The 72089-nt window shown below is 43.8% G+C and overlaps 3 protein-coding genes across 3 annotated transcripts; all 3 read left to right on the top strand.

Annotated features, from left to right (window-relative positions):
• Positions 1-53356: 53356 nt before the first annotated feature.
• Positions 53357-54058, top strand: LOC308322217 (ubiquitin carboxyl-terminal hydrolase isozyme L3-like; the record flags this gene model as incomplete). Its single annotated transcript, XM_080773411.1, has 1 exon — positions 53357-54058. The coding sequence occupies one exon, from the start codon at positions 53357-53359 to the stop codon at positions 54056-54058; it is 702 nt and encodes a 233-aa protein (XP_080629537.1).
• Positions 54059-55858: 1800 nt separating this feature from the next.
• LOC308322111 (NADH dehydrogenase [ubiquinone] 1 alpha subcomplex subunit 7-like) lies at positions 55859-56191 on the top strand (the record flags this gene model as incomplete). The annotated part of the gene is made up of 1 exon (XM_080773307.1): positions 55859-56191. One exon carries the CDS (start codon positions 55859-55861, stop codon positions 56189-56191), a length of 333 nt encoding a protein of 110 aa, XP_080629433.1.
• A 3368-nt stretch (positions 56192-59559) lies between these two features.
• On the top strand, positions 59560-60051 carry LOC308322216 (membrane-associated progesterone receptor component 2-like; the record flags this gene model as incomplete). The annotated part of the gene is made up of 1 exon (XM_080773410.1): positions 59560-60051. One exon carries the CDS (start codon positions 59560-59562, stop codon positions 60049-60051), a length of 492 nt encoding a protein of 163 aa, XP_080629536.1.
• Positions 60052-72089: the final 12038 nt, after the last annotated feature.

The following is a 72089-nucleotide window of genomic DNA, read 5'->3' as shown; positions in this document are numbered from 1 at the left end:
TTTAATTCAATAGATAACCAATTGTGGTGTAACATAACTACATACCCGGATTTGTATAGTCAACTTTGTGCATGAGCAACAGCGACATTGCCTCAGACAGACAAACATGCAGTCCTTAGGACGTGAATATCATGGGCTTGGAGTATGCATCATCATGTCCATGATCGGGTTTTTGTGGTGTAGCGTAGTTTAGGTACTGTATAACGTGTGTCCGTGTCTTTAGTGATTGATGTCCATCGTTGTGGTGTTGTTAGGACGTGAAGATAGCGTGGCAATTTTGCACAGAAAACTGTGACCCATTAAATTTGTGAGTTACATGTCACGTGATCTGCGCTAGTCAATCAGAGGAATAAAATGGAGGTATACGGAAGATGTATGAGTCTGACAGGTAGACAGATACACAGACACACAGATATGTAGAATTACTTGTTTCTGGTCAAAACAAGGTTTATTCGATGGCCCATAGGCAACGCCGTAATCGTCGTGGTAACCCTTTCTGATCATCGAGCGGGAGACTGGGTATGGATCCCACACAATTACGTCTGCAAATCATTTGCTAAACATGAAATATATTGTTTTGTATCTGCACTCATGTCATAAAAGCCAGATTTTTTGCAACAGGTAAGTAAAAAGTCCATAAACAATGCATTATCTTTACTTTAGGATGATTCATAGATATTTTATGATGATTTACAAAGCATACTGTATGTTAAACATGAACAAACATGGAGGTACAGTGGTACAAATCAGAAATTAACTTTTTTCTTTCTCTCTTTCAGGGGAAAAGCAGTCAAAGGTAGATGCTCAACATAAAGTTCATTTCCAGGATAAAGAAGGATCGTCGTCGTGGACGTCATCGGTAAGTAACGGATTACTTCCACAGAGGACTTCGGTTTTCCTCCCACAGATGCGGAGCATTCCAACTGCTCCAACAGGTAATGAGGTATGTATCTCCCTTCTAGGACCTGCCACAGGCTCTGACGTGTCCATGTAGCTCTCTGCCTCTCTCTCTCTCTCTCTCCAGAGGGGCGCTTGCTTATTGGGCTGTAATTTACCAGCGAGACACCACTATATTCACTCACACACACACACACACACACACACACACACACACACACACACACACACACAAGGGATCCAGCTGTAATGAGTGGGAAATGTACTCCCTTCATGGACAGTGACCTTTACAAACCCAAAGGTCAGCACCATTAAAGTACTGGATGTGAAGAACAAATAAGGAAGGGAGGGGCGAGGGTGGGTGGGGGTTAAAGAAACAATATATCTGATAAGTCCATTCAAATAGTTGAACCGGCGAAAATAACACAATCATTAGAGAGAGAGAGAGCGAGAGAGAGAAGCTACAACAATAATTTAGGAAATGTATAATACATAGCAGGGTTACGCCAGGGCTCCACTGGGCGTGTGTGGGCGCGTTGCGTCTCCGTCGCGTGCGTCAAAAAACGAACCGGTTCAATTTTAATGGTGACGGACGCACGCGGCACGCACACGCAACGCGGGCAGTGGAGCCACCCTTCATTGATTAAAAAGGGAACATTCTGTGACGGTGACGCGACGCAGACGCACCCAGTGGAGCCCTGGCGTTAGGCAACCGTAGGCCTGGGTGCACTCATACAGGGGAGGGGAGGGTAATCACTGGCACACTGTGTGTGAGAGAGGATAAAACATCTGTGTCAATTCAATTAAGCCCATTTATTCCATCTCCATCTCTATGCATTCTGATAATTAGACATTCGTTCAAACTCTTGTCTGTCTCAGAGACATGTGGGCTAATTATTATTACAATGTCCTGGTGTGAAAGAAAACACAAAAGGTTATTCAAGAATAAGAACAAAAGGTTATTCAACATAGTTTGGAAAAACTGATTTTGTAAATAAAAACTTAATGTTGATATGGCAGGCTGACTATCTGACTTATATAAACGTGGCACTTGACCCCCGTAATCTATAGGAAATGTAGGCTACATTCATAATATAGGTATAGACTACTGTGGCACAACCATTGTATTTGTTGACAATTTAAAAGTGTGATGTGTTGATGTGTTGTGTTGTGTGAGGGTTTTCTATGTTATAGTGTGATGCAGGGGCGGAGCCAGGAACTATTTATGAGTAAGGCAACGCCAATACAAGGTAGGCAGACCAGGCATATCATATTTGCTGTTATGCACATCATTTCCAATAGAATTGGTTGAGTTGGTGGCTCCTCGATCATAGCTATGATAGATCCCAGGTGTTTTGTGGAGACCGGCGACAGAAGCATGCAAAAGCAGCAAAACAAGGGACCTCTGGTTCTCCTCCCAGTGAGGAAAGGAAAGGTTATCATTACATAAGTGTAGCAGAAGTACCAGTATATCACCAGTAGGTGGAGAAATATCACCAGGGGGCAGAGTGTGTGTAAAGTCTCTAGTTGAACTCTCAGTGATATCAACTGTGAGAGTTTGTTCATTCAATGAGTAGCCTAATGCATGCTCCTGTGTATATAGTTGCAGTGTGTGATGCTGAACGATATTTATTATCTATTTTGCAGGTGAGATGGTTACACTGTGCTGTGTGGATTATGTTATGGGATGACCCTAACCTTACAGGAAGCCACCCACGGGTGATTTGTAACCCGCAGTATGGGTGATGTGTAACTCACAGTATGGGTGATGTGTAACCCACAGTATGGGTGATGTGTAACCCACAGTATGGGTGATGTGTAACCCACAGTATGGGTGATGTGTAACCCACAGTATGGGTGATGTGTAACTCACAGTATGGGTGATGTGTAACCCACAGTATGGGTGATGTGTAACCCGCAGCATGGGTGATGTGTAACTCACAGTATGGGTGATGTGTAACCCACAGTATGGGTGATGTGTAACTCACAGTATGGGTGATGTGTAACTCACAGTATGGGTGATGTGTAACCCACAGTATGGGTGATGTGTAACCCACAGTATGGGTGATGTGTAACCCACAGTATGGGTGATGTGTAACCCACAGTATGGGTGATGTGTAACCCACAGTATGGGTGATGTGTAACCCACAGTATGGGTGATGTGTAACCCACAGTATGGGTGATGTGTAACCCACAGTATGGGTGATGTGTAACCCACAGTATGGGTGATGTGTAACCCACAGCATGGGTGATGTGTAACCCGCAGCATGGGTGATGTGTAACTCACAGTATGGGTGATGTGTAACCCACAGTATGGGTGATGTGTAACCCACAGTATGGGTGATGTGTAACCCACAGTATGGGTGATGTGTAACTCACAGTATGGGTGATGTGTAACCCACAGTATGGGTGATGTGTAACTCACAGTATGGGTGATGTGTAACCCACAGTATGGGTGATGTGTAACCCGCAGTATGGGTGATGTGTAACCCACAGTATGGGTGATGTGTAACCCGCAGTATGGGTGATGTGTAACCCACAGTATGGGTGATGTGTAACCCACAGCATGGGTGATGTGTAACCCACAGTATGGGTGATGTGTAACCCACAGTATGGGTGATGTGTAACTCACAGTATGGGTGATGTGTAACCCACAGTATGGGTGATGTGTAACCCACAGTATGGGTGATGTGTAACCCACAGCATGGGTGATGTGTAACCCACAGCATGGGTGATGTGTAACTCACAGTATGGGTGATGTGTAACTCACAGTATGGGTGATGTGTAACCCACAGTATGGGTGATGTGTAACCCACAGTATGGGTGATGTGTAACCCACAGTATGGGTGATGTGTAACTCACAGTATGGGTGATGTGTAACCCACAGTATGGGTGATGTGTAACTCACAGTATGGGTGATGTGTAACCCACAGTATGGGTGATGTGTAACTCACAGTATGGGTGATGTGTAACTCACAGTATGGGTGATGTGTAACCCACAGTATGGGTGATGTGTAACCCACAGTATGGGTGATGTGTAACTCACAGTATGGGTGATGTGTAACCCACAGTATGGGTGATGTGTAACTCACAGTATGGGTGATGTGTAACCCACAGTATGGGTGATGTGTAACTCACAGTATGGGTGATGTGTAACCCGCAGTATGGGTGATGTGTAACCCACAGTATGGGTGATGTGTAACCCACAGTATGGGTGATGTGTAACTCACAGTATGGGTGATGTGTAACCCACAGTATGGGTGATGTGTAACTCACAGTATGGGTCGGACTAACGGGAGGTCTGACTTTAGGGCAGCCCTCGCTAGGGGCTTAGAAACTAGCATGCAGCTTGCTTATATCTCTGCAGCAGCATTGATTGAATGTGTTGGGTTGGGTTGAAACTTGGAGGAGTAAGATGTTGTGTGATATGTGGTATTGTGAGATGGGTTTATGCTAAACAGTGAAGTGGTTTATTTTGAAAGACTTAATTCACAACTAATGTGAATATTTAATTACTGTGCCTTAATTATTGAATATTGAGTAATGGTTGTTTGGCAATTTGATTATTTGATTTAGAAGTTATTGCAAGTTAATGCTATTTAAACTGTGAGAGTTTGTTAATTCAATGAGATACATGCTGCGGTCTGCAGTTGCAGTGTGACACTGAACGATGTATTATCTATTTTGCAGAACAAGCATACAAAAATAAAATGTGTAACACCAGTTGGAACCAGCTGTTTATCTTACACTACAGCCTATAATCCCTTTTTCCCCTTCCTTCCTTCCTTTTTTTTCCTTCTTTATTTTGCAGAATCATCACAGTCATAGTTGTGATGCAGCACGAGTATTTATATTATTCAAGTATAAAGTTATGAAATATGTAAGTTATTTGTCTTGTCTGTCCTGTGCAACCATTGTTTACAAAGCCAAAAAGCCAAACAGAAATGTATTTTATATTCATTCAATGTTCCAAATGTTCAACGTCAGAAACACAATTGAATCGTTAATCACAATTGTTTGAGCGGCAATTATTGTCAGGTTCAATCAAACTGTTTCTTTCCAGGATTCAAATTCAACAATAGCAAAAGTAGTAGATCTACAAACTCGGGTCCATTTGTGAGCGCACACGCGCACACACACACACACACACACACACACACACACACACACACACACACACACACACACACACACACACACACACACACACACACACACACACACACACACACACACACATCTCCGTGTCAGACCACTGATTTTTGTCCATAGCGTCCACTATAGTCTGGAAATGGCCCAACAGGCGCTCCCAGCCCGTGGAGCGATGCGTTATATCAATAAAGTTCCATCCTTTTATTAATCTCCGTCCTGAGCGTTACCATTTTGATAGGACGGAGACCTCCGTTTATGCCGCTCAGGGTGTTAATGGGGGGAAGACTGTCCTTTGGATTACTACTATAATCTGATGCCTGGGGAATTAATGTGTTCTGGACACGCAGCGATTTCAACCATATGCTTCCTCGTCAGAGGTATTAAAGTTGGCAATAGTATTAATGGTTAATAATTAATTTGATGATGTCGTCAATAATATTAAAATTATTCGCAGGACATTTGGCGTCATTTGACAGATGGCACTTTGCAAAGTGCAAACACGCTGATGCCATTCAATAATGTCGACTTCTATTTTTTAGCTCTAGTGACTATCAGTCTGTCTGTCAGACCGTCATGTTTGTGAACCATAGATTGCTTGCATAGGCATACAAGCACAAGCTGCACTAAACATTATCTACTATATATAGGCTATAATTTTTTTATGTGCTGACCAATGTTGGGGACATAGCCTACATATTTTATTTGAAGTTTGGGGACTATTAGCTGACTTGGAAATGAGCGGATTTTACGACCAACGTCCATCAACGTCACGGCCAAGATCAAATGATGAATTCCACACGTAACGTGGGAATGCTCGTAAATGTCGGTACGCTCACGATATGAGCGTAAACGGCGTTGTGAATCTGGCCCTATGTCTATTTGCTCAGACACTGATGTAAAATGCTCCCTTCTTTGTCAATGAGAATGTAATGTTTGTGTAGGACAAAGTTTGTGGACAGGCACCAAAAGCTGGATATAGGTAGGTGTCAGGTCAGTGGTGGTCCCCAGATTGCTCTTAGTCAGGATGGTGGTCAAAATTAAAATCTGGCTCAATAAGGCAGCCGATTGCAGCAAGAAGACAGAGAGAAGAGAGGGGATTCAGGTATTTGGTGAAAAAGGAGAACAAGCACACACATAAAAAATGCGAGAGAGAGAGAGAGAGAGAGAGAGAGAGAGAGAGAGAGAGAGAGAGAGAGAGAGAGAGAGCTATAGTGTTACAGACAGAGATAGGGGAGCAAGAGACAAAATCTCTCTCTGCTCACTCCATCATTTGAGTGGCTGCAGTGGGGCTACTTAGGGAAGAACTGCAGGACTTGCATAATCCCTCTGAGATATGACAGGAGAGAGAGAGAGAGAGAGAGAGAGAGAGAGAGAGAGAGAGAGAGAGAGCGAGAGGGAGGGAGAGAGAGGCAGAGATGAAAAAAGAGAACATGAATTACAGTAGTGGAAAGTACATTGACTCAAGTACAGTACTTAAAGGACGACTTCACCCATTTCAAGCTGCATGCAATTGGTCCTCACTAATATAATGCTCATGATAAACCACTGTAGGCCGACCACTAATATAATGCTCATGATAAACCACTGTAGGCCGACCACTAATATAATGCTCATGATAAACCACTGTAGGCCGACCACTAATATAATGCTCATGATAAACCACTGTAGGCCGACCACTAATATAATGCTCATGATAAACCACTGTAGGCCGACCACTAATATAATGCTCATGATAAACCACTGTAGGCCGACCACTTTCTTCAGTCTACACCAAATGTCTTTGCCCCCAAAAATAGCAGCTTGTAAATCTGCTTTTCGCTACTGTTCCCCCCCATGATATTTACAGTGACTCATAGGAATAGACTGTATAGTCTGGTAATCACCGGAGACGGGTGACAGCCGGAATGTAGATGGCACCCGGGTGAGCAGTATGGGTTAGCTCCCCAGCATGTGTCCTCCATGAGGAGGGAGCCCAAAAAACCCTCTGTGAGGCCTTTAGGAGGGTCATTATAATCCACCACTACTGAATGAAGTGCCTGGTGCTGTGAGTCTAGTGCAGGTCCTGGGCCTGGTGAGAGCAGGAGTGGACCTGGTGAGACGTAGGAGGGGCCCGGACAGAAGTCAACCCACAGAGCCTATAGTCCTTCCACGTGCCAGAATCTGGTTCTCCCAGTCCTGGCAGAGATTGTGTGGCCTTGGTCTTGCTCTAATGGGACTGATCGAAGGTAGCTACTGGGACGTAAGTCGGGACTTGATCACCCCGGCTGGGTCACCTGAATGAGGGGTATGATGTTCGATATGATGACCTTGGGATACATCACATTGAGGATACGTCCCAGGTGCATCCATGCAATGTTTTTTGAGGGGTGCTAGCCCCTCCTAGGTTTAATGTTTGTCTTTAGTTCAAAGTTTGTTTAGGCCTCACTCACACCTAAGACACACACAAGACACACTTTATAAATATAAATTATTGTGGTATTGGTACTTTTACTCAAGTAAAAGAGGGGAGTACAGGTATGTCTTCCATCACACTGATATAGTCAGTCAGATTGGTGTGAAGAGCGAAGATCTCAACGTGGGAAGCGAGACCTTAGGGAGAGGAGGTAGCTACAGTACAGGGGAAACATGAGGGTCTCATACTGTTGTCGCACGACCACATCATGAGACAAAACACGTGTAAGACACGGCCGCTGAAGAGCGTAATAAGAGGTGAGAATTCAAGTGGGTGCAATCGAGGACAAATTATGTCCGAGAAACGGTGTGTGTGTGTGTGTGTGTGTGTGTGTGTGTGTGTGCAAGAGAGAGAGAGAGAGAGAGAGGCAGTTGAATTGTCCTACATAAAGCACATCTCAAAGAAAAATAAATAAATTGCAGAACAGCCTCAGAGACGACGGCGGGGCTAATCTGTTTTGGTTTGACAATCAAACTTCCTAATCCACTGAAATCATCTTTCCCTGTGGCCAATCACACGTCTTTGCTTGATTTAATCCGTCCTGCCCTGCACTCCTGTCCTCTGGTGTGCAAACACGAACCCAACTTCCTCGAGATAACGCAACTTAGTTCCCAAATCAACTTTTTTATTCATTGCGGTTGGGCAGTAACCGTATTTCCTTTTTGTGTTTCTCTCTCTCTCTCCATAATTTAATGCCCTATTTCAGTGTTTCTCAAATGGGGGTATGTATGCCTATTTCAGGTTCAGGTTTATTTGTCATGTGTATAGATACAGAGTATAAATACAATGAAAATTATTTTGTTCAGAGCACTCTCAGTCTTACATACACAGGACATAAACAACATCTATAGTGCAAGAAAAAGACAAAAAAACAGAAAAAAGTGAAGTGACAAAACAGTGCAATACAGTTCAAGGTCAGTTCAAGGGCCTGCTTGGGACTTCAGCGAGAAATCAGTAGCCAGTCCAAACATTGTCCTGGAGAAAGACCTTATTGGTGTGAAGTTACTGCCACCGAAGCGAAAACATTGTGAAACTGCGCTATTCTACAACTACGCTTTATGTTTACCTACAGTAAGTGGCCAATTTCGCGCCATACCCGTATCAATACGGGTTACAAACCTTCTCTCTTGACCGCCACGCACGTAAATATACGGGTTACGACACCCGTTTACGGCAGGCCTCTTACGGCAGCCGCCTATGGCCTGAAACGGCATCCATCTTGAAACGAACGAGAGAAAACAAAAAGTTGAAAAACGGTCATCCGAGTATATGCTCAGATTGAAATGAGAATGAGATAAAGTATGATCTTAGGATAGCAATGAAACACTCGCGGATCGCTCTGGTTAGCATATTATCGTCTTGCATGCTAGTTTGGGACCCGATTGAGCGACGGACAGGATGTGGGCAGGAAATGTATTAACTTTTTCTTCCATCTACGAACATATTCTTGCCCCCTAGGCTAGGGTACAGCAGGTGCCAACTACGTACATGTTCGTATCTCCCATATACTCCATATATGAAATCGGCAACCGTCAATTTACCTTTTAGCCAACGCCCTCGTCACCACCAGCTATGGGATTTTTACATCCAGGCTCCATGGTCCATGGTGAGCCGTTGCACATCCAATGATCAGATTTAATTTGTGACTTTGTCTCGCATCACTCTGGAGTCTGGACAACCGTTTCTGACGAGAGGTAAAGTCTAAGCACTAATGATCACTCCTCACAACAACAGCCCCCTCCTCCCTGATAACCCGGAAATGAAATGGCTCGTTACAATGGGAGCAAATGCCTGGCACAGCTTATGCTAACACCTAGTGGGCAGAAAACGTGTTAAATGAACACGTTTTCTGCCCAAGTAACCGTTACCTACCTGACAAGTAACCTACTGGTTGATATGGGTTGATAATTTTACTGTTACATATGTTAAATGATAAAACATTATTCAAGGGAAAAGGCAGACAGTTTTATATAGTTTCAGGCGTGTGCTGGGTGCAGATTAAAAATGAACATATAGAAAATGAATAAAATCTGCACTCAGTCGAGTAAGAGTCTTTGTTTAATGATGATAGTGCTCGGCAGCAGCAGTCATACCAGACAGACAAACGTGTTGCCGCGTGCAGGCCTATGCCGAAACGCGTTTACGGATTTTATTTTTTTGTAACCTGCGTCTCGGAGGACAGTCAAGACGGGCAGTGTCAGTAGACCAATCCTAGGCAGGCGAGGCGTTACCATGCCCAGCCATGCCTATGCTCGGACACAAATGGAATTCACGCGTGTAGCAGTGTTTCCAGTGAGCACATTATCGGCACCCTGACTCTCTTTGACAGTAATGGAACAGAGCCTTCATAAGCATCATTGGTAACACCTGTGAAGGAAGGAATGCTTCTTGCCGCCTGGACTTGACAAGATGGATGTGGCGGGACAGGCACTGAGGCACCAGGACAGTGGAGTCACGTGGTGTGCATGGTGTCCATTGAAGCCACGGGGAACAAGGTTCAGTGGGCCCAAGGTATGCAGTATGGATAGCTAAGCAAGGGCCCTTTTCTAATGAGGCAGTATATAGAATGCTTATGTTAGTAACTGACCCGACGGCACAGTCTGTGCTGGTGTGTGTGTGTGTGTGTGTGTGTGTGTGCGTGTGTGCATATTAGGTTACTATACTAACGGCCTTACAAGTATACTGAGAAATAGACGCATTTCATTTTTTATTTTTCAACAATACTCTTATTGGCCTAATGAGTTATTTAGGTCGTAGTAGCGCAGCAAGTGTTGGGCAATATTACTTAGGAGAGTAAAATGTTTACTTTACTTATTACTCCTTAGAAAAAGTAATAATAATACATGACTTATTTCTTGGAATCAAGAGTAATAGTTACATATTACTTTATATTACTTTTCACCCGGGCCCCTTCCACCCGCAACATAATTTGTTTAGCCACCTCCTTTTACAACTGAATCCAATTCATTGGAATAAGAAGTCTCCAATCAGCCAAACTGAATAAATGCAGGATATAAAACAAAAATCACACCCATAGAGACCATTTTGAGATTGAGGAACAAACTTAGAGAACTGGACTGTAGGCGCCCCTCAAAAATAGTCACCAGTCTCTCATCAGTCTTTTTCTGCTGCATATTCCACATTTGAAATGCAACATCAACAATCTGAACTGCACACACATGGCTGTCTCAAAACGGACAGTAGCCTATATATTGTATACATAAATAACAAACAATAAAATAAAGCAAGTCTCTGACCTTTTTGAGGCAGCCTAGTCTCTCAAGACAGAATGTTGATATTATATAGTATTACAAATTACACCCCCCCACCCCCCCAGTCAGCTTATTTTAAAACTGAATCCAATTGTTTTGAATACTAATATTAATAATTCGACCAATCAGCCAAAAAGGCTATAAAATAATAAAGCAGATCACTCTCTCTACCTTTTGAATGAAAATGAAAATTTTCAAACGGCAGCCAACAAAACAAAAACAAAAAAGTAATATGTAATATGTGCTATTTTATATTATATCACTGTTTGGGCAGAGTAATAACTTACTTAACTCCTTACTGGGAAAAGTAATAATATTACAGTAATATGTAACTCGTTACTGCCCAACACTGCGCAGCATGTACACATTTCTCTAACATACAGAGGTCAAGTCCTCCTGCGTAAATTGCACAGGAGTCGCAGAACAGAATACAATGAAGAGAAACGATTGATGATCTAATATTACACCCACCCACTTTACTGTAATGATTCAATTTCAATAGGCTAGTACAGACAGACTGCACAGCGGCAGACAGAGTTGCAAAGAAAACTCCAGCCTACTATTACAAGTTAAGTCATGCTCATTGCATTTGCAGCACAGTGGCAGCAAAAATAAATAAAAACAGCAAAAAAAACGTTTCTGCTGTTTCACGTATGTCCATTGCATGTAGCATGTGAGACCAGGTGCTGTTCAATCTGTTGCTCTGTGTTGACGTGCTCCCTCGGGCCTATAGGAGGTGAACCACGTCAATCACAGAGAAACAGATCAAGCAAGTTGCAACAGACAGCCATTAGATTGAAGTGGGATGGGCAGGGCAGGGCCTATGAGCAGGGCAAGGCATATAAATGAGACAGGAATCGACTGGCCTGATCAACCGCAACATTGCCAATCTACAAGCTCACTATGTGGCACCGTGCAACACATTGTGAGCTTGTACATCTGCTATTGTTTGGCTATTATTTTGTTTGGCATGGCCATATTTAGTTTTCAGCATTATTCATACAGTAATTACATTATGTGTGCATGCCTGCCTGCGTGTGCATGCACGTGCGTGCGTGCATATCCAGCGTGCCAACAAAACAAAAACTACTGATTACTTTGAGAAATTAAAAGTTAGCATGTCAAAAGGTTGTTCAACTCAGCCTCATGGTGGCGCTATAACTGGCCGATTAGTGTTTTTACCTCTAACTGCACGGATCTGTGTATTACTTTGTATGCCAACTCCTTAGAGGCCAAGGAAAATATTTGCCTGGAATTTTTCACATCTGCACTTTATAGCAGCACCAGGAGGCCGACATATGTAAATCACATTTTCTAATAGGCCCATTACTCCTTATTTTATCCACATTTCACACAAATCAGTACACATGATCTCCATAGTCATGTGATCAAGACGGGTTGGTTTGATTTATCATAATCCACCCTGATTGGCTATGATTGGCTTCTAAACTTTTCAGGAGTAGCCCGCTTTGTACCCATTTTGTACAAATCGCCACAACTACTCAACGCAGCATCCGATTGTGGTGAAACTGTGCATGCATATTACCACTAGGCTGAGGAAGAAATACCACTAGACAGTTTTTTTAAAAGCCTCATGGTGGCGCTACAAAAGGCCAAGCCACGTCACTCACACGCACTCACGCACGCACACACGCACGCACATAAACCAACCACATACCCAGACACTTCTTATGAAGTGTCTTCTAAAACATCACACACACTCCTATCCTCCTGGTGGAGATCGACCTGTGCCCAGAAGGGCACTTTTTCTAAGTCTTACATTATTATGGGCAAAATACTGTAGTCCATTCCATGAGTTATTTCGCTCCGTTGTGTTGTTTATTAGCAATTTAAGAAATACAAAATAGTCGCTCATTGACTTCCATTGTAACGGAGAAACAGCTCTCAAAGTCACTCTTTTAGCACAAAAACCAACCACAGTCCCAGAGACAGACACTTCTTTCAAAGTGTATCCCTCAACCAAGTCCATTGTGTATGTTTTTAGTGACAAGTGGACGAGATCAAATACATTTGTTTACATCCCCGTCGTGGCTCAACAGCATTCCAATAATACGCTTCAGGAGTGGGTGTACAGTTTTGGTCCAATCAGATCGTTTTTTACTCAACACGAACAGCAGTGATTTGGTCGGCGTAGGCATACCTACCGGATCTTCTTTCTACACAAATTAGACAAAACAAGACAAAATTGTCATTTTTTATTTAAAAAACAAAACGCATGAGTTTTCCTGATGTCATACACTGTCAGAAACAGCTTTTGTTGCGTTGGTTTATGTGCTAAAAGAGTGACTTTGAGAGCCGTTTCCCCGTTCCAATGGAAGTCAATAACATTAGTGTTTTTATTTCTTAAATTGCTAATAAACAACACAACGGAGCGAAATCACTCATGGAATGGACTAGTTTGCCCATAAGGTAAGAAAACAACCCAAACCTCTCAAAAAGTGCAATGGTTTTACCCTTTAAAGGAAGGAAGATAGACCCTTATCTGTAAATAAAGAGATAAGCCAACTACTATGATGTCTGTCTGTCTGTCTGTTTCACCACCTCAGTTCTCTTTATTGTATTTATATGTCTTGTTTCTCCTCTCTCGCTCCTCTCTTATCTTATGAAGGTACATCCTCATTGGATCACTGCCATAAAACAATAATAATCCAGAGCAATTTACGGCCCAACTCTGTCTCTGACTTGCCCCTTTCACACTGAGTCCAATAACCTTCCTATTATTCCCACAAGTTCCCCTATCGATCTGAAACGCAAGGGGCTTAAACAGGGGAAGAGAAAGTCATCTTTGTCAACCCGTGTTGACACTTCTGTACGTTGTACAATGTACACAATTAATTCTGCAACGATCAATGACAGGAGGGCAGTGCTAGCATCGCCTATAAACTGCAGTGCACCCGCATCGCCTAGCAACATAAATTAAAAACAGCCAGTCTTGTAATATCAACTATACTTTCATGGTCCTCACAAGTATAGTGTAATTTGAGAAAATAAACATGTTATTATATAGAATAACTTTTTTTCTTTTGTTTTATGGTTACCTACATTTCTTTTTAAAGATAAATTCACAATTTAAAAAAATATCCAGGTTGGGGCTAAGGATGGAATTAAGAATTTAGAGGTTTAGATGTAGATGTTATTTTAACATTTTAACACTTTTACTTAGGTCGCCTTCACACCAGAAAGCTTTACTGCGATTAAAATGAATCCTGCTGCACATTGTCGGAAAAACAGCGCTGTGCCTCCATGCCCAAAAGAACAGTGCATGCGTAGAGAGAGAGAGAGAGAGAGAGAGAGAGAGGTCTAGTCCCCAACGGCACGACACATGCACGTTATGAGTATACATTTAACACCATAGATTTCACTGTGTAGGTTAGTTTATATGAATTGAACACATTGATAAAGGTCCCTGCTGCGTTTTCCAAATGCTGCGGATGACAGTGCAGTGTGAAGGCAAACCGCAGCAAGTATCCCAATTTATCCGCCCATTTGCATCGAGTCTACCGAAGTATTAGGTGTGAATGTGACCTTAGTTGTGAGGCCATGTCACGCGGCGAAAGATAGTCGATCTACAAGCTCACAATGCTGTAAGCATTGTGAGCTTGTAGATCTATTGGCTATTGTTCTGCTATTTTCCATCTGTAAATAAAATATAAATCAGGCTTAATTTTGACACCGTAGTAATATTGAATGATTGCACCCAGTCAATTAGGCTATACTACTCTCGTAGCAAGTTGTGATTTGCATCGTTGTGTAAATCGCACCGAGGCCAATTAACTGCGGCACACTGGGCACACCCGAGAGACATTCATATCGCCTATACGTCCAATTAGTCAGGGCTCGATCAATTTTAAAAGTAAAAAGTATTTTTCATGAATATTAATATGTTCTCTGATCAATGTAATAAATTGCCAGGGGTTCATTATATAAGTTGTGCATAGTGATGTTAACGCGATAATGTCATTTGTTGATCAATCAGACCCCCCCCCCCCCTGTTAAAAGTTAAACTTCATGAACAAACAAAAACAACTGATTATGAACATTATAAAAATGCAAACAGCACAGATTACAGACAAGCATTATGTCCAAAGGGATTGCACCGGAGAAAGACATTGCGATCTTGTTTACATTCGGGTCCTATATGCACTCACACAATCAAGAAATGAACAATAAAAAACAACTAAAACATCTACAAAACATGGAATCTATGTACAGGTTGGAGCAGAAGTAAGCCGTAGGGGGCATAAAGATGTGGGGACGATCACCTCCTCATCACCTCCTCTCCTTTTGACCTGCTGACAGGTGAATTTTTAGGCCTGTTTAACACTAGCATGTCTGAACTAAACTCACTACTACTCTGACGGCTAACGGTCAAGATGACCGTGTTTTTCGTGCAATTCCATTGGCCACTCTCTCCCTGCATCTCTTCAAATGCTATTCACACCTCTCCCCCCGCGGCGGGGGGGTTGACGACTTGCCATTGTCTTCTAAATGTCACATTCCAACTAATTGCACAGCTCGTATAGTCACGATGCTATAAACCTTATTATTCCAACGTTTCGCCAAACAGGTTGCCTTCTGCAGGATATATTGAAAACATGATCCGGATTAGAACGAGCTGGCGATATTTATATGCCAGAATAGGCTGTGGAACAATCCACATCAGCAGGCTATAATGCCGGTTTTAGCGTGCCCTCCGAAAAATAAAGTCAGACATTTAATTATTTCTGCAAACCGCATATAACAAATAATAACCTCTAAAACAACATTTAGTCTAATGTTGTTTTCGAGGTTATATTTATATGCAGTTTGCAGAAATAACAATGTCTGTTTATTTCTCCCGAAAAAGTTTGGGAGCGGATAAAACACTGTCCGACTTTGTTTTACCTTTGGGTAGGCTAGAATTGCGTGGGGGGGGGGGGGGGGGGGGGACTCTGCAGATGTATTTATTTCCCCAGATGGTCTACAAAGGAGTTACATTGACCAATGTATTACCAATCTTGTACACCATTGCTCACGAAAGCAACACCCTTGACCCAATAGCCTTCTATATAATGCTGCGCACATATACCTATATATTAAAAAAATACCTGCATATTTTTTGGGAAGGCTAAGCCTTGCCTAGCCTTACATACCCGCCGCCTATGATCGATGTAATTTATATATATTTTATTGATTGATTGTGCCAGCAGAGAGGTCCGTAGCAGAAGGTTTATAGCAGCACAGTTTATATAGGATAGATCATCAAGTCATGTGACGCATCACCGCCACAAACAGTGCTACAGCGTTATATAGCGGAATATTCGCTTCAGCGATTCACTATGGGAGCGCTCCCTCTGAGCGCGAGACACAGAATAATTATTAATAAACTCACATTCTACTAGTCGAATGGGCCTTTGCGACATGCCGTATTCCGTCACCTCCCCGGGTATAACCGGCGAAATACGCGCATGCGCACTAATTCGATTTTCTTCTGCTCGTGAGACACAAGCTTTCATATCACTGAGATCCTTTTTCCGATATTGGTTAAATAAAACAATTAATCTCAATAAGGACGGGTCTGCAATTCGACCTGTACCGCGAGGTTCCTTTATCGGTGATCTCACCTCGGTGATATAAGCTCACGAATTTAAGACTTCTATCGCTAAGTAAGTACTCGCTGTGTAAGCTAAAACTGCTTAGCCTGTTAGCTGCTGTATAAGCCTTTGTTAGCTAGTTAGCCCCGCTGTGAAAGCATAGCTTCTAGCCTGTTAGCTGCTGTACAAGCATAGCCTTTGTTAGCTAGTTAGCCCCGCTGTGAAAGCGATAGCTTCTAGCCTGTTAGCTGCTGTATAAGCCTAGCCTTTGTTAACTAGTTAGCCCCGCTGCATAAGCGATAGCTTCTAGCCTTTTTGTTCGGGTTGCTGTATAAGCCATACACTGTCTCGTGCTGCACAAGCCGTGTCGTTTATCTCCGTTGCTGTACCTATTAGCTGCTAGTGTACTGTAACCACAGCAGCATGTCTGAACGGAGTTGTTCTAGAGCTTCAGCCCGCCGCTATCAAGGCGACAAGTACCCGATGCAACAAAAGACATGTAAGAACCGCTCTTGCGGCAACTCCATGTCCGGATGGGACCAGCACAACTTGTGCGCCTACTGTCTGGGCCTCGACCACGCAGAAGAGGCCCTAGATTTTCCGGATAAATGTCTTAAGTGCGCGAACATGGACAAACGCAACCTTTGGCGCCGTTTGACCCGTGTACGGAAGTTATACGAGTCCCCCGAGCGCGACAACGACGAAAACTATGATGACTTCGAGGACCGTCTGCTCGAAGACGCACAAGATGGATGCCGTGCAGGCCCCGCCACGGTAAATAACACACGGCCTAGCCATAGTCCCTCGTGTGTACCAATGAGCTCAGGGATCCCCTTACCCTCTGCTGATTATAATAATAATGACCAGAAAGATGTTTTCATCAGGCAAGGTGCCAGGCCCCGCTCCACTGCGTCGGCCACGGTAAGTAGGCCTCCACCAGACGAAGTAGCCTCCACGTCTAGGCCCTCCCAGTCCCAGGGGGCCCCAGTAGCGATGGCCAAGACCCCCCCAGTCTTTGACATGGACAAGGACTTCCCGCCCTTGACCCACGCCCCACGTGCCGACCCTGAATGGGACGGAGACGGGGACGAAGGCGACGACATGGAGACCGGCCTTCCCTCCTACCAACACTATAGAGTGCTGGACCAGGTCCACGACTCCGACTACGACGACGACGACGACGTCATTGTTGAGGAGGAATATGTTGATGTGGACGGAGAGCAGCGGGCCGAGGACCCTCCGGCCGTCGACGCCCAAGCAGCTGCTATGGCGGCCGAACAGGCAGCCCCTGCTGGACAGGAAGTGGCGCCCGTACAGGGCGCCATCGCACCACCAGAGGCCAATCCACCTACAGCCGAGCTGCGTAAGCGAGAGACCGAGCTGCTGGATCTATACAGAACAGCAGCGGTCAGGTGCGGGCGAGACTGGCCCAAAGAGGACCCTGGCCTGCCGCCAGAGGACGGCTGGCAATGCCGCAGAGTCGTGCGGACCGAGCCTCCACCTAAAGACTCGCTGCCGCTCGCCGGAGGTTTTAAAAGTGTACTGACCCACACCTGGGCCGAACCTGCCTCTGACGCCAAGAAACAGCGCCGTCGGGGGCTGGCCCTAGACACCGAGCTCGCCAACGAGGTGGGCTTGCTAGGACTCCCAAAAATAGACAGGGCCACCGCAGGGTACCTGGTGAACCCTCACAGCCCTCACTACTTCCCCATGGATAGGGACCCGGTTTTCCCTGACAAGAAAGACAAGGACGCCTCGCTAGCTCTCAACCGCCTCTACGACAACATGGTGACCATTGCCAAGTCAGCCAACGCAGGGGCCCTACTGCAGGGCTCCCTATCGATGCTCTTGGCCGAGGCGGGTGCAGCTCCCACTCCGGACCAACTGGCCGAGGCCCAACGCCTCGTCGATGAGATCATAGAGCTCACGCTGACCGTCACGGAGGCTGTTGGACGAGGCATGGCCAACGCAGTCCAACAAGAAAGAGTGAGATGGCTGGACGTGTTTCCAATTCCAAACCCAGGTGACGTCCGCTCTGTAATGCTTAGAGGGTCCATTACCCATGAGGGCCTGTTCCACGACGCTCTAAACAAGCTCATCGCCTCCGGAGAGGAGCAGAAACGGCAAGCCGAAGCGGGGAGCCACCTCCCCCGCCCGGGTAGACCTGCTCAGTCAGCCCCGCCGCCTCCTGCTCGCCAGCCTGCCGAGAGGCACAGCCGTCAGGCCTGGAGAGTCCGCAATGAGCGTCCGTCCTCCCGCCCCCCCCCCCTTCACGGGGAGAGGGGAGGGGTCGCGTGCATTCAACCAGACCCGTGGAAGACAGCGAACGCCTCGTGGAGACGACCGCCGCCGCCAGAACTCCCCATCACGCAGAGGCGGATTCAGGGGACGTGGACGCGGGCGTGGCCGCAATAAATAGCAGGCCTGGCCCTGCCTCGGGGGGCCGCAGAGGGCCAGCCCCCCAGCACCCCTGGTTCTGGGTTTGAATCCGTCGGGAGTGGTCTCGGACCTCGCCGGCAGACCACCTCCAAAGAGGTTAAAATTGTGCTCACACCGGATCGCAGTAGACGACGTTGGTGTTCAGAGTGTACACAATTTCCACACTGTGAAATATTCTGTAAATGTACAAGAATGTCATATTGCAAAATGTTCTGTGGATGTTTTTTCTGTAATAAAATATTGCAAAATAAAAAACAAACAAAAAACCCAAATACAAACCCGAACCCAGAGGGTCATGAACCCACCTTCAAGAGAGCCACTGCGGCTCTCGGGAAGTGTGGGGGGACGTGTCAACAAAGTGACAGGTCACAGCCTCAGACCTGTCACTTGCTGGCACCGTCACGGCCAAATTTTCCAGGATTGGTCGCCCCCGCCACCAGAGGGCGCCATTGCACCATCAATGAGCGCCAGGCCGGTGGCGGAGAATTCTGTGTCATCTCACAAGGTGAGTCAGGCCGCTGCCAGCCCCTGTCCAACAGGGGGCAGCATAGTACCACAGAAAAATTCTCCAGTAGTTATAGAGAATCCACTAGCTCTACATTTAGAACAGTGGAAACAGATTGGTGCATCTCCGTGGGTGCTGCGCACCATCGCCCGCGGATACAAGCTACAGTTTGCAATGAGACCACCCGTGTTCGAGAAGATTGTTATGTCACACGCGAGTGGTCAGGCGGCGGATGTACTACGATCGGAGATAGTCTCTTTGGTAAACAAGAGAGCCATCAGGGAGATTCCCACGAACGAGAGCAAGATGGGTTTTTATTCAAGATACTTTCTCGTACCAAAAAAGGGGGGGGGGCTAAGGCCTATCCTAGACCTCCGTGCTCTCAATCGACACATGAAAACTTTCCGCTTCAAGATGCTGACAGCGGACTCGCTAGTGCGTTCTCTGCGCCAGGGCGACTGGTACACCAGCGTGGATTTAAAAGACGCCTATTTTCACATCCCTATCTATCCACCGCACAGGAAGTTTCTGCGCTTCGGTTTCGAGGGGAAGCTATACGAGTACATGGTGCTGCCGTTCGGGATGTCCCTCTCTCCCAGGGTTTTCGTGAAATGCACACAAGCCGCCATCGCTCCACTGAGACGGCGGGGGGTCCGCATCGCAACCTACATAGACGATTGGCTGATCTGCGCGAGCTCACCACCGGAGACGCTGTCCCACACTCAACTAGTGGTGAGTCTCCTATCTTCTCTGGGTTTCAGCATAAATCACGTGAAAAGTATTTTAGTGCCTGCACGGATAATAGACTATATAGGCATAACACTGAACTCTCTCTCTTTCACGGCCAGGCTGAGTCAAGAGAGAGTCAAGTCATTCCGTGCATGTTTGACTCTTTTCAGAACAGGTCACAAGGTTGCGTTTGGAACTTGTCTGAGGATGGCGGGCCTCATGGCCTCGGCCATCTCCCTGGTACGCCTAGGCAGGTTATATATGAGACCGTTTCAGGCATGGCTGAGATCTCTGCGGATCCCCAGCAGTCGGCGACACAGACGGGTCCTAGTGACAGCGGAATGTGTGCTGGCTCTGAAATGGTGGAATGGTCAAAATGTCCTAACAGAGGGCGTCCCCATGGGGATAGTCCTCTCCAGAAAGGTGGTCACTACGGACGCGAGTCTATCGGGGTGGGGTGCCACCCTCGATGGGAGGACGGCCAGGGGGACATGGGACGCCGGCCTCCGAACCGCCCACATAAACTATTTGGAGTTAATGGCGGTTCTACTAGCTCTACACCGTTTCAAGCGGTTTCTACGTGGCTGCCACGTGCTGATACGCACGGACAACACTACGACGATGTACTACATCAACAAACAGGGCGGACTCAGGTCACGCCAGCTGCACATGCTAGCACGCCAGCTGATTTTGTGGTGCGACGAGCACCTCCTCTCGATCAGGGCATGTCACGTCCCAGGTCTCCTGAATGCAGGGGCCGACCTGCTATCCAGGGGTCCGCTCAGGTATGCGAACTGGTCTCTACATCCCGCGGTAGCGGCACAGGTTTGGGACAGGTTCGGGACTCCCGAGGTGGACTTGTTCGCCTCGATAGAGGACACGAAATGTCCCCTGTTCTTCTCTATCGGGGGGGAGGCGCCTCTGGGCTTGGATGCTCTAGCTCACGGGTGGCCTCGGTCTCTGCTATATGCGTTCCCCCCACTGTCCCTGATCCTTCCCACGCTAAACAGGGTGAGGACTCAGGGCCCGACCTTGATCCTGATCGCTCCGTCATGGGGGTCGTGGAGGTCGGAGATAACTCCGCTCCTGTACGACCGCCCTTGGCAGCTCCCGCTGCGGGCGGACCTGCTCACTCAAGTGAGACACGAAATATTCCATCCCCAACCGCACGCGCTGGACCTGTGGGCCTGGCCCGTGAGAGGTTGAATCTGCAGGATGAGGGCCTACCTCCTAACGTCATAGCGACTATTCAGGGAGCTAGGGCCCAGTCGACCAGAAAACAGTACGATGTAGCCTGGCGGGTCTTCGAACGGTGGTGTTTGAAGAGGCCTGGGCAAGTAGTCCCGTACCTGGCCTCGGTGAAGGAAGTTCTGACCTTCCTTCAGGAGTTCTTGGACGACGGAAAATCCTTCTCCACGGTGAAGGTCAATCTGGCAGCCATTTCGTCCTGTCACATAGGTATTGAGGGGAAGACCTTGGGTGAATACCCTCTAGTACGTCGCTTCATGAAGGGCGCGAACAGGGCACGTCCGGTCTCTCGGTCTATGGCTCCGCCATGGGACATATCTCTGGTTCTGGACGCTCTTATGGGGGCGCCGTTTGAACCTCTGGAGTTGGTGGAGCTAAAGTTCCTATCGCTCAAGACCGCTCTGTTGATCGCGCTGACGACCGCTAAGCGGGTTAGTGACATGCATGCCTTATCTGTAAGTGCGGACTGCATGTTCTTCAGTGTAGATGGACTTAGGGTGACGGTGAAACCGAACCCAGCCTTTGTGCCTAAGAATTTTCTCGCTCGGAGTGTTCCTGTTGATCTGGGGTCGTTCCATCCACCTCCTCATGCGGGGGAGGAGGATAGGAAGTTACACTCTTTATGCCCAGTGAGGGCGTTACGGATATACATGCAGAAAACAGCTCCCTTGAGGCAGGGTAGCCAGCTGTTTGTGGCATGGGGCGCTGGGGCGATAGGTAAACCTGTCACGAAGGTGCGGCTTTCCCGGTGGATTGTGGAAGCCATTCAACTGGCCTATGCTAGTACGGGTACACCCCCGCCGGATGGCCTGAGGGCACACTCCACGAGGGGTGTGGCGGCATCCTGGGCGTTGTTCAAGGGTGTCTCGATACAGGACGTCTGTACGGCGGCGAGCTGGTCGTCCCCGTCGACGTTTGCGAGGTTTTATAACCTGGACGTAGCAGAGCCGGCTCTGGCTCATGCTGTCCTTGGTGTCGCGTCTGCACGCGGCGGTTCGCATAGGTAGGCCCTGGTTCAGGTAACTTAGGTTAGCCCAGAGCCTGGGGCATAGGTTTAGGCCCTGGAGCCATGAGGTGGTCCAAGACCATCAGCCCAGTTAGCCCTGAGGTGCTCTAGACGGCCTTTGGGCTGTCTGCGCCTCACTAGGTAGGGACATGGCCAGCGGGTCGGTGACCCGGGTGGCCTTCGTCTGCCTGTCTTCCCGAATCCTGGTTGTGGTCACTGTGTCAGGGACGCAGGTGGCCACGGAGGTATACCTGTCGGATGGGTGTGTCACGTCAGTGATATGGTGAAGGGAGTTTATGAAGTCTCCCATAGTGAATCGCTGAAGCGAATATTCCGCTATATAACTGGAGGTTACGCAGTAACCGTGGTTATATTAGGGATATGAGTGAAGCGATTCACCAAGATACCCTTCTAGCTTGTTACGGCAGAAGGAAAATGTTCACCGAATTAGTGCGCATGCGCGTATTTCGCCGGTTATACCCGGGGAGGTGACGGAATACGGCATGTCGCAAAGGCCCATTCGACTAGTAGAATGTGAGTTTATTAATAATTATTCTGTGTCTCGCGCTCAGAGGGAGCGCTCCCATAGTGAATCGCTTCACTCATATCCCTAATATAACCACGGTTACTGCGTAACCTCCAGTTATCTAAAATGCACTTCTGCATACCTCACCGGCAGTTACTTGGATAGTCGGATTCATGAACATTTACATCATGCCCCCGAGGCTCCGCGAGCAGCAGCGAGAGAGGGAGAGAGAGAAAAAAAAGAAAGAGCCTTGCGTGCAACTGTTCTTTTGACTGACATAACATTTGGAGGTTCGGAAGGTCTATCTGGTTGGAATGATTTCAAACTGTCATTTTTATTTGGAATCGCATCGGCAATCATTCTTGCTCCATGGAAAGGAATTTAAGGAAATGTCGGTCGAGTCTAACCGAGCATTCAATAACATCCCTCATCATGGATAATAATCATTGTATTCCTATTCTTATTATCTTATCAACATAGTAAACAAATTCCAAGTTAACCAGCCAAACATATATGATTGAATTAGTTGGAAATGGAATGCAGGCTTGGCAGTTGAAATGCAAATTATGCAAATTCAATGAGCTTGAACAATGCCGTCTCCAGCTGTCAGGAGGTGTGAAACTTCACTGCTTGCGGGGAAGAAAGGGTGACGGCGGTCAATTTGACCGAAAAAGACCAGACCTACTAGGTATACGTATGCCAAAAATCATATTTACAAAACGTTTCAGATGTGGGAAAAAAATATTTAAATCGAATATTTAGACAAAGTCACGCAAGGGGAACTTTCAAGACTTCATGGGCAAAGAAAATACACTTAAAATTAAAAAAATCGGTCAGAAAGACCACTCCGACGTGCTAGTGTTTAAGGGATGAATTAATGAACTTACAAGTCAAAAAGGATCGCTGAATAACCAAATGAATAAAGAAGTGAATGAATGAACTTCTAAACTAGTGGATTAATGAATGCCAAAATCAATCATAAGACCTAACTAAATATCCTAACAAACAAACCAAAGGATGGGCTGGTCTCAACTAATAAGGTGGGAAGCCTGGGCAGCTACGCATTATGTGCGTGTCGGAGTGCCCAGACTCCTCATAAACTATCAAACTAAAACAAACTAAACTAACCAAACTCAAAACGCCAAAAGAGTACTTACGACCAGCCCACCTGTAACTGATATAAAGAAGAACAAAATCAACAGGGAGGGAACACAACTGTTCTGATGGGTGTTTGGGGAGCGACTGAGCTGCTGGCCACATGCTCCTATTTATAGCCTCCTCCCAATCATGCAACAAAGACACATCTGCCACAGGGTGTGGCACCCAGAGCCCTCAGGTGATTGACAGGTGTCCCTTACACCAGCAGGGGTCAGCGATGTCACAGGTACTATGACAGAGCAAAGACAGAGTACATTAATGAACAAATAGATGACAGACAGATAACACATTATAGACAAGTGATGATGTGTGTAAAGTGTGCAAGCATATGACACCATGCTTTGTGTGCCATGTGTGTATTTGTAAGCACCTAACACCCCCACCCAAGTTATTGGATGGTGGCCAGTACCACCAATAGTGTGTATATTGTGATTCTTTGTTTGCAGTTAATTACCTGATCGACTCTTTCATCTCTTTCAACTAGTTGCTACTATAGCTATCTCCGAGTCCTAGATAAACACGGGTCAGAACGACATATAGGACTTAACACAGAAGACTGTATGTTACGTGAATGTGTGTGTTTACTAGAAAATAAATGGCAAAAAGACAAGTGGATGTTTGCAGGCATTATTACAACTTTTGAGTGAGTGAGTAGTGAGTGAGAGTAATATTGTTGGTCTTCACTACTTGGTCTAATACAACCCCCTTACGGTGGGTGAATCAAGTTTAATAACCATATAGTTTGCTTTGGGAGGTTTGGAGCTTAGTTTTCGATGCCATTGAGATATTAGAGAACCAGGACGCACACGAATATGGGCAGTATAAGGGCTGCAGCTAAAGTCCTGAGAGCCCCTTTGTTAACAAAAGAGGAAATTCTGCCCAATAATCTTGTCCTTTGATCACCCTTGTTGCCATGTTTGACCTGTCAGTTTATTGTCAAGATACAGCCTAGATAATAATATGTAACCTCTTCTTTTCTACTTATGGTTGAATGGAGCTGTTGCCTGCTATTACCCATTTAATGGATGGTGCAAACTTGTTGTAATTTTAAATTGTGGAACTTAAAAAAAGCATAAATCAAAACATTGGCCAAGGAACCACTAGCTGAGGAAGATCGATGAAGCATGCAGGTCACCCACTATTATACAATTATGTTGCATGCAGATTAATCTTTTTCATAGATTCCATATAATGTAATTGTTTGGCAGCACTGTATTTGGATGTCAATGTGTATTTTTCAAACATTTAATACATAGACCCATGGTAAAAAAAAGGACAAATAAGTCACGCCATTGGTTTCTACATGCCCGTTGAGACTATTTTTCAATGTTTTTCAGACAACGGAAATGTATGCTATTGGTTGCAAACACAGCAAGGGTGGGTATGCACTCGATAGAACCAGTAAAGAAACCCTAGAAACATACTCACTTTATCATTAAATAAAAAATTATGGGACCATAATTTACTAATGCATATAATGATGATTTCAAAAAGTTAGTGATTGAAAACAAAGTGTTTATGAAAAGGTTTACTAAGCTTTAACGATAATAATATAATGTATTGCAAACGGTAGAAGGTGTAATAGGAACATCTGCTGGGCCATTAAAGGGAACAGCAGGCTGTTGGCTCATAGTGTGGCAAAAAGAGATGCGCTATGAGCTTGTAGATCTGCTATTTTGTTTTCAATCGTCTCTCTCTCACACACACACACACACACACACACACACACACACACACACACACGCACACACACACACACGCACATGCACGCACGCACGCAGCAAAATTATAAAATGGCACGGATGCTTTCCTGGATTGAATGTCTTCAATCCGGTGAGATGGGTGGGCTGCAATTTAGAGAACCAATGTGGTGGATACAGCCTGGGTGAAAGGTTTAATGTAATTCTAAACGTCTATAGCGGCAGCATGAGGTGCTTCAGCTAAATGCACTCATCATGTTCATCATTTCTTCAAGGAAACATCTTTGAATGGCGCCCTGAACCAATTGATCCAGTCGCCGCTGCGATTTATGATCCCACCAAATCAATGAAATGACTCCCGCCATCAAAAGGATTAATCTGGTACAGATATAAGTACAAATAATACTAATACTAATACTAATACTAATAATAATTAATTGTAATAATAATAATAACAGACTCTTTTTTTGCCACGCTATAGGTGCAGCAGTGTAGTAAAGTCGTGCCACGGGGATTCTTCTTTCTCTCATGATCATTTCCTGTTTCCCAGCCTGGAGACCAGCACCTTCTCTTTACAGAAAAGCCATGGAGCTCACACATTCTCCCTGCACCTCTTCTGGTGATTTCCCCTTTTTATTTTATTTTTTCCTTTTCTTTTATCTACTTTCCACTCTGAACCGGCTCTATACAAAAAAGAGAAGAAAAAAACCCATTGTCTAACAACGACAATGACAGAGAGAGAGAGAGAGAGAGAGAGAGAGAGAGAGAGAGAGAGAGAGAGAGAGAGAGATAGACAGCAAGTGGGAGAGAGAGAGAGAGTGAGAGACGTTCAGCTATCAGATCCACAACCTCACAACGCAATGCAACGTGATGCATTGTGAGCATCTGGTATTGTTGTCAAAGTCAAATGAATTTAGTGTAAGTACGGAAATGGAGGGAACCCTAGGATAGAGCCCTGGACTCTTCAGACACAGGCAGACTGGCAGATACAGAGATCTACCATTCATTTCCACATGAAGATACAAAGCTACAGACCATTCACTTCCAATTGAAGCCAGTGACATGAATATAAAGCTACATGGTACCACTGATATCCAAGCCATCCACTGAAGATACAAAGCTACAGGCCACCTTTCAATTTAAGCCAGCGACATGAGGATACACATCTACAGGCTACCATATTTTTTGAGGGCCCTTATATATATAACCTTTGCCCCCACACGTCTCATATCCATTGACAATGAAAGGAGAAATTAGTCTGCCATTTGTACACTCTCAGAGTTAAATTAACATTGATTTTAAAATATAAATTGGGGGTCACAGAGAAATAAATGCCATTAAATGGGGATCCGAGACTAATGCATGTCAAACTGGGGGGGTCCTTGAACTTAAACGGGTTGAGGTCAAGGTTGCTGTAGAGCACAAACGTTTAGTTTAGGGTATGTTAGATTAGATTATGTTTTGAGATCTTTATTTGTTAGGTTAGACATGCAGTATTTCAAACGAAATCCTGTAAAAATCATGTTCTAACAAAAAATACTTGCTTTTATGTGAACTCTAAAAAGAAGAGGTCATTAATAAAACAACAATTCATTTTCCAACTTCATGTGACAATTCTTGTATTCCCGAGACGGGATCGTAACAACAGGCTACCATTAATTTCAATGGAAAAAAGTGCTTCCATCACTGCACTCTTGCTTCACGCAGCTCCAATTGGAGAAAAAAAATACAGAGCGAGAGAGATAAAATCACCATCCTAAAATGTTTGTGTCTTCAAGCAAGTGTGTGTGTGTTTGGGGGGGGGGGGTTGTGTAAATGAAACAAAAATAAATACAATAAAAATAACATGGCAATGAGAAAGTGTTGACATAAATAAACAATCCTAAAATGTTGGTGTCTTCAAGCAAGTGTGTGTGTGTGTGTTGGCGTATATATTTTGACAGACAGCAGCGGAAGGCCTTGTCATGTCTGTCTAAGGTGACATTCACACCAGAAAGCTTTACTGCGATTAAAACGAATCCTGCTGCGCATTCTCCAAAAGTGCGCTTCGTTTGTCAGGTGTAGGCTCATTCGAATCTTATTGCGCATCAAAGAACCCATTCTACTCCGCCAAAAAACGGGGGTTTCACTTTGCTTCCAATCACACTTGATTTCGATTCGGTGCAGGTGGGAATGCTTATGCAATCCGTAGCAAATAAAGGAAATGAAGCAAACTATGTGGCGGATAAGGAGCTGCACAGTTGGAGGCGGAGAAGGGATATTCATTTTACGCAGTACAAAGATGTCCCGTTAGGTTACCATGTGACGTGGTCAAATAAGGAGACCGAAGCCCTCATCGAAATATGAGGACGAGCACATTAATCTATTGCTTAAGGAAACATAAAAAACACTGCAGTGTACAGAATATTCTGTCTGTCGTGTGTAAACAGGGAGGGCTGTCACTGTGTGTGGGGAATGATCCGAGTGGAGACTTTCTTCATCTTGTTTCAATATAAATACTTCAAAATTAAAACACATGTTTAGCTCAGCATGATTTATAAACTGTATAGCTAACATGGCATATGCATAATAATTGTAGGCTATATGGTGATCGGTAATCTTCAATGGGACTCTGGGAGTAGCTATTGGAAACTTCGGATCATTTTGCGCTCCCGTCTCGGCAGTGCCTCGTTCATGTGCCCAAAAGATATTATGGCTGACACACACACACACACACACACACACACACACACACACACACACACACACACACACACACACACACACACACACACACACACACACACACAGCCCCGAATGACACAATTGTACGACAAAGTAAGGACAAAAACAAAGTACATACTTTGAAAACATGGAGATACAAGGTTTCTATACCCGGTTTCTTCTGACTATACCCGGTTTCTTCTGAGAAATTTGTGATTCATAATCCATCAAGACTTTTCTTGTCAGAGCAGAAACCCAATGTTCCACCCAAAAAAAAGCATTTGGTGACAGTAGTAGCAAGGGAAATGTCCCCCTTCTAGCAGCATCGAGCACAACCATGACTCTGAGTGTGGGCGGCCATCTGCCTCGACTGTGTTGTTGGGAGGAGAGAGAGAGACACAGAGAGAGAGAGAGAGACAGAAAGAGAGAGAGAGAGAGAGAGAGAGAGAGAGAGAGAGAGAGAGAGAGAGAGAGAGAGAGAGAGAGGTTGGAGGGTTCAAAGAGACAGAGAAAGAACAAGGGTGGGAAGCAGAGAGAGAGGTATAAATGTACAGTGCAATACAGCAATATAGTAACACTATAATGACAACAATAACATCAGCTATATTAAACCATTAAAACCGAGGAAGCATTTGGGTATTCAAAAATATATACAAGCTCATAGAGTGTCACAGCAATAAAAAAACAAAAACAAACAAACATCTTGACTTCAGGTCTTAATGGGTTAAACGGGGGGGGGGGGGGGGGTCCCTGCAGAAGATGACTTGAGTAGGGTGAATGAAACTGTAATACACCAGTCCCTGTGTCTGTATTTATTTATTTTTGTTCAGCATTTCTGCCACTGCGTTGCTCTGGCTTGTTTTCACTGGGTAGCCATTAGCCCTGAGTGAGCCCACACATGCAGATCTGTTCACTGAAAACAGCCCTCAGCCGTGGCAGGAGGACACTTTGCTATACATGGCCTGTTGGCTGTTGGCCGCTGAGAGCAGTGAGCACCACCAGCATGCCTGGCATGCACCGCCAGATTCCTCCAACATCTCAACACTTTTCCCCTGACAATTCTTTCTCGCTTTATTATTACTAGACCTTACCCGTTCTGAATATATGAACACCAAATTATGTACAGTGTGGGTAATGCGATGTAATAGATCACATTACTTATTGGGAGGGAATTGTTCTGTCTCGCTATAGCACACGTAGGCTCGCAAACATAGCAGATTTATCCACCAAAATTTCTCTATGGATGAAAATGGATGAAAATGGAATTGCTTTGGGCTCTCCGTTGATTAAACCAACTTCGAAATTTGGGGTGGATTGGACATTCTGTGATTTCATGTGTCATTCTGTGATTTCCCTCAGAATAAGCATGACACTGATTTGCTATACAGTATGACACTATGGCACATTGTATTAGGAGTCCAGTAGCACAGTGGTTCTCAAATTTCTGTTATCAGCTTGCAGAGCTGATCAATGATCGGACTTTCTAATAAAACAAGTTACTTTTGGCAGGGAGTAATATCGAATGTAATAATATAAGTAACTAGTGGCAATTAGCATTTTTTTGTAACTTTTCCAACACTGCTACGCATAAGCATGGTTTAAACATGGTTTAGTGTGGTGGTGGTGTGGTGGTGGTGGCGGGGGTATACAGTGTGGTGGTGGTGGCGGGGGTATACAGTGTGGTGTGAACCCCAGGCTTTGGCTGCCCAGACGTTGCGTGCATGTGTGTCTGCTGCTCACCCACATGGCCCGCAGGCCTTACAACTCTGCTGTGTGCACGAGCTTCCTCTCTGATCTGACTGCTTAAAGGCCTTCGCTCTGTCTCTGCAGGTCCCCCGACATACACTGCAACACCCTTTGATATGGAAATTCAAATCACTATAGGCAGACACGCGCTCGCACGTACACACTCGCACACGCACACACACACGCACACATGTTTGGAATACTATACTTCTCAGGACATCCCCAATTTAGGAGGAGACAGTTTTTTGAATTTCCATTTTAACCGTACAATACAAAAAAGCGGATGTACAAGCGCGTCGCAGCATGAAATACTGTGAGCTTGTAGATTTGCTAATTGCTGATGCACCAGCGAAACTATGTGTAAATCAGGCATAATATTATACTGTATATTGATATATTTGATTCCTAAACCATCGGTATAAATGTCTAATGTATGGGCTCAGATCCATGCCAATATTATGTTATATATTATATATATGCTTTTTTTGGTTCCCCAGTGATATCACTGCCAAAATTCACATGACGGCTGAGAGCCAATCACTTACGAACAGAAAAAAAGACAACCTAAATTACGAATGCTTTTTTTGGTTCCCCAGTGATATCACTGCCAAAAATCACATGACGGCTGAGAGCCAATCACGTGAGGCCTTTTCCTCTACCCAATCAAAAAGCTCCATAAGTCTGCCTGGCAACTGAGGTTGCCATGTTTGTCTGGGGCTACGTTATAAGTATAAGTATAAGTTTATGAGTTACAAGTTTAGCTATATTATATCCATATCTTGTCTTAAAACAACCACTCAATGGCATTATTGACTAATTCATTATTTTATAATGATATATATATGATATATATATATATATATATATATATGATATATGATAGCAGCCTCATCATACTATCATCATCATCACATCATCATATCATATCATATCATATCATATACTATATATATATATATATATATACTATAATTAGTGAATCACTGCCTGCACCAATCGCTCCCACTTTTCACACGGGGGGGCAATATCGCACAACGGGCAAGGGCTAGTATAAAATAGTAATACATAACTTAAAAATATATATTTAATCTGGGACTGGGCTTTCCTGTCTATAGGTTTAGCTATATATCCATAATATCTTGAATTAAAACAACCAGTCAATTACACAAATTCGTTATTTTAGTAGCCTAAAATAAATAAAATAAATTCAGCTATATATCCAATATCCATATGATATTAAAACAATCGGCAAATAGGCTATATCCTAATTTCTGCACACAGGCATCATTATTTTCGTTCTGACGATTAAGTAAGGCATTGTATAATTTCACCACAGGGAGACGCTGTACGTCTTGCTCACTGTCTCATGCACACACCACCCGCACCCCCCCCCCCTGCCTGAAACAGGATGTGACGTTTATGGGCGTTCCAATCTAGTATGATAAAAATCGCCAAAGAAGAAGAAGTCTTCACCTATCTAGTCAGGAACCATGCTCGCTCGCGGCTAAAGGCCCCCCATAGAGTGGAAAGGCCCCCCATAGAGTGGCTTGGAACAAACAAATTAGGCTACACAAACCGACAGCAGCTGAGGGAGAACGTCACATCCTGTTTCAGGCAGGGGGGGGGGGGGGTGCGGGTGGTGTGTGCATGAGACAGTGAGCAAGACGTACAGCGTCTCCCTGTGGTGAAATTATACAATGCCTTACTTAATCGTCAGAACGAAAATAATGATGCCTGTGTGCAGAAATTAGGATATAGCCTATTTGCCGATTGTTTTAATATCATATGGATATTGGATATATAGCTGAATTTATTTTATTTATTTTAGGCTACTAAAATAACGAATTTGTGTAATTGACTGGTTGTTTTAATTCAAGATATTATGGATATATAGCTAAACCTATAGACAGGAAAGCCCAGTCCCAGATTAAATATATATTTTTAAGTTATGTATTACTATTTTATACTAGCCCTTGCCCGTTGTGCGATATTGCCCCCCCGTGTGAAAAGTGGGAGCGATTGGTGCAGGCAGTGATTCACTAATTATAGTATATATATATATATATATATAGTATATGATATGATATGATATGATATGATATGATGATGTGATGATGATGATAGTATGATGAGGCTGCTATCATATATATATATATATATATATATATATATATATATCATATATATATCATTATAAAATAATGAATTAGTCAATAATGCCATTGAGTGGTTGTTTTAAGACAAGATATGGATATAATATAGCTAAACTTGTAACTCATAAACTTATACTTATACTTATAACGTAGCCCCAGACAAACATGGCAACCTCAGTTGCCAGGCAGACTTATGGAGCTTTTTGATTGGGTAGAGGAAAAGGCCTCACGTGATTGGCTCTCAGCCGTCATGTGATTTTTGGCAGTGATATCACTGGGGAACCAAAAAAAGCATTCGTAATTTAGGTTGTCTTTTTTTCTGTTCGTAAGTGATTGGCTCTCAGCCGTCATGTGAATTTTGGCAGTGATATCACTGGGGAACCAAAAAAAGCATCTGTAACTTTTACGCATTTTTCTTTTACAGATTGTTTTTTTACGCATTTTTCTTTTACAGATTGTTTTTTTACGCATTTTTCTTTTACGGATTGTTTTTTTACGCATTTTTCTTTTACGGATTGTTTTTTTACGCATTTTCTTTTACGAACACACAGATAATATTGGCATGGATCTGAGCCCATACTAATGCTAACAACCAGTAAAGTAAACTCTAAGAATAGAGGGTATAAGTGTTTGAAGTCACGGTGAGAACTGTTTCAATTATATCCGTTGGCTTAGTCCCTCCCCAACCCGTCCTTGTCCAATAGGCACGTTAGCAGTGAGGAGACAGAACAAGCTGTCCTTTTCCCCCATAGAGATGCATGTTAAATTACGGGATTTCTCCATATAAATAATCGATCATTTTTGTAGCAAAGGCTTCAAAATGTCTTCTATATCTATTCAACCAGGCCTGCAGTAGGCTATGCACTGGACAAATGTGCATGACATTATCTTAAACTACAAATACGAGGAAATGACAGAGGGAGAAATACACTTTTAACGACTACCCGACAGGAGTTTTCATGTTGCACGGTAAGACTACAGTGATTAGTATTATTGCCATTATTGACATTGCATAGAGTGGGCCTAATGGCCAAAAGAGATGGCTGAAATGTGCCTGAATAATGTATTTTATAATAACTGTACAATATGTGAAGACATTGATGGTGATATAATAAGCCTAGATCATAGACAGAGAAGTGATGACGAGTCTGTGGCAAATTTGGAGGCAGGTGGAGTGCAGCACTGCTGGTCAGCCTGTGATGAGCTGAAGCACACAGTGACGTTGCCTCTCTGATTCTGGTAGTGGGATTTTCTTTTGAATGATTTTAACATAACAGACATTAGCATGTCTGAACTAAACTCACCTACTACTCTGACGGCTAACGGTCATGATGACCGTGTTTTTCGTGCAATTCCATTGGCCACTCTCTCCCTGCATCTCTTCTAATGCTCTTCACACCTCTCCCCCCGTGGCGGGGGGTTGACGACTTGCCCATTGTCTAAATGTCACATTGCAACTAATTCAAGGCAGCAGTTTCAACTCGACAGGACAACATTTCAGTTTACCAAACTATAATTATAGTGACAGTGTGAGCGCTATATTGAATACCCTTGCGCAGCAAACACTGTCCGACTTTGTATTGAGCCAATAAAATAGGCTACCACACGTTATTGTAACAGCCATAGCCAGGCACATTGCTCAGAGTCAGACGAAATACGAGTTATTAGAGTTATATATTGTCATTTCTATATAGAGGGGGAAACATTATCTAGGCTACACGTGTGTTATCGATGTAATTAATATATATTTGATTGATTGTGTCAGTTCCAGCGCCAGAGGTCCGCTTCTCAGCAGCAGAATGTAGGATAGATCAAGTCATGTGACGCATCACCGCCACAAATAGCGCTACAGCGTTATCTAAAATGCACTTCCGCATACCTCACCGCCATGCGTGCGTGCAAATCAGTTCCACTGGTCGCTTGCAGAAAAGTTTACAGACAAAGGACGGACGGACAGAACTATTATATTTTGACTGACAAAACATTTAATCGTTCGGGAGGTCTATCGCGTTGGAATGATTTCAAACACTGTCATTTTTATTTGGAATCGCATCGGCAAGCATTCTCGCTCCAAGGAAAGGAAATTTCGGGTTGGGTCAAATCGACCATGCATAGCTCGTAGTCACGATGCTATAAATTCCAACGTTTCGGCAAACAGGCTGCCTTTTGCAGGATATATTGAAAACAGCCTGAAATAAAAAATAAAAAACATGATCCGGATTAGCTGTGGAACAATCCACATCAACAGGCTATAATGCCGGTTTTAGCATGCCCTCCGAAAAATAAAGTCAGACATTTAATTATTTCTGCAAACCGCATATAACAAATAGCCTATAACCTCTAAAACAACATTTAGTCTACATGTTGTGAGTATGCTACATCCGTAATGTAAGTTTGCCTTTGCCTACATGTGGAAGTATTTGGAATGCAAATGACCCATTTACAATGGGTCTCCAGTCGGGAGGGAGGTGTGAATTTCACTGCTTACGGGGGGAGAAAGGGCGGTCAATTGGACGAAAAAGTGCAGATATAGTAAGTATGCCTAAAATCATATTTACAAAACGTTTCAGATGGAAAAAAAAACAGAGATGATTTGAATCGGACATTTAGAAAAAAGTCATGCAAGGGGAACTTTCTCAGGACTTCATGGGCAAAGAAAATCCACTTCAAAATCTCAAAATCAGTCAGAAAGACCGCTTCGACGTGCTAGTGTTAAGTCATTTTGATCACAGAAGGTACAGCTCTCAATATACCGATCCATCTTTATTCCTACTCTCAAAGTGTGAGTGGGTCATGACCGAAATAATAAAATCACGGATACAAGTGGCCGGCCTCTCCCTTAGAGATATGAGGATGTCAGCCACCCAAGAGAGACTTGGATTGCAGCCACTACTCCTTCACTTGGAAAGGAGCCAGCTTAGGTGGTTCTATAGTCTATAGTACGGATGCCTACTGAGTGTGTCCCTAGGGAGGGCCTTGCTGCTCGTCCCACTGGGAGGACACCCCGGGGAAGACCAAGGACCATATGGGGGGATTTCATCTCCACACCTGGCCTGCATGGGAACGCCTCAGGCTCCCCCAGGATGAAGTGGCTAATGTTGCTCAGGAAAGGGACATCTGGAGCTCTGCTGAGTCAGGTCGCCCTGCGACCTGACTCCGGATAAGTCGTTGAAGATGAATGGATGATAACCGTAACCTCAACCATCATCAACATCATCATCATACCCAGAAGTTATGCGGGAAAGCCTACTGAGTGGCACTGGCAAAAAACAACTTTCTGGCCTTGACAGCCGATACATCCAAACAGAAAATACCTATATGATTGCATTAAACGATGTTGATCGACATTAAACTCACTTTGCCACTCACTTTATGCATGCACCTATAGTGATTTGGAAGGCAAAAAAAGGCATCAGCCTCAGATCTTAATGGGTCATTACTGTAAAAACAAAAACAAAAACACTCAAATTGAAACCGTTCACTTTGTGACTTCAACCACATACACCCTAAAACAACTGTACTGGGACAGTGCTCTAACTAGGGATGACGGGGTTCAAGTGGTTAAGCGGCTGAGTAAGGTTGTGCTCTCTATGCTTGACATCAAACATGAGGCTGAGTTGACAGAAGCAGTTAGTGGCAGGTGGAAACTGTAATTTAACAGATGGCAAGGTCTCCATCAGGCGAGAGCACAGTGGTGTGGTGGCCGAGAGAGAGAGAGAGAGAGAGAGAGAGAGAGAGAGAGAGAGAGAGAGAGAGAGAGAGAGAGGATGGGGGTGATAAGTGATTATACTGGTTGGCCTATGAGAAAGGTTGTTTGTGCGTGCATGTGTGCGTGCATGTGTGCGTGTGATGTATTGGTCTGAAAAATATATCATATTACTGACGGCCCCTGAAAGTAAAGCATACTATCTTGGTGAGACATTCTATTGAAAAGATGGATCCTGGCTAATAAGCCATATTTGCCTACAGAATATTGCATTATAACAACCATTGCAAGTTGATAATGTAATATGTCCATTGTGTTAATACTGTATGATATGCCCTGTTGTTGAATTGAACAGTCAGGACAACAATGGAAGCATATTCCCAGGACTTCTTTTTCTTATTCCTTGTATCCAAGGCTAAGCATTTTACTGTACCTCCGTTGCTCTTTATTTTTGACTAATAATATCTCGTCGGATGAAAACCCCATATGTCCAAACGGTTCATTTTTCAGAAAAAGTTAAAACATGGAGATAAGAGGTTTCTGCCCGACAGTGACAATATAGAGTTCAAGAGAGCCAGATCCAAGCTGAATGGGGGGGGGGGGGGGGTGTCTCACAGCTAGAGGAAGTGAGGCTTTAGTGAGCCAGCGGAGGGTCAAAGAGACTTCATCAATCACGCACAGGCAGCTCAGCGAGGGACAGAGTGGGGAATAAAAGAGCCTGCAGTGCCAGCGGCAGAAAGTAACTAAGTATATTTACAGGTACTCAAGTACTTCACTTGAGTACAGATTTCATGGCGTTGCTGTTGGAGCAAAACACATTTTGTGTCCCCCGCCCTCTGTAAATGAATGCCCTGCTTGACAAAAGCATCAAAAGTAGCAGATGTGCAAGCTTAACGCAAATCGATGCATTTTGAGCTTTTGTACTTAGACTCAAGTAAATGTTGTGTACCAGACTTTTTTTCTTGCAACAGAGTATTTCTACATTGTGGATACTTATAGTAAAAACATCACCATCCACCACTGGTCACAAAGCGACAACACTGTTTACTGTTGTGTATACACCACCAGGGACACACAGGTTCAAAGATTCCAAAGGCTGTTTTTAGGTTGTTAGTCTTAATCGATTGAGAAACTGTTTTTGACGAGGTTACGGGTAACCTTGAACAGAAACGGGGAGACTGTGAATTTAAAAAATAAAATACAATCAGAACCGTCTGAAGTGAGAGGTACTATACTGTACAAGCCCTGCTCCCTGGCCTGTGTGTCTGTGTCTGTGTGTTAGGCTGTGCAACAGTGACACTTTCGTGCTCGGACAGACCCAGCCACCCCGTCAGGGACAGACCCAGGGACACACGTATAGCTGTCTATAGGAGTGGTTGCACCACACAATAATCTTTGAGAACCACAGATGAAAACAAACAAAAGAAACTCACAGTGTCCGCCTGCCCACAGGGGTCCTTGGGGGAAGTGATGCACTCACAGCGCATCACTTTGTGCTTTGAGCTTGTACGTCTGCTACTTTTGAAAATATTTGAAAAAATTACATCTTAAAAAAAAAAAAGTATATTACAGTTTTTTTAAACGTAATCTTCTCTTAGATGGGGGCCCTCGGCCATATACATAATCAATTTGGATATCCTTGACATGAAAACGTTTGAGAACCAGCTGGTTACAGTTGTTAGTAGGCTATAAACAGGACTATAGAGCCATCCAGCTGGTTAGTGAAACTGGACTATAGAGTCAGATTGATGCAGGATTTTTATGTCTGAGGCAGATTCACAATTATGGAGAGTCCTAGACCTGTGAATCTAAACCTGTGGGCAGGGTGAGGATATTGCAAATGGTCCCCCAAAGTATTGACAATACACTATGAGTGTACTGATAGCGTAACATGAATATCAAAAAACATGTGTAAAAGAAAACTAAATGCAATTGTATTCAGTTGTTCTTTAAATCAGTTTTTTCAGTATGATACAGATGAAAAGGAACTTAACCCTTAAACTCCACTTGACGGATATGACGGATTAATGCTAAAAATACAAACCTCCCGTTGACGGACGTGACGGACTGTCAATCAATGTCACTCATTGGGGGTTCAACGGAGCAAAAAATTCAATTTTTTCACTAATTTGGCTAATTTTGGATGTAATCTTCCTAAAACCGGCCGAAATCCTCGCGCGCACGGTCTTTATGTGCATCGCTGCGTAAAATGCGATATTTTGCAATGGTAGTTTGCTGTTGCCTTGGCAACCCCTGGCAGAGCCTGCAGCTTTTGCCCTGCAGTGAACTAACTGCTACTCACTATAGCTCACTATAGGGCATAGCTAGCCTTGCGTAGCCATACAATATCACTGTAATCTGCTCGGGGCAATTTGAATCTGGCCCAGTAAATCTATTATACAGTAGCTGCCATTCTGCAGTGCCACAGATATAAAGCCCTTTTTCCCATAGAGACTTCTCGAAAATGTGTATATAAATTGTCTTAAGCCTGCACCAAGCCATCCAGGCTCCTGGTGAATCATGATTCATGACCATAAAACATTTGATAATGAATAAAACTAAACAAAAAAGAGAGACATTCTAGAAAATGATCTAACAGGTGAGTTTTGCGACCATGTGGTTTCCTTGTTCCTCGCTTCATGAATTAAACGGTGGATCATACTGTAGGTATAGCCAATTAAGAGAGCCATCAAATGTAGGGGAAAAAATAAGCAAAAAGCCATCAGTCATCCTTGGCATTGTGGGACTTGTCAAAAGTCGTCTTTGGCAGTGAATATTATAGTGAATATATAATATGTATATTTTTTTAATGTTTTTTTTTTAAATAGTAAAAAATGCCAAAAAAGTTTAGAGATAAGGGTTAATGGGTGGTGCAAGATATAGCCCATAGTGTCTATTTTATGTCATGATGATGTACGATGAATTGATAAATGCTCACATTTTTTTCACTCCACATTACATATCTCCAGTGAAAATAGCCGATCTATAGCCGCACAACGCGGCATGAACACAGTGCATTGTGGTCTTGTAGATCTGCAGTCTTCCAGAACACGGATGCTGGAACATTTGGCACCAAAATCACCATTTGAATTGATGCCGGTTTTCCAAAGACCCCGGGTGCCGAGATTGCCTTTGGACGCCTATTTTAATATCAATTGATTACAGTGATCAACTGTGTCCTATGCACTCATAACACTCTGGTTCCGGTGCGGTAAAAAAAAGGGAAAAAATATAATATAATAATAGGCATACTAATAATACTAATAATCAGTGTTGGGGCCGTTACTTTTAAAAAGTAACTAGTTACAGTTACTAGTTACATCATTTCAAAAGTAACTTAGTTACTTTACTGTTACTTAAACCAAAAAGTAAAGCGTTACTTCGAAAAGTAACTTTTTCGTTACTTTTCGGGTTGGCTCGCCGGTGCTGGTTCCTTTCCGTGCTCAGACCCAGGGACACGGGGACACAGCCAGCCAGCCAGGGACACACATAGTTGTCTATAATAGGAGTGGTTGCACCACTCAAAAAGAAAAACGGGCTCCCACTTCCAGGCCATTCATTCATGCCTTCAGTTCAGTACAGTGATAATAATACCAATAGCAGGGGGGACTGGTGGTGATTTTGATGATGCTATGTAGGCCTATCAATACATATTTATAGCAAACAACTAAATACAAGTAGGCTACAACCAACACAACATGAGGGTTCCAGTTCCACTGCTCCAGTGAATGTTGTATACTGTGCAGATAGGCTGAGATAGCTCATAGCTGCTCTTATTGGTGGTGGTGGCAATACTAATTTGAGTCTGGATTTATAAACAAAGTAAGACCAAAACCATAATTAATATTTGATAATCAAACACACACACGCGCAAAGTCTCTTTCAGTATCTGTCCGTCTCTCTCTCTCACTCAAAAGTAGCTATGGCTACGCACACTGTCTCACACACACACACGAACGCACACGCGCAGCCTCTTTCAGTGTCTGTCTGTCTCTCTCTATCTCTGTGTCTCTCTCTCTCTCTCTTTTTCTCTCGCTCGCTCGCTCACATGATGTGCATACACGGCGCACACGACACACACACACACACACACACACACACACACACACACACACACACACACACACACACACACACACACGCGCGCGCGCGACCGACATAAACAAACACACGGTGGTATGGGGATGGGATCATCATAATTTGCTGGGACTCAACAACTTACTTTGACTGTACTTTGTGCTGGATTGGAGCAGCTGAAGGAAATAAGGAGGAATATAGCCATTTGCGATATGGGCGCCGCCATGACACTAGTCAGAGTAAACAAACTTGCGCATCACCACCCACACACACACACACACACACACACACACACACACACACACACACACAAACGCACACACACTCCTCCTCCTCCCCCTTCTCTCCCGCAAGGCAAGCATGACAGTTCTTCTCATTCTCCCCCGATCGAGACTACATGAAAAATAACGGAAGAATAACGGAATAACGCACCATGTAGTAACGGTAAAAGGGTTACTGAATTTAAAAAAATAACGCGTTACAGCAACCGTTACTGCCAAACATAACGGCGTTACTGTAACGCGTTATTTACGTTATGTCCCAACACTGCTAATAATACTAATAATAATAATAAATACAAACGGAAATGAAAGTGCTGTCTTTATGAGGACGCAGATTTTAGAAACATACAGTTAAGTGTTGAGGTGTAAACATGAACTCATCAACCAATCAGATACATGGACCATGGCTGCGGTTAATATCGGCTGCTAGTTTGTTTTTAGCATGTACATAAATAACTGTGTTATCAGCATACATTTGTATGGAGACATTTGGACAGAAAGAAGGCTGATCATTTATACACTAAGCAAAATAGGACCTAGTATTGATCCCTGAGGAACTCCAATGTTACAGTTAAGATATGCTGACTGAGTATTGACAATACAAACACTTTGCTTCGCAGATTTTTATTTCCTGACTTGCAGTTTCCGGCCAAATCAGCTTTCAATCTAAAAGTCTCGCCCTATTAAATACATGGACGGCACTCTGAGCCAAACACCAGATGCCGCTGTGACGTGAAATAAGTTAAGGATGCCAACCCCCCAACCCCCTCTCTCTCTCTCTGCCTCAAGTGTGTTTTCATTTGTTTGTTGGTTGGTTTGTTTGTGTTTGTTTTCTAGCTCATCAAGACAGATAGCCTGCCAGCCCACAAACGGTGATAAATGATTAGTGATGCAGGCCAAAGAGAGGTAAGTGGAGAGGGCCTAAATTGATGAGGATTCATTATGGTTGGTATGTTTGCCAATAAGGCCATTTATCAAATCATATTTAGGGTAACAGGACGTATATACTGCTGTTCTCTCATGGCTTGACAACTTGATTTAAGATTTTGTCATGGACACATGCATGCACACAAGGCACACATGCACGCATGCACCCACTTTGAGGAAGTGCACAGTGTGGTATGGTTATCCTGGTACACTATGGACATATTACCAGGATGCTCTATACCAGAGCGTTGCATATTAATAATTCACAATCAGTGCCGGGATTCCTTCAAAATAGAAGCTCTGGGGTACCTTGCTCTCGATTTAATTTATACGATACATGATCCAAAAAGCGAGGAGCAGAAATGAAGCGCTAGTATATCCATCAGATCAAAACCACGGAGAGCGCCCTAGATGAGCAGATATGAGGCATTCTTTCTGCCGTGCTAACAGGCTAGTGAACGGTAAGCTAATATGACTGAAGAGAGAAGTACGGTGGTCGAGAGTCCGACTGAAAATGAAAACAATCTGAATATTCTCCCCTCGTCTGATATCATTGAGGATGCGCTACGATGTGTACACGTCGATTGGATTCCCTAGGACGTGTGGACACGTCGGATGGACGGAAACAGTTAAAGGAGTCTAGGCCACAGGGCATGTACTGTAGCAGTTTATTCTATAGCAGACGAACACATTGTCAACACAACACTATAAATCTACTGTCACCTCACCAGTATAAGTGGCTAATACAGTGCAAATACATCATCCTAGAAACAATAAAACAATTGCCATCCTTGCCTATAAAATTGCCCATTAGTTCCATGTGTCCAATCTCAGAGCTCTGGTGACCCCGTGTGGTCCCTAGATTTGATGTTGGGAACCAGGGTATTGGAGGACTTATAGGCCTAGAATAAAGAACAATTAACACAGCGGTCCAGGCACCTGGGCTCCAGTGTAGCCTGGCGGCGTGTTGCGAGTTGGAGACCTGGTCCTGATGGCCTTTGCTGCGTGTCACTCCCCTCTCTGCCCGTTTCCTGTCTGACTTCAATAAAGGCATACAAAGCCAAATTAATGAATACACAAGCATTCCTATATTCTGGGATGGAGGGGGACACTCTTGTATAATGAAGTAGGACATTATTATTTTTTTCCTGCTTTTTGAGCAAGCAGCCCTGGCTGCTTGCTCAAAAAGCAAAAAAAATAAAATAATGTCCTACTTCATTGTACAAGAGTATCGCACAAAAGTAGTGATGCGTTGTGAGCTTGTAGATCGTCTATTAGCACTATTTCATTTAATTATTTTAATAATATAGATTAAAGAGGAATGGTCTTGGATATACAAGGTTTCCAACCCAACAGCAACAATTTCCAGTACAGTGGCTTGGAGAGACAGCGAGATCCATTGTCAACCTCGACGTGATGCCGTGGCCTTTGAAGACTCGTCGCTGCGTTTGGGCTTGGCAGGGAGTGTAAAGCTTGCTCCGTGTGTCTGTCAATTTCCTCTAACAGTGCAATAGTAAGAACGTTTTATGTATTTGATTAATTTCATATATATTTTATTTTTTTATTTTATCAATTTAAATAAAACAGGCTATGACCCATTGTTTGGGAAACACCGTGGTAGAGGAAGTATAATACGATGGACAGCGCACAGGATTATATCAATACTATACACGTTACACGGCCTCACTGCCCTTCTGGCCAATACCATTCGTTTCGAGATGCTTTCCGGGACCGGAAGTTCCCAGATGGTGCATTTGAAAATAGTGGCTTCAAAGTGGGTCTATAGAAACCAATATGAGGCTCCCTTTGTCCATATGTGCCAATGGCAGGCGCTTTGAAATGGTCAGATGTCGCATCTGTATGAATGACTGCTTCAGGTTAACATAGGGAGCCGTTTGAAGAATGCTCCAACATCCTGACATATTTGAACGGTCTGATCATTTCACTATTACTGCAATATTAATGAAGCAAAAGAGAAGGCTATGAAAAAAATCTACACTTCAGGCGAGGGCAGACTGTGTACCTGCACCTGTGAGGTACGTACACACTGTGTGTATGTGCGAGTGTGCAAGCGTGCCTGCATACAGTACATTATTATTGTATTATTACTAGAATGTTGCGCTCATCCTAACGCCATGCGATGTGTTGCAAATGGGAAGAAGGCAATAGCGGGAGGGCGATGCGAGTGCTGTACCCCTTTGTACTGTACTCCTTAGTTTTGCACTGTACTGTAATGTTCTCCTCTGTACTGTACTTTACTGTACTTCTTTGTTCTGTACTGTACTTTACTTATTTGTACTGTACTGTACTGTACTGTACTGTACTGTACTGTACTGTACTGTACTGTACTGTACTGTACTGTACTGTACTGTACTGTTATTGTTATTAGTGTTGTTATTGTTCTTCTTCTTCTTCTTATGATTATTATTATTGTTATTATTATTACATTGATTATTGTTCTAATGCGAGCTTGATTGTATGAGTGAGTTTACAAAGAAGCTTATTGTTATTATTATTATTATGATGATTATTATTATTATTATTAGTATCGTTATTGTGATTGTTATTATTATTGTTATTATTACATGGATTATTGTTGTGATGTGAGCTTGTTTGTAAATGACTGAGTTTACAAAGAAGCTTATTGTTATTATTATTATGATTATTATTATTTATTATTACTTACCGGTAATTATTATTATTATTTCTTATTACTTTATTATTACATTATTATTACAGTATTGCTACACACACAACTGTCCAGCATGTATAGCAGAATTGTAAGGACCATTGCCCTTGTCCTCACAAAATAAATGGTTGTTTTATGGTAAAGATAATAATAAGACAAGGTACAGGTAAGAATACATTAAATTTAGGCGTACAATTAGAAAAAAGGATTATGTATTTAGAGGTCAGATTTAGGTGGTAGAATAATAGGTCTACAAGCTCATAACTCATTGTGTGCTTGTAGACCAGCTATTTTTCGGTTATTGTCAGCTGTTGTCCTAAAATGTTGGTAATACAAGTATAGTATTAGTAATACAAACGTGCGTGCGTGAATGTTTGTCCATGGGAGCCATTGCCACAGTTGGTTTGTGCTGCTGCTTATCACATGGGAGAGGCTGTGCCAGCTTTCTGTCCAGACTGGGCTCTCAGCCGGTACCTCTGTCTCTCTCAATCTGTCTCCTTCGCACACAGGCACGCACGCACACTCATGCACACTCCCTTCTGGATGACCTTCGTCGTGTATCATATACCTCTCAACCTTTTCCCAGACTTGCTCTCTTAATAAAATCTTATGGTGACATAAACTTGGGCGTTTATGTCCTACAAACCACGTAGTCATGAGTCCGACACCTTACCCATAATCCTAACCGCACGCGTACGCCATGGGTGATTTTTAACCCGTCACAGGTTAGTTTTAGCCCACATCACATTTAATATACAGTAACCACTTGCAATTCCCTGATAGATGCTAATGGGTGATGTCAGAAAGGGCATTCCACATTACTGTGACAGAGTAGTAGATTGAATATTTCTCCATGGTTATGCTAAATATGGGTGGTGCTAGCCAGATCAGAGATGCTCCCTCTAGTATTGTGGCTGTGGGTGTCACTCACTTTGGATAAAAGTTGTCCCCTTCACGATAACCTCATACCTGCGTATCTTAAATACCAATACCACTGATATTTGCTTAACCTACCCTGAGCCAGGGTATAGGTTAATCTGCACTTGTACTTTTTACTCTACTTGAGCTTTGTGTGTGTGTGTGATCTGAAACAATCTCAACCTCAACTCGTCTTCTATGTTCGATCCAAATTGGATTAAATTATTCAGTTATCACTATAACCGACAGACGGACAGACAGTATAGAGTGCATCCAGCAATGTGATTAGTTATGAGCTGAGAGGCTTGCTGCCAGAAACTGCCCCCTCCCCCTGCCCCCTTGTTATATTTGTACGCCTTTTAATACCATCTGGGAATGAGATTTTAACGAGCGAAATCAATTATTCTTATGTAGTGGTGTCAAAATGTGCCAGTGCTGATAGCCCAAACAAGGCAGAAGCATATGTTCCAAAGGCCCCAGTGAGACTGACACTGAAGTTTGAACTTCATTTTGAATTGTTGAGAGAAAATGGCAAAGTCCGGTTGCATTCTCACTTTTTATTATGATTTTAGACGGCGGCGCAACAGTGATTTAACACGATGCAGTGTGCATGCCAGATGGTTAGATGGCGTACCATTTCTACCAGTCACGTAGAACCACTTCTGTTCTACTATCACATGGCTGTTTGTTTACTTTCACCAATCTCGCTAGATTTGTATTCCTATAGGATAAGCGGGGCGTGGGACCGCGTTCTCATCGTAGGAATTCAAATATCACCCCCGGCTCTGCACCACCAATGTAATAAGCATACGCAAGCCAACATAAACCATGATGTCACATGTTTTGCGGATTCCCTCGTCTTGCCCGTTTACATGGAGGTGCAATCAAGGCCCAGCATTATCAAAGATTTCCACTCTGGAATGGCCAATGGATAACGCTGCTGCCATCTAAACAGACGGCACATCTGATATCAGACCGTCTAAACGTGGCCTCAGTCTCATGCCTTATTCAGCCTATTCAATCTTGGAAAGTATCTGTGTCATTTTAGATTTTAGCTACTGTATTCATGGATGGCGTCAGGCAGAAACCTCTTATATCATGTATTAATCTTCCATTGCCCAACACACAGGCATTGGTCAAGAGGGCATCCGACATATGTGGACGTATTCAAGAAAGATGCAGGAGCACGTACAGGCGAGCTGGCTAGATATAGAAAACAATGAAAGTGACGATGTAGGGCTGGGCCGCGGCCTCAAGGGAATGTGCGTGAGTCTCACGCAGATCGGTGCAGTTATAGGTAAAAATGAGAATCGGCCTGTTATAGATTTGGGGCATGCAGGTTCTGCTCTGGTATCCAGGGACTGTGTGCACAGTTTTCCTATGATCTCTGCTTGAGATTTAGCTGATCTCAGATGTACTGTATGGACACACGCACACACATGTGCACGTGCATAAGGACAAACGCAAAACATAGTCTCAGCGACAAAGAAAAGAGCAGATCTATATAAGGTCACAAACGCAGCACAAATAAAATCTAAATCTGTCTTACACAACACATCTTGAAAACTCTTTTTTGCTGCTATTACAAACATTCTTCCAACATCGCTAATCCTTCTCAAATAGGTGCACGAGGCCAACTCGCCTGGAATCCCAACAATTAAGGGCAGCCCAGATACAATGAGCCACAGCATGTGTTCACCACTTTCAACCCCTCTATTCTTAGTAAAAATGGACCTGAGTTACACTAGTGTTCATTATGTTGACTAAAACTATGACGAAAAATGTCTGTCTACTACCAGGCTGAACAGGCTAGCCAAAAAGTGCCGATCTACAAGCTCAGAACGTGTCGCAACGCTTGTTTCAGCAAATGTTCCCCCAAGAATAGCCATGGCTGGGGTTCAAGTGGTGCAGACCAAATGAGCACAGACCTCGCACTGACTTTCACAGTACACACCAATTATCACACTGCCAGGGGCCATCTGCAAGTAGCAAAATCCTGTAGCAAGTTCAGCATTAAGTAGAATGGAGTGTCGCCACTGTCGGGTGGAAACCTTGTATCACAAAAACCTAAGGCCAGATGCACCAACAAGGATTCAGCGTTAGCCATGGTTTAAATCGAGGTTTATCTATTAAAGGTAAGGTACTTGATTTTATTTTGTTAAAAAAAGTTTTAAGCTCTATATTATGATAGTTAATTGTGACACTTCAGCTCAGATTGTCATTTATGGCAAAGCTATTGCATGTTAGTATGGCGGTGTGGCTCTGCTCATGTGATATCAGATCATCTGTGTACCGAGAGGTACCGAATGTCTGATATCACATTTCTCCGATATACCGAGACACAGCAGACAACGACTCCCCAGAGCAGAGCCAAAGATACAATAATGCCACAGAAACAACAACAATACACAGAAATGACACATCAACACGTCATTCAACACAATGAATCAACACAATCGCGAACAATCCAATAATATCCCATAACCCCTGGACTAAGAACTACAGGGAGGAGGCCGAGAGGTGGGGGGAATTTTCACACAGACGCTGACCGAGCTGCTTTGACAGCTCAGCATGAAGAATGAGTAGTGAGCTGAGGCTGCTTAAGGAGGGTGCCTGAATTGCACTATGGGAATGAGGGCGTGGATGAAATAGCTCGTAGCGAATGAGTGTGAAGCGAGATGACCTGGAGAGGCAGCTGATTTAAAGAAGCAGAATGAATTACAAAGGGGAATGAATGAGGGGAACTATATATAATAACCTTCTGCCTTCCGTGCCTCAATGAACTATCACTTACGCTGGATCAGTCATTGCTATAGATAGTCGCACGCAGTCCAGCCCCTGACGAGTGGCCCTGATGAGAATTATTCATTCATTTTTCCCATAGACCTTTCAGAAAGTATATTTATTTAAAGGTCGTTAAGCCTCAGACAAAGCCAACTCGGCTGGCTGAAACCTCATGACAATAAACACAATTTATGGGGCCGAAAAAGGGCAGGTACAAGACTTTTCTTTTCTTTCAATACCATCTCCCTGTCTCTCCAGCTCTTTATTAAATTCCCTGCCAATCACAGGTTTTGACGTGGGTTGTGTGTGTTTTTTTGAGGGGCGCTAGCTCCTTCTATATACAGCTTTTGTCCCCACACGTCTCAATATTTTCCATTGACAATGAAAGGAGAAATTAGGTCAAATGTCCACTTCCGTGCCCACCATGGCAATTACAACAGACCATTACATAACAAACAACAATTATTTTTCATTCAACATGAGTGAAAATGAAATACAATGTAGTATGTCACACCCCTGTCTCAGGCGAGGGTCTTATCAACATAAAGGATGGCGAGGCAACACAGTTGGGCAGAGCCCTGACTGACTGGGCCATTTCTCAGAGCTATATACCCCCTGGCTCCTCCCACAACACAGGACCAAATGAAAAAGGGGTCATGATCCACATGTTATAGTCGCTCAAAACGGTCACAAAACACAGATATATATATATATGTATATTTCAGTTCATGTGAGCTTGTAGCTCTTTTATTTCACAAAGTCTTTAGTTTTCCAAAGTCCTTTTAGAATTCCAATGTCCCTCGGCGACAAGTAATCCTCCCCATCCCTAGACAGGAGTTGGTTTGGCCCAAATTGGCCCGATTAGTGTTGAGCTGAGCTGTCCCTATATTTAAGGTGACAGGACCCATTTTGCGGAAATATGAGCAGTGTGTTTGCTGCTTGCTTATAGTTTGTATACCTACCTAAACAGTGTGTGCTACTGAAAGGCATGCACATGAGCAAACAGACGGTGACAGGGTGGGGTCACACTCTCACATAGTACAAATACATTTTAACCATAATAAACCCCAACATAGACCTAGGCTTAATACATCATTAGCACAAGATGTGCATACAAATGCGCACCAAACGTGATATTTTGGGGTTGCACAGACTGAAAGGTTTGGGAACCCATACACTAGTGACTACTTAAACAAAAAGTGCATTTTCAGGTAGGGATAATAATTATATCCAATCAGGATACAGACTAAACAAGTGATAAAAATCAACACTTTAAAAATGAAGCTGATGAATCGGTACACTCTCCTGATTGGCTGAATTTTGCACCTACCTTCTGTAGGCAACAAATGCTGCCGCTTATTTATTTATGAATGGCCTCACCCTTGTGACTAAGCATATGCTTTGTTCACCAAACATAAATAATGTATCCTGCTGTGTGTGTGTGTGTGTGTGTGTGTGTGTGTGTGTGTGTGTGTGTGTGTGTGTGTGTGTGTGTGTGTGTGTGTGTGTGTGTGTATTGCTGCATCCATCTCATGTCAGGTTTGTGTGTGTTACTGTCCCGGGGGGGGGGGGGGGGGGGGGGCATCTCTTTCATATGCCACTCATCACAGCTACACCTACCAATAATAATAATAATAATTCAGACACATCCGACCAGTTAGTTAGTTAGTTAGTTATACAATATACTAGCCAAAAATATTTTTTCAGCAAAGACAGAGAGAATTGATTTATCTGACGAGGTCCCGACTCCATTAAAATGTGAAGGAGAAAAGGCCTTTCAAATGAATCCCAGGGAATGATGGATGAGACGATAATAACCGGCTAATGAGTCTTCATGAATTGCCCTTTACAGGTGCCCAAATGTTGTACCTAACTGCTTGAACCACAGCGTCCATACTGTGGTGGGAACATTAACCCAAAATAGTCAGCCTATTCTGGCTGAATATGTATATATTTAAATGTATTATTTATTATTTACTATAGTCCTGGCCCCAGTAAATTATATCTGGCCACAAAAGGTCACGGGAACTACACCGAATGTGAAGGGGGATACTAGGGGGATGCCTACTGTGTTGTAGGGTCAAGTTTGTCACCTCTCCCTTCTCATTCTAACTTTCCAGGAATAGCCTGCAGTTTCTATTATAGCATGTATTTGCCATTGATGATGTTGATGATGTCACTGATAGGCGGTTTCAGAAATCTCCAGTTAGTCCTCTTCTTTTTCTGTGTATCATCCTCAAGTGTCCAACTCAGTATCGTGTAGCCACGCCCTTGTCTCTGGTCCCAATTGGAGGAAGCCGGCCTCTGAAGGTGGTCTGTTAGGTGGCAGGTGTTAATTATGTGTTTGGCAGAGTGCCTAGGCTCTCCCCACTCCATGCTCCACTGGTCTGCCAAACCCCACTTTGTAGCTGGTTTGAAGCATCCGACTATAGTGTGACTATAGTGTGGTTCAGTAGTCCATTACCGGTGTGGTAGGTCCTCTCCTTCAACGCCATGTCCCGGGTCCCAAATGTAGCAGTGGATATGGGAGGGCCCACTCCTGCTTCTTGCCACCAGGCACTTGTGCTGCCTTGTTGTAAGGGTAGTGGGACTTGAGTCTGTTTCGAGGCTTTGTTTCCACTGTGGTGTTCAGTTGTGCAGGATATGCCATGGGCTTTTCTTGCTAGCTTGTTAGCAGCCTCTCGTAGGGAGGCCGGCCGGGGCAATTCCTGCAAGGACTGGCACGTAGGAAGGACACAGGAGAGGGCTTCAGGCAGCCATGGTTTGGGGAGAGTTGTTGATTATGCCATTATACGGTATCTACCTTTTTAACATGTTTCTCCTACACCAGGCTGGGGCACAGTATCTAGTTGCAGAGAAGACTTGTGAAAGCTCCCCCTGTCGTATCAGCATAATGTCAGATAAGTGATGTCACGTTGGTCCTCACGTCTTACGTTGATTCTATCGAAGCGTACCCATTGTATTTTGGGACTTACAGCAACTCCAGGTGCTTATGGCAAGCAGCCGTTTTAACATTTAGTCAAACCACCCTCCTATCTGTAATCTATGTTTTAGATATCCAAAACCATGTTTCTCCTAGTCAAAACTGCATTCTCACTAGCCATAAACGGCTTGCACACATTTGCGCATGCATGCATGCACGCACGCACTCAAACTTAATTATTAGTAGTCCATAGGCAGGCAGGCAGGCAGGCAGGCATGCAGGCAGGCAGGCAGGCAGGCGAAGACGGAGGCTTGACAGTGAGATAGTGAATAAGGAAATTGGAAAGAATGCAGGGTCAGAGAGCGATGAGAGCAGGATGAGAGTGATAAGATATTGAAAGAAACGAGAGGAGAGGGTCAGTGGGGGTTGAAGGACAGCACGGTGATTAGTTCTAATGTAACCAGACACTATCTCGTTTCTCTCTCTCTCTCTCTCCACGCACGCATACACACTGTCACAACCCGGCCCGTGGGGCCATGACAAATGGAGGAGGATGCAGGCAGTGAACACTTGTAACAATATAATTTATTACCAAAAGGTATAATAACTGAAATTAGGCTTACAAACAAAAGAGTGTGGGATGTGTAAGTCAGTAATATCAGTAGTGTCAGTGTGATCAATGTAGTGTGGGGTGTTGTATGGTGTGCAAATCAAGGCATAAAGTCAAACAAACAAAAGGGTGCTGTCATCTGGAGGGGATCATCAGAATGGCTGCCACCAACTCATTTATAGAGCTCCAGGGAGCAGTGATCAGGTGCTTCCAATGCACCTATGATTGGGGAAGATGGGAACCTTGGCCGACGCCAGGGGAGTACCGGTACAAAGGGACACAGACAACGCAGGCCAGGCCAAAGCGGATGTGACAACACACACACACACACACACACACACACACACACACACACACACACACACACACACACACACACACACACACACACACAATACTGCAGTGCAAGGGAGTGCAACAGCTACATATTTGTGCTATTGACATGTTGGGCAAAGTTTTTAAGATGAAAGGGCATTTCCTGATTATTAAAGAGCTGGAGAGATGGGGAGATCCATGTTACTGAACAAACACTCTATGCAATGATCAATAGGCCTATTAGTGCTTTAACCTTTTACTGTAACAAAACACTTTAACATTTTAACTTAAAGAGAAAAATATAACTTCCCTACCATTAAGTCACGATGACAGTGTGTTACAATATTAAAACAAATCCCACCGTGTAAAGTGAGGGACGCTCTTATGAACGTACATCGTCATGACGTAAAATAGACACTAAGAGTGAATTCAAGTAGAGTCTTCATCATCTTTTAGAAGACCCAGCAACAGAATGTGAGCTATCAGTGATGGTAGTCAACATGCTACTGTAGATGTCTTGCTAGGTGGAGCTTTGGCATGAATGTGGTCCTCCATTCCTGAGACTGCAGGCCACTGTGTGTGGACATCATGTGAACTCTCTGACACAGCGGGCACCTCCTCTGAAGCCTCCATTGCAACAGGCTTGTCTGCGGGTAGGCTACAGACATATTTAGGTTTAGCTCCAATTGACTCTACACTCTTAGCTGAGAAGAGGTTCTATTTAGAGGTATCCCTGCATCGGTAGAACGTGGGTTGTCTCGGTGGTCCCTAATTGGCTGTTGATGGTGACGCAATTAAAGGCAGAGTGTGCAAGTACTGTAATCCGTCGGGGTAGGGGACCACCATTCTTGATGATGTAACAAAGGTAAGTTTGGTGATTGGCTGGGTATGTATGTATGTATGTATGTATGTATTTGGTTAAATTTGTTCACAGTTTTGGCAGTTCTTATTCAGCAATAGGGTTGTGAACTATAGGGCTCAAGAACTGAAGCTCACAGTCATTTGTCAAATAACCTCTGACCTTTAGATCTCCCAATGAGTCAATTATATTATTTGCTCAATCCACTCTTGACGACATTAAAAAAAGCAACATCAAGGTTGAAACATCAAAGTTTGTATAGCCTGGTTAAACACTCCCCCTTGAAATCGTATTTCCATTCATATGTGTGGAGTCTGTTAATGCATGGTTTGTTGTGGGAGTACAGAATTGACAGACAACCCCTTCAGCCAATCAGTGTAAAAAAACTGACTTCATCTCCTGTCCCCAATTAGTGAACGACACTAGCCCAGAACACAGAACCTGTCCAAAATCTGGACCCTTTGCTACTGTTATATTCAATTTCGGTATAACAGTAGTATTATAGTTTATAACAGTAATAGTACTGTTATAATTGCATGAATACGTATGGTACTTTACTTAACTTAGTAAAGTACTGCAGGCCTGACTTGGAAGTATTTCATGTGGTATTGTCCACACACAGTACTAATCTGGGAGTACTTCTTCCACCACTGAATGTCCTCCATATTTGGGCAACACTGACCCGGAAACCCCATATGTGGGCCTGGTTGATATAATAGTGACGACGCAAGTGTGTATCTTAAAACCAGCCCGCTCAGCTAGTACCAAACCAGTGTCGACCCAATTCAGGACTGAAGACCATTAGTTTACAGCTACGAAGAGGACACATCGATCCACTAGAGTTGAGATATAACTACAAGACAAGGATACAATTTTCTATAAGAACTGTCTGTCAGGAAGTTCAAGTTTCCATAAGATTTGTTTGTTAAGAAGTCAAGGTTTCTATAACTGTTAAGAAGTCAGGCTATTGATAACTGTCCGTTAAGAATGGCCGAACAACGCTGGCTACCGCTGGAGGCTAACCCAGACATCATGAACCACTTACTAGGTCAGCTGGGCATGCTTCCGAGCTGGCAGTTCGGGGACGTGTACGGCTTGGATGAAGACGACCTGAGCACCGTGCCGAGGCCGGTGTGCGCCGTCCTCCTGCTCTTCCCCATTACAGAGGCGTACGAGGCCTTCAAGCTCCAGGAGGAGGAGAAGATCGACACGCAGGGGCAAGAGGTGGTGTCCGCCGAAGTCTACTTCATTAAGCAGACCATCGGGAACGCCTGCGGAACAATCGGCCTGCTCCATGCTGTGGCAAACAACCGGGAGCAGCTGGAGTTTAAGCCTGACTCTCCACTGAAGACCTTCCTGGACGAGTCATCGAAGATGAGCCCGGAGGAGAAGGCTGCCCTCCTGGAGAAGGCCGAGGGCATCCACGGTGCACACGAGTCCTGCGCTCAGGAGGGACAGACTGAGGCGCCAAGCGCCGATGAGAAACAGGACAAGCACTTCATAGCACTGGTGAACGTCGGAGGGGATTTGTACGAGCTGGACGGCCGCAAGCCCTTCCCCATTGTCCATGGGAAGACCTCAGACGAAAAATTCCTCAAGGACGCCATAGGAGTGTGTAAGACCTTCATGGCGCGCGATCCGGAGGATCTGCACTTCTCGGTCGTGGCGCTTTCCAAAGCATCGCCATGAAGCCGCTCTCCTCATTGTGCACACCAAGGTCTTAGTAGTGCCGGGCCACAGCAGAAGGATCCAAATGATAGTCTGAATAAAGTGGCCACATACTGGTAGCCAAAGTGGCAATATTTTATTCTGACCCAGAGTAATGAAAACCAACGTTTCTGCAGCTAAATTGCCTTCTTCAGGGTAGCAGGTGTACTCATTATTATGGGTGTTGAGATGAGGGAGCACATATGTACCGCTTTATTTTACCTCCACACTAAATCTCTTCAGTGATTCTCAAGCTATTTTTGTGTCAATGATCCCATTATGCATTAGGCCACCTTTTTTTACTCCTTTCTTTTCTTTTCTTTTTTTTGATCCCGGGACTCTATTGTACACTGTAAAATTTAACTTTGTACACCCAGAGTTACAGACCCTTGGATTTGGGTTGCCTTTGGTTCTTAACTATCAATCATTTATCTGGGGACCCCCTGGAACCCCTTCAAGGACCCTATAGGGTTCATTGGACCACAAGAACCACTGCTAGAGGAGCTTCTTGTTTCCCTTGTTAACGTTTTCTATACTTTTTGAAATATTTAACTTTTGGTGAATATGTATTATGATGCAAGTCAATGGTTTTCAGAATGTCCATATGTGTGCACAGATCATGGTTGGTATCAGGTGGAGCATGCATATGTCCAAGAAATATTCTAATTGTTATTAGCCTAATATTTATTAAAGAAATTAAAAAGTTTAATCTGAAGTCTACCATGATTATCAGAGCGCTTTCAGAAGCCAAGAGGACGTCTTTAAAAGGATGTGAAGGTGGTCAAATGTGGTCTGAAAATATTCCCAAATATGGAGTCATTATGTTAGAAGACTGATGCCAGTTCTTTTTGAGGGTGAAGATTACAGTATGTGGTCATGTGGCAGCCAAGTCCATGGACTTTATGCTTGTTATAGGGCACTAAATGACGACGTGAGATCACTTGTGGCCAATATAAATACATATTGTGACTAATTCCGTTTTATACAATAATAACATACTGCATTCATGAATCGTGTAGGACGATGACAGTGTCAGTGTTTGCCACAACATTAAAGCACGAGAAGGACATTTCTAGACAGCACGACAGTGGAAATGATCAGGGGCGAGGATTAGTTTGAGAAATGCTAAGATGGCAATGGTCTATTGACTTTAAACCATGTGATGTCGTGGCGCAGCCACAGTGGGTGCCCCTCACTTAAACCCCAGCATTTGTAATGTGGGGAAAGCTTTTGCTGAAAATAGCAGAAAACACAAAGTGCACATGTTCAGCGCTGAGGGACTCTATCAAGTCAACACCCCAGGAAGTTTGAAAGTAATTTTCCACTGTTGTGCACAAACCGTGGTGGAACAATCTCCCACCTCATGTTAGAACATCTCAAACCTGTGTTTATTTAAATCAAGTTTGAAAACACACTTGGCATTTTACCCAGACTGAGAGTTGATGTTTCAATGAGTCTACTGGGCTTTTGCTGTTAATGTATGGCTTCATTCTGTTTACATTGTATTTATTTGTATGCATTTTTGTTTTAGAATTGTTTTACTCAGTATACAGCACTTTTACGCAACGCTGTTTTAAATATGCTTTGTAAATAATTAGGATTGAACTGGGCCCATTTGGACCCCTCGTTGTCCCCTGACCGGATGTTGAGAACCAATGCATTATGTGACATCACATGACGCCTTTATAAACGGGAGCATTAGAGACTGTTTTGCTGTAAAGTTCCTCTGTCGAAAAGAAGTTTCTACATTAAACCAGACTGCCCTTCACTGCAACAACAATAATGGCGACCGCTACAAAGATAATTCGGAGGCTCCGAAATGCACTGTCCGGGCACGACCTTCAAGCGAAACCTCAGCTGCGATACGGAGAGATATCCAAGAGGACCCAGCCGGCGGCCACCCTGCCCGAGGGCCCAAGCCACAAGGGCGCGGATAACTACTATTGCAGCCGAGATGGGCGCAGGGAGTGTGTTCCAGCCACAGTCATCATGTCTGCTCAGATGGCCCTCACTGCTGGACGCCAGGCTCCCGGAGGTGGTCCGTCGAAGCTACCAGTGACTCCTGCTCCCGTGTATAAGGAGCCACCCCTCTCCGCTGACCAGCCGTACCTCTGAACGGCAATACTTATCGTCCGTCCAGTGGTGGAAAGTGTTTCTATTTTGGGGGGAACACTAGCCCCTATATATGCACAGCTTTGTGTGTGTCTGTAGCATGGAATGTGATGATTTGATTGGCTGAGCACGGAATGTGATGATGTATGATGATACACTACAGTTATTAGACGTTAGCTCTGCTATTTTCAAAATAGGTTTATACATTCTCTACAGTATAGATTTTTTTTACCACAACTGTCATCCATCTAACATGGAACAAAAACAAAGGAGACCATATGTCTGAAAGTAGAAAATAAAAGGATATTCAAAATAAAATACTTCATATTATATACAATAATGTAAATCAAACCAATCAATTTAAATAAATAATTATTATATAATATAAGTATTTATAAATCAGGCCTTTTTAATGTAAAGCAAATATTATAACATTATAATATATACACACACAACATAATATATATTATAATATATATATCATAATAAATCAACAAGCTGAAAATGCATTTCAACCATGGTAATAAAAATAATAAGCAAATCATCATCATCATCATCATCATCTCCTCCTCCTCCTCATCCCCCTCCTCCTCCTCAGAGACAGACACTTCCTTCCTTGACCAGCTCCAGACAGCAGACTGACTGACTGGGCCATTTCTCAGAGCTATATACCCCATGGCTCCTCCCACAACACAGGACCAAATTAAAAAGGGGTCAACATGATCCACAACATGTTATAGTCGCTCAAAACGGTCACAAAACACAGATATATATATGTCAGTTCATTTGAGCTTGTAGCTAGCTCTTTTATTTCACAAAGTCTTTAGTTTTCCAAAGTCCTTTTAGAATTCCAATGTCCAGCTTCAGCTCAGTTCTTGAGGGGTCCTCACAGCCCTGTACCATATTGCTCTACCAGACTATGGCACAAACTGCTAAAATGTTGGAATTTTCAAGAAATTCTCAATGAGAACTAGAAATGCACTCTGTCGAGGTGCCAACTTGCGCCTTGCACACAAGTAGGCTATAAATGGCCTACTTGTGAATATAGCGACAATATAAATAGCAGCCAGGAGAATGAGACTCGCAGGACATTGCCAGAGGCACCAAGAGCTCCCTGCAGCCAGCAAACTGGTGCTGTGGGAACCAACACATGGGCACCGGTCATGAGGACGTCCCATACTAACATGGGTGGGTGTATTCAAGAAAGATGCAGGAGCCCAAAGCACCAACGAGCTGGCCGGATGTATGGAGAACGGGGATGACTGGAAGCGACGATGAGGACGACCTAGTGAATCGTAATCTGTGATTTAGATTCAGAGAAGATTTTTGGGATGCATTTGGCAGATCGACCAACGACTTCTGGTTTTGAAAGTTGTGCAATAGACGCTCATAGACTGTAGTGTGTCACTTGCCGATATCAAAAACATAAAAGCATTAAAAGACAGAGATCTCCATTTTGGGCAGTTCAAGTAATAGGGTTGAGTCGGTATCGGGCACTAAGCTGTCTGCCTATAGGGACGGGTTCGGACAGCCCCAATCCCAGCTGAATAATGTGATTGGTCCATGATTTGCATATCAAAGGAAGCAATGTAATGTCTGATTGATTTAACATACGTGTCATACTGTGCTACAACAAGTAGAGTGCACGCGTACAGTGTTTTCATGTGCACGTACTGATGTCGGAGTGACATTTGTGCGCACGTTTGCACTCTGTACACATGTCTACTTGCAAGCACATGGGTCATCCGTATGTGTGTGTGTGTGTGTGTGCGTGCGTGTGACTGTGTGCGTGACTGTGTGTGTGTGTGTGTGTGTGTGATGGTGTGTGATGGATCCATGTGAGTGAGTGCGTGCATGTATGCGAGTGTGTGCGTGCATGCGTGCATGTGTGCGTGCGTGTGTTCTTGTGCTTTATGATCAAAACTTTCCTTCCTGCCTTATTTCCTCCCTCCACTGAACAGAGGAGTTGGAGAGCGCGAGAGAAAGAAAGATCAAACACATGCTACCCTAAAAAGAAGGGGGAATCCAATTAAGGACGGAGCAAGAAGGAATGCATGCAATCTGACCATTTACCATTCCCACTGAGGGGACTAGCACATCACATCTAAGAGTTCAGAAGCCTCGTTTGTTATGCAAAACAGAGGGACGAGAGAGAGAGAGAGAGAGAGAGAGAGTTGAATTTTAATGCATCGGCTATTGATAACAGGAAGAACGGGTGGGGTAGGATCAACATATGGAATGTCAGTCCTTGAATTGTAAACCGCAGATCAGTCTGACGCTTTTTATTTTTTTCATATCCTGGAGGATAAAGTCGCTTCATGATAGATCCGTGTGTTGTTGTCTTAAAAGAAACTCTCCCGTCCGAACCTGAACCGATTACACCGAAGCAAAAACACTTTGAAAGGGGGGTGTTTCCGCGTGGTGGAAATAACTACTTTGGCGTTGGCATGTCTCTGATTCTGATCACTACGGTACACTGTTGACGGAAGATTTCACCCTTCTGCGCAGTTGAAATCACTGCACAACGGACATAAAAGGCCCCCGCCCGCCTTGCGCACACCGTTCTTTGTGCACCGCTTTGTGCACCAAAGAATGTAGTTGCGCCCAGCACAAGGTGGGTGTGGGTCTTTTTGGGAATCGGGGGCCCTATGCAGCCTGCGTAGTCTGCGTATAGGACCAATCAATCAATGCAGGGTCCTATATATGTGTATATATATTTATATATGCACACATTCATAATGCACCTTATACTGTACCTTATAGGCAATGACACATTACTCTGCCTCTCTGTGTGTGTCTCTCTCTCCGGTGAGGTGCCTACCCGACATACACACACACATATATATATATATATATATATATATATATATATATATATACACACACACACACACTGTATAATCCCCGGATTATACCCTCGGAGCACGCCAAATCGAATGGTGTAGGTCTAATTTTTTCCGACCTTTGAAAAGTGCTTAACCAACAGCATGTTGCTGAAAGGATTCCCTTGAGGCATGGAGGTCTGGTATCATAATTGGGCATATCTGACCCGGATGTCCATATTTGGACATGAATAACTCATCATTGCGATGACATCATTGCGCTGACATTGCGTATATAAGCACGGCGATTTATGAATGATATTCAGTTCGATCTTCACTAACTTGTTTCTGAATGCCTATGCGGGTCCCATAAGGCCTGCATGCGAGACCTTCAAGACTCTCTGAGGCTCTTCCTTCAAGCAACATAATTGATTATCGTACTTGAAGAGGGCAGCAGGTTAGATTACATTATCTGTGACGTATGACTCCAAATTTGGGCAAACTTTTATACCATCCCAACCCCCAATTGACTTATATTATGAATCAAAGATGTTGCTGAATATCAGTATTGTAGTTGTCGCAGTGGCTGCTCTTTATGTGGGCTACCGGCAACTAAGGAAACGTCTGCAGGGTGGTGGGGACACCACGCAGGGGAGCGAGAACTCCAACCTTCCCAAGATGAGGAGACGCGATTTCAACCTGGAGCAGCTCCGTGAATACGACGGGGTCCAAAACCCCCGGATTCTAATGGCGGTCAACATGAAGGTCTTCGACGTCACCTCAGGCAAGCGCTTCTACGGACGCGACGGCCCGTATGGGATCTTCGCTGGCCGGGACGCGTCGAGAGGCCTGGCGACCTTCTGCCTGGAAAAGGATGCTCTGTGGGACAAGTACGATGACCTGTCCGACCTCAACGCTCCACAGATGGAGAGCGTGAGAGAGTGGGAGATGCAGTTCAACGAAAAGTATGACTTTGTCGGAAGGCTGCTGAAGCCCGGCGAAGAGCCATCAGAGTACACTGAAGACGAGGAAGGTGGTTAAAGATTCTCAATCTTTTTGGAATTCCAAAGACCCCCCCCCCCAGTTTGATATGCATTAGGCCATGAACCCCCAATGGTACTAATCAGTGCTTTGAAGAACTCTCGTGTAGACTCAAAATACGACTGACTGAATCCGTTCCACGAACCAAAATGTGAGAGAAAGCACAACCCCCAAACAACTGCAAGAAACCTCTCCCAACTCCCCGGAAACACATTATGAAGGCGTCTTGTTTCCGGTTCATTTTTCCCGCTGAGCCAATCAGAGGTATGGACCTGGAACAGGAAATGGGTATGCCACCTTCTTGAAAAGGGAATTAGATATGCACAGCGTCAGAGAGGAGAGGAGAAGTGAATGGGGTCGTGAGGTGTTGGGATATGAGGGGGCCAGGGGCGGTGGCCAAGGCCACTTGGAAGACCATTGTGTTCCATCTGTTTCTTAGTAGCAAGGCATGGGCTGGCTTAGTGTAGGATTTGTATGCTGAAAGGGAAAGTGGTAATCTGCCCAGCACCCCCCCCCCCCCCCCCAACAGAGAAGTGAAACAACACTGGAAAACATCATGGGGTCATTTAACAATGATCTGTAAGAACAGGGAACAATAAAGAAAAACAGAAAAAGGCGGACATACATTTTCACAACCCAGGCCGCAGGGATGAATGTGCCCCTGTACATGAGAAGTAAGCATTATGATCGCCAACTCAATGTTTTGGAAATGAAGTTTGGTCGTAACAGATGGAAACCTCAGGATGTATGTGCCATGCTAAGGCACTTTCTTTTCTTGTATTTTTTTTCTTCCTTTTTTGGGTAATCTTACAAATGAACCGCTTAAGCTATGAGAAGCTTATCAGTCATATATTTTTAGTTGGATATTTTTGAACATTTTATTATTTCTTCTATGTAAAAAAGAAACAGGCAGTGCTGTGGCCTTAACCAAAGCCAATGGGGCATAAGGCTGTTGATTTTTCCATTATTTTTAAAACCCCAATGGTTTATGTTGATTCTTCCTTTATTTTTGTTTGAAATTACTTCAGGAAATGTTAAGAGGGATCTGTTATCCTTTGCAATTTAGTTTTTGTTGTTCCCAGCCAAGCATGTCCAATATTAATTGGCTTATCTATCTATTGCGTTTCTATTGTGTTTCAAAGTTAACAGGTGTGAAATGTCCCAAAATGTGTCATGACATTTCAGACATCTGAATTTGATTGGTGTAACATACCCTTAAATGAATACTGGAAACAGACCGCAAATTGGCCAGAAAATAATGAAAGTTTAGTGTGGTAAATGTGGGCTGCTTGGGTACCAAATGGTTGAGGGCTTGAACTGGGCACATTCTGTGTCCCACAAGATATATAATATGTGCTATGTGGGTGTCTGTGTTGGAACTGGTAACATGTGTATGTGGGTCCCATGGGTTCCACATACCAAACCCATGGGTTGGTATGTAGAACCATAGATATTATATAATGGTAGTTCACCCGGTGTCCATCTTACTTCGGGGCTACAGTGCAGTATGTTCAATGGCAGCTCAAACTAAAAAAGTCATAACTTAATTTTTTACGGATTTACAAACGGGTTGGTTTATTACAAACGTTGTCAACGTGGCTATGATTCAGGACGCTTATCTGCTTAATTTAGTTTTTTTATATGAGCGTCGCATAAAAGCATATAAGTATGCGGACGTCTCTGACATTTATAACAAACCAAACCGTTTGAAAATCAGTTGAAATTGAGAAAGTTATGCTTATTTAAAAGTACATGCCCCATAGACACAATGTTCTGGTTATTTAAAAGTACATGCCCCATAGACACAATGTTATGGTTATTTAAAAGTACATGCCCCATAGACACAATGTTATGGATATTTAAAAGTACATGCCCCATAGACACAATGTTATGGTTATTTAAAAGTACATGCCCCATAGACACAATGTTATGGTTATTTAAAAGTACATGCCCATAGACACAATGTTATGCTGCCCCTCGGTAAGATGGCCACCACGTAGCAACGTCGCTCTCCATTGGCCAGAGCACGGGTGAGCCATCTTGCTTTCTTATATATATATATATATATATATTTTTTTTTAGAAACCATGAGACCCACATACATACACCATGGGTTTCAGGAAATAGAAAATATGAGTCTGCACTCTGCCCACTGTTTCTTATGGGGCTCCCATAAGAAAGTTGTATTAACATTTTTAATACAAAGCCTTCAGAAGCTGACTGCATCGTTCCATATAGGTTGCTTTTAGGCCAGATGCAATTTTGTCAATCTCTGAGCGGAGTGCCACACAGCACAGGAATCCAGACAATCATGGTGCACAGACTTTGCAATTTTTGCAATTGTATAATAGCGGTTTGGGCCGCGTAGAGGTAACCTTTCTCTTACCTTCCCTTCTTCTAGACAACCATGACATACTACTAATGATAGTTTAGTGGGTTTTCCAACCAAATGAATAAACAGGGCTGAGTACCCTGCTCGAGCAGAATGTTACAACTTAAAGATAATGTTATTTAAATGATATAAAGACCAAAAATGGCTGTATGGAGAAACAAACAAAACATGACTTTACCTGATCTAAATGCAACAGAACCCTCTACCTAAAACTAGCCAACAAAAGGAAAAGGAGGGTTACAAATAATAAGACTATATAAACTCTCTACTCTAACTTATGCTTAACAAAAGAATGACTGTTACAAAAAGCAAGCTCCCATACTCCTTTAAACTATACCTTACAACTTAATCCATAATGTAAGTATAATTCATTGTAACATCAAGACAGAGGCATACCAAGACACCCAGGGTGCTCTAAACATAGTGTTGACTTGTTAGACCATGAATGTTTCACAGCTCTCTGGACAGAGTGTGCACCGTATGACAGACAGACACAATGCCAACGAGCTCAAATCACAGCTGTGCTTAAGTAGGCTTCCACAGGCTGGCCCTCTGCTCAATGATAGGCTCACAGTGACGAGGTGGGCAGGTAGAAGGTGTATGGTTCTCCACCTCCAAGCACCGCAGCATCAGCCAGACCTGTGACTGAGAACTTCAATCAGCACTCTATACCATAAAACTGCATGTGAGCAAATACAGCAAATAACCGATTACCATAATCACTGTATACTATATAATATATATACAATCACTGTATAATATATATATTGTATATACATACAATCACATCACAGATTCTCTCTCCCTCTACCTGTGGTTAGTGCAGCCTGTTACCAATGACTGCTTCCTTTGATTCCGAACACAGAGGACACCGTGATCATCATCAGTCCTTTGTTCCTCTCCAAATAGCCTGTGCGTAACATGATTGGCTGAAATCTGGGCCGGTGAGAGGGAGGCTGGACTGTGCCACATGGGCCAATATAAGTGGCAGGGATAGGTAGGGCGAGAGAGGGAAGAGGGGGGGTGGGGGAGAGAAGTGGGAGAGAGGGGGTACGCGTAGCGACGTAGCGTGGATGTGCAGTCTCTACGTTGCAAATGTTGAGGGCTGCGTAGTGACCCGGGCCTCTCGTGTGTGTGTGTGTGTGTGTGCGTGCGACGTGCATATATATCTTATAGATATTGAAACAGTGATAAGTAACAAGAGCTTGTGACTATGAAAAGTAACGGTTTTGGGCATACAAGGTTTATATATACAGAGTAGGCTATAACTCATGAATGGATAGAATATATATTTATTGAATATAAAATCTGCAATATATATATTATGGTTTGGCAATGGTTTAGCTTTATCAGAGTAGGCCTACCTAAAAGCAGATCCAAGACAACTGATGGTAACTGGGTTGGAGGAGGAAAAGCAAAAGTTCGAGCAGAGAGCAGCAGTTTAAATAGTCGGTATGAAGATGAAATTAGTGTGTGATTGGATCAGTGGATCATGTGAATGAGAACGTGATGCTGAGGCAGCCCAATAAACGGCTGTTGGCAACTGCATGCATGCATTGAGTTTCCTGACTGAACTGAGCTCTGCACATATCTGTAACAGGCGTGACACATTTCTCCTCCTTAAATTAAAGAATAAACCCTTGTGCACAAATGTACCAATACTTAAAATTTGAATTCATGTATGCATGTTTTGCAAATAATGTGACACGTTGTGAGCGTTTTGAGCTTGCCTTGGAGATCAGCTATGTTTTGTTAATATTTTCAAGTGGTTAAGATGTAAATGTAGAAACTGGGCAGTACAATAAGGACTAGGGGCTAAGGCATGTATTTCCATGTAAGAGTAGATTTTCCTCCTTGAAATCCTCTCAATTCATTCCACATCGCAGACTGCTTTAATAGATTCATCCCACAAAATGGGAATTGAAAACCATTTCCAATCATAAGCCTTTGCAACGCATTTGCATGAAAATAATCAGCCCCCCTCGATAGACAAACAGCCTTTCCCCCTCATTTATTTTATTCCATCGCTGTCATATGGAACCAAGCTTGTAACATGTATGTGTGTGCATGTGTGTGCGTGCGTGCGTGTAATTTGCTCAGATCAGCCACGCTGGCGGAACGCAGAATGTTCCGGTTTTGCCAGCTGGCAAAACCGGGACAACGCTCCACACGTCGCAGAAACTCCAAAACTATGGAATGAACTTTGCATTCCATTGCAATCAGAACTGCAGACTCACTCCAAAATCTTCCGCCATAGTCTGAAAACTCATCTCTTGGCACTCCATCTGATCACTTGCACCTTGGTCTGCCCCAGGGTCTCCTCCCAGTGGAACGTGCCTCAAGGACCTCCCTAGGGAGACGCCTGAGAGGCATCCTAACCATATGCCCGAACCACATAAGCTGGCTCCTTTCCAGGCGAAGAAGCAGCAAAGTCTTTTTTACACAGATATTGCATTAAGATGAATCACTCTTGAACCATTCTAAAATGGCATGGGATATTTGTTTTTACCGTAACAATGCATCTTAATGGGATATGTACAGATGTTGCCTGTTGACCAAAAGACATGTTGCCCTGTCTCATGTCATCTGTTGATGAAATAAGTGCTCTGTGCATCAGGGGCTTTGGTACTGCCGAATTCACAACAATAGTAATTTGGATTATACTGTTAAAGTGCAAAGTGAATAACTGTTGTAAAACAATTTAAAGGAAGTTTAAATTGCAATTAAAGAAGGGCCAGGCCTGGAAGGTGCGGCAACATCTATTTCATAAACCAATCTGAAATGATAAAACAGGGGGCAAGTTGATCTGTCCCCAGGCAAAAAAAACTTCAGGGTTCGATAGGTACGTACAGGGTGGAAACTCCCCTCCCACAATGCACTGGGCTGTTCGCACAACTCTCTGCAGTGCTTTGTGTTTCGTGATGACTTTTTCCTGGAGTGCACTGGCAAACAGATGATGTTGGTGTTCATTTTCATCGTGTGGCATGATTCATTTCTATAAGAAAATAGTTCTTCTCCAGTCCACTTTGTAGTCAACACAGCAGTGAATGCTTATGCACAGTGTCCTGCAAGTGTACTTTTGTGGCCGCTGACATAGTACGATGTTACACAGCAGAATGGTCATTTGATTGTGTTACCTCATGCCTATGCATTGCCCTTCCATCCGTCCGGTGATTTTGATCGAAGTGCTCATAGTCCATGACCGTGCTCATATATTATAACTTCCATGGCCAACAATTCCTCAAATCCGTCCATTGTTTTTTTTCTTCCCCCTCTACAATATCTCTACTGCCTATTTGCCTCTATTCTATTCCTTTCTGCTCCTTCTCTGTTCCTTACCTATTCTATACTGTACAGTATCTCTCTTTCTGTCGCTGTCTCTATTATTTCATTCCTTTGTTCTCTCATTCTCCCGCTGCTCTGTTTCAGGACAGAGCACATCGGGAGAAATTTGGGGTTCAGTGTCTTGCCCAAGGACACTTCGACATGTAGACAGGAGTAGCCGGGATTCGAACCGCCGACCCATGGATCATAGGACAACATGCTCTACCTCTTGAGCCACAGTCGCAGAGATGACAAAAAGCACTTCAGCCTTGAGTGTTGAACTGTAGTAGCTGTCCATGGTGTTGAACTGTAGTAGCTGTCCATGGTGCTGAACTGTAGTAGCTGTCCATGGTGTTGAACTGTAGTAGCTGTTCATGGTGCTGAACTGTAGTAGCTGTCCATGGTGCTGAACTGTAGTGTCTGTCCATGGTGTTGAACTGTAGTAGCTGTCCATGGTGCTGAACTGTAGTAGCTGTCCATGGTGCTGAACTGTAGTAGCTGTCCATGGTGCTGAACTGTAGTAGCTGTCCATGGTGTTGAACTGTAGTAGCTGTCCATGGTGCTGAACTGTAGTAGCTGTCCATGGTGTTGAACTGTAGTAGCTGTCCATGGTGCTGAACTGTAGTAGCTGTCCATGGTGCTGAACTGTAGTGTCTGTCCATGGTGTTGAACTGTAGTAGCTGTCCATGGTGCTGAACTGTAGTGTCTGTCCATGGTGCTGAACTGTAGTGTCTGTCCATGGTGTTGAACTGTAGTGTCTGTCCATGGTGTTGAACTGTAGTGTCTGTCCATGGTGCTGAACTGTAGTGTCTGTCCATGGTGCTGAACTGTAGTGTCTGTCCATGGTGCTGAACTGTAGTGTCTGTCCATGGTGTTGAACTGTAGTGTCTGTCCATGGTGTTGAACTGTAGTGTCTGTCCATGGTGTTGAACTGTAGTGTCTGTCCATGGTGTTGAACTGTAGTAGCTGTCCATGGTGTTGAACTGTAGTAGCTGTCCATGGTGTTGAACTGTAGTAGCTGTCCATGGTGTTGAACTGTAGTGTCTGTCCATGGTGTTGAACTGTAGTAGCTGTCCATGGTGTTGAACTGTAGTTCAACACCAGTAGTTATTTATGGTGTATTGTCTCTATTATTAAGGTTATTGTAGCAGTACATTTATATTGGGGGTCGGGAGAGGGTGGGGCGGGGGTCCCCGAGACATTGCCAAAGCATTTCCGGGGGTCCCCGGCCAAAAACGTTGAGAACCCCTGGATTAAAGGACCCAATGCCAGGGTGTAATTGGTTTTCGATGGCGACGATATGTTTTAGTGTCGGGAGGATTAAAGGTAATGCCCCTATGTATACATGTATGCATATACATGTATGTAATCTGACACCACTGACATATCATATCATATATCATATCATATCACTGACAAGTAGTCATTAAGTCATATGCTGGCACGGCGCATACGCATCAAACGGCGACATGGACGAAAACTATTACTTGCGCACTTTGCTTGTGCAAGTAATAATCTAACTATAAATATCTGTGTGTACGTCTATACGTCTGTAATCGACGTAATTCGAGAACAGTTCGCCACACCTACTTCAAATTTGACACACGCGTCCCACACCCCCACAGGGAGTGCACTACCCGGGGTCAAGTTGGTCGGATCCACGGTTGTCCTGAACCACCACAAAAGCCCTCTGCCCGGGCCACAGCTGACATCACAAGGCCTCTGCCCGGGCCAGACTCCATATTTGGGCGTATGTCTGTAATCCACATAACTCGATAACCGTTCTCCCGACCTACTTAAAATTCGACACACATGTTCCACACCCCCACAGGGAGTGCAGTGCCCGGTGTCGAGTCTGTCGGACCCACGGTAGTCCAGAACCGCCACAAAAGGCCTCTGCCTGGCCCACAGCTGACATCACAAGGCCTCCGCCCGGGCCAGACGCCATATTTGGGCATGCCTAAATACGGGTTCGTCCCACCGACTTCTTACATCATTCTGACATCTGTATAGACTCCATATTTGGGCATGCCTGACAAAGAACTACATATATGGGCATACATAAAAGGGGATACCACTGACATCACTTCTGACATCACGATATAAGTGCAGTGCTCGGTGTCGATTCACAGAACTGCCACAAAAGTCCTCTGCCCGGGCTCTTTGTATGTGGACCCATTTAATATCATGCATTGTATTATGCATTTGTTTTATCTGGCTTGACTGACTGCTGATGCAGCAGACAGCAGACTCAATGTATAGCTACGTATTTTATTAGAGGAGAAAATAAAAACTTAATTTTGATAAAAGGACTACTATTTTGAATGATATGAAAAAGTTCAAATTATCTCCTCCCGGATGCACGGAAACTTTGGACCAAAAGATCGGCAGTACATTATGTGGATAAAATTAAGATTTTATGAGGCAATGAAAATTGCTGTTTTATGAAAATGATTCTGCCCCTAATACATACTGAAAGGTTTGTGAAACCTTTCAGTATGGTAGAGGGTCATGCCAAATAGCACTGAAACCAGTGTCTGTCTGTCTTTGGTACAAACCGGTACAATACCGCTGGGTGATCTAAAGCCTAAAAGGGCTTGGTCCCGCCGTATCGCTTCTTGGTTCTTGCAGCTATATTTTCATTGTCTTTCTGTCTTCGTCATCTTTGTCTTTTTAGTTTTTTGTCCCAAAGCTTTCTTTGTCCTTTTCAACATCCTGAAGCGTGAATCTGCCCTTTTCTTCTTGGAACAATGTGTCTGTTTTGACAGTTTGGAAAGAAACTGAGGCCTAGAGTGTAAATTGCCCGTTTGAGTTGTTTCCGGCACCCTGCGTTGGAGGGGGAGAGAGAATGAGGAGAACAAACGAGAGCGACAGTAACCAGAAGAGAAAGAACAAAGGGACTCCCATTCACTCCACTGGCTTGTCACAGACATGAAGGAGGCCCCTGTCCCTCAGTGCTGCACTGACATTAAAACACTCAGATTAAATGTGGAAATAAATGATGAGATCCGCGCTGGAGGCCAAGAAGGAGTGTTTGAGGTCCTGTGTTTTCTGCTGGCCTTTGCATAGGCTGCATCTCAGAATGTCTGCTTAGCTGTGAGTTGGGCCCCCAAATAAAGCATTAACCTTATAATGGGACATTAAAGCAAAGAAGTGTAAAAAAGAATCGAATTGATCATTCAAAAAATATGCTCTGACCCACCCATCTGATTACTTAACATGGCAGGGCCCGCATAGTTTTGACGACCTTACAGGCGTATGCATAGGCTCAACGTATGTAACTTGGATAGCATTTTATGTAGACGTAGCACTCTAGAGCGTATACACAGTTTCATTTTATAAACATTCCATTGTTCTTAGCTTACTTATGATTCATGGTGACTATTTTTTTATGCATTTGATGTATTACCATGTTTTTGTTCTTGCTTACTGTAAATCACTCTGGACACTTTTTCCTACAACACCATTATGTTGTCCAAACATCACATAGATATCACACAATATCAAGAGTCATGTGATGCATCAGTCAATCCATGGCGTTCTGTTCAAACACCTCAATCTGAGGCTCAATTCTGTTCAGTTTTAAGTTCACACTCGTAATGGCGGCGGACGGCAGGGAGTTATTTAATTGACGGACCACATGCAGTCCAGTCGAGCGTTACCTAGCAACGGGGACGCTGCTTGGTGGCGAGACCATTCTGAATCAATACACATATAAAAGACGATCTTGACAAAATAATAAGATCTACAAGCTCACAACACATTGCAATGGTGACACGTTGTGAACTTGGATAGATTGGCTATTTGACGATTTTTTTTAATGGGGTAGGCCATTGTCTGTCTGTTTGTTCTCCGGTGGGTCTTGTGTGCAGGCTGTTTTAGTTTTTTCCTCCAGGGCAGTGGTTTTCAACCAGTGGTCCGGGGACCACCAGTGGTGAGGGTTTCAGGTGGTCCCCAGCTGAATGATGGAGATTTAGTAACCAAATGTGACAATTTGACTGAGGGACTGCCATTGGATTTTTTTAATTTTCGTTTTTCATGTCATATGATAGCAAGGAATCATAGCTTCAAATTGACATATTGGTTGTTCAGTTTGACCCACCAGTTTTGGAGCTATGGCTTATAGAGTAATGTCTTGCAGAAAACAGCGAGTTGAGAAAACAGGAAGTTCACTTCTGTGGTCCCCAACATTACACCTAGCTACATGTTTAAGCATTTATTTCATATTTACATGTTGATTTCAGCTCTGCCACTTATTTCAGACATGCTCTAGTATGTGAAGAGTCTGTCTGTGCTATTAACTCATTTTGGATAAAAAAAAAAAAAAAATAGATCTTTAACTCTTGAGAGTAATTACATTTACCGGTAAGGCGTGTACAGGGTTTGATGAGGTCTGGTCATATATGCAGCTTGCCTTGTGTACAGGGTTTGATGAGGTCTGGTCATATATGCAGCATGTCGAGTGTACAGGGTTTGATGAGGTCTGGTCATATATGCAGGGCGTCTTGAGTGTACAGGGTTTAATGAGGTCTGGTCATATATGCAGGGCGTCTTGAGTGTACAGGGTTTGATGAGGTCTGGTCATATATGCAGGGCATCTTGAGTGTACAGGGTTTGATGGTCTGGTCAACATTAGTTGCTGCGAGAGTGAAGTCTAGCAAACACCAATTCGGGTTTCCTCAATGTCATTATGACAATGTCTACTCAGAGTAGAGTCGCTGCTTCTTCACTTGGAAAGGAGCCCGCTTAGGTGGTTCGGACATCTGGTTAGGATGCCTCTCTCCCTAGGGAGGTCCTCGAACATCCAACTGGGAAGCCCAACGATGAGATGGTGGAACGAGTAAGACGCGCAAACGCGGGAAGCGAACGCAGCTCGTACATATTTGGGTTTTGGACGTATAGCTGCTTTGGGGACTCCTTATATGGTGCCCCTTTTGTGCCCATATATGGAGCTGGATGGACCTGGCCCCTTTTGTGCCCATATATGGAGCTGAGTGATTGCTGATGCAACACACTCCATATTTGGATAGCGGGACAGACAGACAGACAGACACACACACAGACATGATCTGCTAGGTCTCATAGTTAAGTGTTCACTGCGTTCGCAATTATACATCCAAAATCTTCCGGGAACGCCTCGGGATCCCCCAGAATCAAGTTGCTTTGGAGAGGGAGGTCTGGAGCTCTCTGGTGGAGCCATTTCCATTTGCAGGTTCTGGAGGGATGCTGGTATATTTTCCTCATATATCAATATTTTATGAGCGGTCCAAGTAGCATGACTGTACGGTTCTTCATTAGCAATAGTGGTTAGGAGTCGAGATCTGTAGCATCATCTGTTGAAGTAGTATGTGATCAAGTTGTTGTTCTTGCTTACTGTAAATTGTTCTGGATTAAGGGCATCTGTTGAATGCCTAAATTGTACATAGTTAATAAAATAATAAAAATACACACACCTTGCCGTGTATATATTTAATATTATTTCATCAACAATGTACAGTACAATTTAGGCATTTATCAGATGCTCTTAATAAATATAGTAAAGGTAATATAGTTACCTTGCCATTAGGGATGCCAAACGACTCATATTTGGCCAATCGACAAATCGAGGCCGAAAATCGACGTGTCGAACGACTTTTTTCATTTTTTTAAATATTTTTGTTGTTGCTGTGCAGCAGTTGAGGAGAACGCAACTATGCATTCCTTTAAGCAACACAACTTATGCAGCTGCATCCATATGTTTAGAATTTGCATCAATGATTTATTTTGTAAACAACTAAACTGAAGGAGCAGCGGCGCTATCAGCTAGTAGTCCCAAATCTCAAGTGTCTGCAGCCTGTCACGAGCCCCGTAATGAACTGATACGGGACGCACATTGTTCCGTATTTTAATGTCGGGTCAGAGAATAAATACAGTATGAATGACCGAGGGATTTATTTGACAACTCTGTCCTGCTTTCTTCACGAGAAGAGAAGAGCGCTCACAGCTGCTATGGTAGCAGATGTGGAGATGAGATGTGAACCTGGTCTGGGAAGCTCAGAGCTGCAGCCATTGGCTCATGATACGAGCACACAACCAATGGGACAGATCATTCAGTGTTGCTAAGACACCACGACCACCCCCCACCACACACACACACACCCTTGGACGATGGGGTCTATTCTCAAACTCAGAGCCACAGCGCTACACAAAGTTAACTTGCATGTGACGAGCCACTGACAGGCGCAGCACAGCAGTGTCACACAGACAAACACGTACCTCTCCCATTTGGAAAACATTTGAAACGGCAACGTTTATAACGTTTTACATTATTTAAAAAAAGAAT

This window comes from Protomyctophum bolini (assembly GCF_963924005.1).
Source record: "Protomyctophum bolini genome assembly, chromosome: 10".
Taxonomy (NCBI): Eukaryota; Metazoa; Chordata; class Actinopteri; order Myctophiformes; family Myctophidae; genus Protomyctophum; species Protomyctophum bolini.
Note: the sequence above shows the minus strand (reverse complement) of the source record. Positions and strands in the feature narration are given on the sequence as shown.